This window comes from Hordeum vulgare, chromosome 6H (assembly GCF_904849725.1).
Source record: "Hordeum vulgare subsp. vulgare chromosome 6H, MorexV3_pseudomolecules_assembly, whole genome shotgun sequence".
In the NCBI taxonomy this organism is placed as follows: Eukaryota; Viridiplantae; Streptophyta; class Magnoliopsida; order Poales; family Poaceae; genus Hordeum; species Hordeum vulgare.
Window position 1 is genome coordinate 238,966,814 of NC_058523.1, and position 72,089 is coordinate 239,038,902.

General features: G+C 45.7%; 1 protein-coding gene across 1 annotated transcript; it reads right to left on the minus strand.

Annotated features, from left to right (window-relative positions):
• Nucleotides 1-7,137: 7,137 nt before the first annotated feature.
• Nucleotides 7,138-44,375, minus strand: LOC123405342. The gene is made up of 6 exons (XM_045099067.1): nt 44,372-44,375; nt 44,173-44,259; nt 43,825-43,975; nt 43,658-43,740; nt 43,493-43,554; nt 7,138-7,224 (listed from the first exon to the last, which is right to left on the minus strand). The coding sequence occupies exons 1-6, from the start codon at nt 44,373-44,375 to the stop codon at nt 7,138-7,140; spliced, it is 474 nt and encodes a 157-aa protein (XP_044955002.1).
• Between the last annotated feature and the right edge of the window lie 27,714 nt (nt 44,376-72,089).

Here is a 72,089-nt window from a genome sequence, read left to right on the forward strand (position 1 = left end):
GCTACCCAAAGATGTGCTTTCACATTTTTCCAGACAAATGTTTTGTTGTATTATTATTGAAATATAGATTTGAATACTCCTAGCCTCACCTTTCAAAATTCCCGCATGACTCAAATCAACTCTAAATGGAGTGATTCCAATTTCCAGAGCCTTCTTATAACTTGCCCAATTTTTGAAACCTTGGTCAACATTTTTGTATGGCATATTTCTGTTGCATAAATAAATAGCTCCCTTTTTCTATTTATACAATGTTATAAAATCCCTAGTATATTCATATCAACTGCAAATCCAGTGAAACAACTTCCTAGATGTTTCTAAATTTTTGCTCTGTTAAATGAGTGCCTCCACTCATTTGTATCAAAATATTTTTTGTAAGCCTCATAAAGGATCAGCTATTCCTCCTTTCATCCATTCAAAATCCTTGATGATCCAAAACTCCTATAGCAAGCTTCAGGTATTTTTCTTATGACCAAAGAGGACCAAGAAAAATAAAACACTTATTTATATAAGACTTTTGTTTCTGCTTGTTGTTGGATTACTGTGTTGTTTCTGATGATAGTTGACGGAGTAGATGGAGTACTCGGAGTTGGACCGGAAGACCCTGAGGACTTAAGTGAGCAAAGGCAAGCAGTCCTTTGACCATGTTTGAGAAAAATATTATTTGCATGCTAAGTAGATCAATTATCCCCGTTGCATATGATCATGAGTATTCGGTAAAACATCGATATGATGTTCTCGATGGCTCCTTCGGAGCACTTGCATTTGAGCATGATCCTACCACCTATGGGTCACACTAATATTATGTTGACAAGTATAGCTAAGCATAATAGAAGCATGCGCATGGTAAATATGAAAGGTTTATGAAAACCCCGTCGGGTGCCACTAATGCCCGAGGGTGACGATGAGTTAGGTGGCCACTTGTGAAGAAGTGGTGCACCGGGTATATTTGGTGTGAGTGGTTCCGGAAACATGATTAGATTTATGATGTGTCCACCGTCCCAATCCTAAATGTATGACCACGATACCCCTTTATGGGACGGGGCTTTGTTGATTACTTTGGTCGGTGCTAGCAAAGATCCACATTACTAGTGGCGGGAGTGATATGTGGTCACTCTCGTGACACGGTCATACCAGGTACGTCGACTATGTCATTTTTACGTGTTCCGGGAACACCGTTGGTCCCCGCATGGATGATACTGTCCAGAGTTGGTGCTCGTAAGACGTACATCATGTGGGTTGGGTACCAATCGAGTGGAACTCTTTGTCTAGTATCGTCAGGGGAAAGGCATTGATCGGGTACTTACCTCGGGTATGTTATATACCATGAGTCGTGGAGAAGTTTCCTAGATCTCGTGGGTACAACGTACAACCTCTGCAGAGTGTTAAACTATTCGAATAGTCGTGTACAGGGTCATGGACAGTTGGGTAATCCTGCTTAAACTACGTCCAACCGTTTCTGCATAAACCAAGTGTGTGTGTGTGTGTGTGTCTTCAAGGAGTTATGTGAAAGAGTTGATATGACCAAGTTTGGTGACTTGGCATATGGGGTGAACTCGGAGTGTTCATCCCTCAGTAGATATGTTGATATGTGTAACCTGTTCTTCTGATAACCATCTAGCTTATGATGCATATCCATCTATGACCGTGTTTACTTACATTCAAGCTTGCTTTCCACCAATGTTGCATACTACTTGTTATCATACCAACTATATTATCCATATCATGGGTTGTTTGCGAGTACATTCAAAGTACTCATAGGCTTGAAATTGGTTATTTCATTGACCAGGTAAGAGAGATCAGGATATGGTCAAGAGTAACTTGGTGACGTTCTTGCGAGCTAGGATGCTTCTCGGTCAGAATGCCTGTAGGTTAAGGCTGATGGCATGAATTCACGCTTTGACCGATATTTCCACTATTGGTCAAGTTTGGTGTGTTGGCCCTCAAGGCCCTATATATGTAAGACTTGATCGCAATGGTCATTTATTGTATCAAATGGTATGTATGGATGTAAGTCTCTTGTTATTCAGTTTCTGTGTGTTCGGTCAGCATTGATCTCTGGGATCACTGAGCACGTTCATTTGGCGATCTCGACTCGTAAGTCGGTGTCCCCACAGAGTCTCTGTCACACATTTGTTCCGAGCAATCCTAGCTCATACTCATTTACAAGAGGCTTTCAATCAGATGTTGTCGACAGTTATTTTGAGGAAGCATTCTTACTAATTATAGTTCGAGTGCAATTGCTAAGTATTCTTGTTCAGATATTTCTGTCCGTCGATTCAGCTTAATCTTTGAATTTTCATCTCTGGTATAATGTTGTTGTCTGTCTCGAGGATGGCTCCACCAACTCGCCAGAATCCGGGTCGTGAGAGTGCTCACCCTCCACTACCCCTCCTCCACCAGCTCCTCCGCGACCTCGACAGATTCATCAGCTCAAGCAGTCTGGTGGTCGTGGTTCTTCCACCCACCTAACCCAGCTTTCTAGCAGCAGAAGCAAGGGAATCCTCAAGTGCAATTCCATCCGCTGTCAGAGGTGACTTGTCACAAGTGTGGGCAGAAGGGTCATTACTCTAACAAGTGCACCACTCAGCAGCATCTTCCACCTCCTCCTCTAGTCAAGCCTCCACGCAATGCAATGGTGAAGTTCAACCCCAAGTCTGCAAGGGTCAATATAGTGAATGCAACTGAAGCATAAAACTCCTCAGATGTGATCATGGGTAATCTCTTGGTTAATGATATTCCTGCAAAGGTTTTATTTGATTCTGGTGCATCGCATTGTTTCATATCTAAGCCATTTGTGAACAAACATGATTTTCCTTCGGAGGTTCTGGGAGAGCCTTTTCGTGTGGTTTCTCCGGGTATGCGTATGAGTTCTCATATGATGTTTCCCGATGTCTCTGTCAAGATGGGCGACTATTCCTTTCTGGCTTCTCCAATTGTCCTTGGCAAGTCTGATATTGATGTGATCCTTGGGATGGATTGGCTGGCTATGAACAAGGCGTATATTGATTCTCAAGCAAAAGAAGTCAAGCCGACTCATCCTTCGAAGGACGTGATTATTTTCGCTGCTCACGATGACACGATCCGTCTGTTTTCCCTGAATGAGAGGGGTGAGATCTCTCCAATTTCTCAAGTTCCAGTGGTCTGTGAGTACGAAGGTGTCTTTCCATAAGAACTGCCAGGAATGCCTCCATACCGGGCAGTTGAGTTCGTAATTGAGCTTGAACCTGGAACTGAACCAGTGTGCAAGAGGCCGTATAAACTGGGTCCAGAAGAGCTGAAAGAGTTGAAGAAGCAACTTGATGAGCAAGAGCGTTTGGGTCTAATTAGACCAAGCTCATCTCCTTGGGGTTGTGGAGTTCTTTTTGTCAAGAATAAGGATGACACGGACCGACTCTGTGTCGATTACCATCCATTGAATAAGAAGACAATCAGAAACAAGTATCCACTTCCCAACATCAATGAATTGTTTGAGCAATTGAAAGGGGCCAAGATTTTCTCTAAGCTTGATCTCTGGATGGGCTATCATCAGATCCGCATTCGTGAAGAAGACATTCCCAAGACTGCTTTCAGGACAGGCTTTGGCTCTTATGAGTACACAGTGATGTCTTTTGGTCTCGCCAATGATCCACCGAACTTTTGTCATATGATGAATTATATCGTCTCCCTATTCAAGAATGAATTTGTCTTTCTATATCTTGATGACATTCTAGTATTTTCTAAAACTAAGGAAGAGCATGAAGAACATCTCTGACTTGTGCCTGATAAGCTAAGAGAGCATAAGTTCTATGCTAAGTTTTCCAAATGTGAGTTCTGGTTGAAGGAAGTTGTGTACCTTGGGAACATCATCTCTGCCGAGGGCATCAAAGTTGATTCTTCAAAGGTGCAGACCATTGTTGAGTGGGAACCTCCTCAGAATGTGAAGCAGCTTCGAAGCTTTCTCAGGCTTGCAAGCTATTGCATAAGGTTCGTTGAGAACTTCTCCAAGATTGCTAAGCCTCTGTCCAACCTTCTTCATAAGAGTGTGAATTTTGTCTGGTCTCCAGAGTGTCAGTTGGCCTTCGACACACTCAAAGAGAAGCTCACTCCAACTCCAGTCTTGACTCCTCCTGACGATTCCAAGCCTTATCAAGTGTTCTGTGATACCTCTCTTCAAGGTATTGGTGCAGTTCTGATGCAATAGAAGAAAGTGGTAGCTTATACCTCGAGGCAGTTGAAGCCAAGTGAGAAGAACTATCCCACTCATGATCTTGAGTTGGCGGCAATGGTCCATGCTTTGATGACTTGGAGACATCTCTTGTTGGGCAGACATGTTGAAGTCTACACCGATCACAAGAGTCTCAAATACATCTTCACCCAGCCTAGTCTCAATCTTCGGCAAACTCATTGGGTGGAAATGATCCAAGATTATAATCCGAGCATTGACTTCACTCCAAGCAAAGCAAATGTCATTGCAGATACTTTGAGCAGAAAGTCTTACTGCAAAAGTCTCATTCTGAAGCCTCTCCAGCCTGATCTTTGTGAATCTTTCAGGAAGCTCAACCTTCAGATAGTACCTCAGAGATTTCTTGCTAATCTCCATATTTGTCCTACCTTGGAAGACCAAGTCCGACAACTCAACTTCTTGATGTGATGGTGAAGAAAGTTAAGGTTGGCTTGGCAAAGAGCATTCCGAAATATAAGTGCTTCCGTGTTGATGATAGAGATACCTTGTTCTTTGAGGACCGCCTTGTCGTTCCGAAAGGAGAGCTCAGGAAAGTTATCATGGATGAAGCCCATAATTCCCTCCTCTCGATACATCCAGGAAGCTCCAAAATGTATCAGGATCTGAAGCAGACCTTCTGGTGTACTCGCATGAAACGTGAGATTGCTCAGTTTGTGAACGAGTGTGATGTGTGTCGTAGAGTGAAAGAAGAGCATCAATGTCCAGCAGGTCTTCTGCATCACTTGCCTATACCCGAGTGGAAATTCGATCATGTGGAAATGGATTTTTTCACTGGGTTTCCGAAGTCCAAGAAATGCAACGATGCCATCTTCGTCGTCATCGACAAGTTGACCAAAGTTGCTCATTTCCTACCTTTAAAAGAGTCTATCTCGACAGCTCAACTAACAGTTGTATACGTCAAGGATAGTCTTGTTGCACGGTGTTCCTATGCTCATTTCTTAAAATCGTGGAAGCATCTTTACTTCCAAGTTCTAGGATTCCTTTCAGACTATGATGGGTACTAAGATCCATTTCAGTACAGCTTTCCATCCTCAGACAAGTGGGCAAGTTGAAAGAGTCAATGAGATCCTTAAAGATATGCTCAGAGCTTGTGTGATTTCTTTTGGCATGAAGTGGGAAGATTGCCTACCATTTTCCGAGTTCTCATACAACAACAACTTTCAAGCAAGCTCAGGCAAGGCTCCATTCGAGATTCTATATGGCAGGAAGTGCCGTACCCCGCTCAATTGGTCAGAGACTGGTGAGCATCGGATTCTTGGGAATGACATGATAGATGAAGCAGAAGAAATGTGTTGTGTCGTTCGGGATAATCTCAAAGCAGCGAAGTCCCGTCAAAAGAGCTACTACGATAGCAAGCATCATGACATGACTTTTCAACTTGATGATTTTGTGTATCTCAAGGTGTCTCCCATGAAGGGCACTCAATGCTTCGACATCAAAGGAAATCTCGTTCCTTGCTTTATTGGTCCTTTCAAAATTGTTGGCAAGAGAGACGATCTTGCATATCTGTTAGAGCTTCCAACCAACTTTTCCAATGTGCATGATGTGTTCCATGTCTCTCAGCTCAGGAGATGCTTCAAGACTCCCGAGCGCACATTTGATCTCCAGGATATCGATCTCCAGCCCGACCTGTCCTACCATGAACATCCGATAGCAATACTTGAAGAGAATGAGCGCAAGACTCACAATAAGTCAATCAAGTTCCTCAAAGTGCAACTGTCACATCATTTAGACAAAGAAGCCACTTGGGAGCGCGAGGACCACCTCCGTTCCGAGTACCCGGAGTTCTTCCAGTCATAGATCTCGGGTCGAGATCCTCTTGTAGTGTGGGAGAGTTGTGATAGCCCCAATGAAATACCCTTCCCCCGCTTGCATTCTTTCTTTGTATGCCAACTTGGGATGTTAATGTCAAGTGGTATGAGTTGATGGAGTCTTCATTTCATGTGCATCATGGCATCATGCATAACATCTTTATCTTTTGTCTTGGTTGCTTGTCTTGCACCTTGGTGTTGAGTGGAGTGCAATGTGTGAGACTGCATGTGATGGTTATGTGGTGTGGGTGTAACAAGGATCATCTCAAAAGAACCTTGTCACACCATGACCATAAAACCCCCTCTCTCTTCCAATTGTTTTGTGGCGGTATTAAAGTTTCAGTTTTGGCCCCATTAAAAATGTTCATCATCTGTGAAAAATCCCTTTTATTAATTGTGGGTGGCAACACTCTCTTCTTTGGTTTTATTTTCCCTATGTTTTATTTTAAAATAGAGCCAATTTCAAATAAAACAATTTATTTTTCTTTCTTTAGCCTAAAATGCCCCACCTATTTTTATAAATAGGAGGAACATTTTAGAAGCCCAGTTTTATTCTGGTTTTATTTTCTCCTTTCTTTTAACCCGTGAGTTTTTTTAAAGCTAGATTTATTTTTATTTTTTTAAACCCCGTGTATGTTTTCTCGGAGAGAGAGAGAGCCATGCCCAATCTAACCATTTCGGCCCAGCCAGCCCATGAACGCGTCCCTTCTTCCTCGTCGTCGTCGTCAGCTACGTACGGTGCGAGGGAGAGCCGCCGATCCGTTGTCTCCCTCCATCAGACGACCCTGGCGCTAGCCGCGAGGTTATATGCAGCCTAGCTGCGCCTCTCCAACCCTAGCATCTCTCTTCTCCCTCTCACGCTGTCAGGAACACCCACAGCTGCAGCTATCGCCATGGATAGCTTCGGCTCGAGTTCGACGTTGGAGTACCAGCGCCTCCCCTCCTTCCCCGTCTGGTCCAGGAGCAAGAGATCATCATCGGTGTTCCATTTTTGAAGGGATCGGGAGCAGGGCCTTCTTCCTCGACGTCCACGACGACCGGCGTCTTCTTCTGCTCTGACTAGTCGTTCTCTTCCTCTTTAGCGCCGGATCGATGCTTCTGTCGCTAGGTGAGCAAGACCCGCTCTCCTCCACCTTCCCCTTTCCTTCTGCAGCCGTCGCCGCCGTGTAGCCCAGCGTCGCCGTCGTGGCTCTATTCAAGAGAGCAGCAATAGCTTTAGTTCAATGCAGGTAATAGCAGCAGTGGAGCGGCATGGTCGTTTCGAGTAGCAGCAGGCTTGACGCAGGTGAAGTGGAGCTGCTGCGCAGTGCCCACGCTCGCCGTCGCGTGTGGTGTGTCGCGCGTAGTGTGTGTTGCACCGGTGAGCCATCTCCTGTGCCTCTATGCAGAGCAGAGTATCCCCAATCCGTTTACTTACCTAGTGTGGTTTCCCCATAGAGCAGACCGCCCTACGTAGCTCGACTGGTTCGACCGCCGCGCTGAGACCGGCAGGTCTGGGGTTTGAGTCCCTGTCAGCCCCTTTTGTTTTTCATTTTCTGTTTTGTTCCTGTTGCGTTAGCAGCGTGAGTAGTATAGTTAGGCTTATCCCCCCTTCATGGTTAGTTGGAGTGCAGTAGCGCAGTGGTGAGGCAGTGCAGTGTGTAGTTGTAGGTGTTGGGTTCGATCCCCCTCCCCTGCACCATTTCTTTTTCTTTTGATTTTGTTGCAGCTGTGCATGTATGTGTGTGTATGTGGCCATGTGTGTGTGTGTGTGCATAGTGCATGTGTGTGTGCCGCTGTGGCAGTGTGTGTGTGTGTGCACCATGTGTGCATGGCTGTGTGAGTGTGTGCATGTGTGTGTGTCAAGACCCACTTGCATACACTCACTCGGGGTCCTTGGTGCATCTGACTAGTGGGCCCCGTGTCATTAAATTGTGGCATTTTTATTTAATTATGTCGTTGTGATAGATTTCATTTTTGTAATAATTCCTAAAATGGAATTTGCCTAATCTGGTTTATACCAAATCTGGCATATCAAGAACAACCCATGTTCTTGTCAATAAGAGAGTTTGATCCTGTGTAGTATTTCCATTGCTGTTTGTGGTGTTTTTCTCCATGCATATATAGGAGTATGATATATGGATTTGGGGTAGAAAATCCCAAGGAATCCAATGGTGGTACTGGAATTCAGTTTTGAGCATTCCTGTAGAAAATTCTCCCTGCGGTGAGGTGGCACTAGTTTTATCTATGTAGGGTGGTTTATGTGCATGATTAGATGTTGTGCATGCACGCATCATTTTGTCTGTTGCATCATCATTGCTGGTGTTTATTAGTTGATTGTTTCTTTTGGGTAGCTACTGGGGTCGGAAACGTGTTCAAAGAGTCCGGTGAGTTCGTGCAGGAAGATCAGGAACAATTCCACTCTGAAGAAATCACATGCAAGATGATTGTGACATTGACACCGTTTCTAGCTTTGTTTTGCTTAGTGATTCGTTTCTATCGTTACATCTCCGCTACCTACCACATGATATATATGCCATAAAACATGTCCATGAAACCTCAAACACCTTCCCTCCTAGCAAATATTGTTTGGCTAAGTAAGGCTTGCTCAACCACTAAATTGTTAGCGTTGCTAGTTGCACGTGCGAGCTGGTCCATGTGATAACATGGGCATTTGATATCAGCCTATTTATTTCTATTTAATTAATGCACCTATATACTTGGTAAAAAGTGGAAGGCCTAGCCTTTTGTTGGGTGATTTGTTCCACTGTTGCCGCCTTAGTTTCGTCTACCATTGTTTTATTCCATAGCTGAGCGCTCCTAACACGTTCGGGGTTGTTATGGGGACCCCTTTATAAATTGTTTAGTGTTAAGTCTTGTCTGGCAAGACCCAACTTTGGTGTTAATTTGCTAACAACTTAATAAAAAGCATAGGGAATAGCTACCCCGAGGAATTAATCTACAACTCAGGCTAGTGCTCCTCGTGAGTGTTGGTCCAACCCAGAGCAGCTTATTAATGATCCTAAGGCAACTCGGGTTTTGGTGTGGTAACCATAGCTCATCCGTCGTGTCCTAAGAACGAGATATGCGGCTCATATCGGGTTCATCTACACATCGGGAGGTTTTGCTGGACTTGTCTTACCTTAGCGATATATCTTGCGCATTGGGATTCCGGTGAGACTTTGGGTCTTCTTAGAGTTGAGGTTTCCCACTAAGGGATCCGACGAGATCACTAGTTTCGTGGTAGAGGATTGCTATGCAGATTGTGGTAATTTGTCATGGACTAGTTGGAGCACCCCTGCAGGGTTTAATCTTTTGGAAATCTGTGCCCGCGTGATGTGGCAAACATGGATATTTTGTTAACATCCGGTTCTAGACAACTTAAAGTAACTCAAATAAAACTTGCCAACTGTGTGCGTAACCGTGGTTGTTTCTTTCAGAGCTTCTTCTTTGATTGAGAACACGGTGGGGTTATGTATGACATAAGTAGGTGTTCAGGATCACTTAGTGATCATTCTAGTCTTCGACCACCTTACGTAGACCACCATAACTTATGTCTGTTCTTCGTAAGTTAGCCACCATAAATGCTTAGGATGCTGCAAACTCAAACACTTAACCCTACCTCACCTATTAACTTAGTTAGACTCGATACCAAGGTCATGAGATTGCTGAGCCCTTTGTGGCTCACAGTTTACTACAACCACCCACAGGTACAGGTACTCCAGATGCACACGCTCCCGAGGATACCTAGCTGAGGTGGGAGTTCGACGAAGACAGTGGCAGACTTTATGTGATGTATCCCGAGGATTAGAGGCACATGGTCGTGATCGTGGGACTAGCAAGGCGGGATAGCATGATTTTGCCGTTTATCTTGTCCGTAGTCGGACCCTGTCTTATGTATGAATAATGAATGCTTGTGTGGATTGTAATATAGCCTGTGGCGAGTGTAAGTTGAATCTTATATTCATCTCTCTATTTATGTAATGGAAATGTTATCCTACTTGTGATACGCTTAGATGCGACCCTTTCCCCTTTTGAGGCCTCGTCCCCAAATAAGGAAAGTACCACATCTTAGTCGTTACATGGGGGGAATCAAATTTCTCTTGGTGGAAGTATAGATTGAGGCCTTCTCCTCCAAACCCTAGAAAATCAACAAGAATTGATGGCTAGGGAAGGAGAATAGGAAAGAATGAGCTTAGGGGCAACAATGAAGCTTTTGAAGGATAAGAGACGAGTCTCCACGGGGAAGAAGACCCACTTATATAGTGGTGGGAAATTTGACCGTTTTTTGCCTACAAAACATGCATAAGCGGTAGTACCGCTTGGGTGAGCGGTACAAACACTCCTGCAAGCGGTACTTCCGCTTAGCATTGACTAACATCCCACACGAGTAAGACAAAGGGGAACAATACGGCAGTGCCGCCCTGAGCGTACTACCGCTAAGAACTGCCACCCAAAAATCCACTTGAAACAGAATCGGAGAAAGGAAAACATAAGAGGAAGTGGGGCCTGAAGTAGAGAGCGCGAGTACCACCCAAGTGGTGCTACCGTACTACCCTAGCGGTACTTCCGCTTACCAAGAGACAAGAGCTTGAAGGCACCACACACACAATCACCAACGGTACATGACCTGGTGAAAGTGCGTTATATCGACTAGAGGGGGGGGGGTGAATAGGAGATTTTTAGAATTTCATCACTGAGGAAATTCCTTTTGAGGAAATTCCTCACTGATGACTAACTTACAGCAGAAACAGTAAAGGATCAGATGTGCAAAGTTTCACAACAACAGTTTTTCAGAGTGAAGAATGTGAAAACAGATTGCACTGTGAGCAGGCACGCCGAATACAGATGAGGATTAACTAACGTGAAGAATTTGGGGTTGAGGAAATTCAGAGAAAGTCTTCAACAAATTCTTCAAACAGTCACAGTGAAAGTCATCACCACATAGTACGAGGAAAGTAAGGAGATGAGGAAATAGAACCCGTTTCTCAGTGAAGACAATCGTTGATGACCCAGTTCCAACTGCTCTGACAGTCGTACATCTCGTTTGGAGCGGCTTGGTATTGAAACCAAAGAACACCCAGTCCCGGGACACACAGTCCCTACCGTATTCTCCTTGAGCTAAGGACACACAGTCCTCGCCCAACACTCGTGGTAAGTCTTCAGGGCAGACTTCCAAACCCTCACAAACTTGGTCACCCGGCGATCCACAATTGACTGCTCGAAAGCTCTAGACCATGACGCCTAACCGTCTGGAGGATGCACAGTCCTCAAAGGTAAAAGGCTTCAGTCCCACACAGGAACAACTTCTTCAGTGATGCTCAATCACTAGGTTTGGTTTGTGGTTTCGGTGTATGATGTATTTCCTCACTGATGAATTACTCTCGAAGGCTCTGAGGAATTTGGGTTGCTCTTATGACAAGTGTCGGTTTCTAACGGAGCAGCCAACCAGCTAGTGGTTGTGGGGGGTGGTTATTTATAGCCTGGGAGCATCCGGACATGATTTGACACTAATGCCCTTAAGTAATATGACCGTTGGAGTGGATAAGACCAGTGACTTGGCGTGGCTATCAAAACAGTCGGAACCCTCAACTGTGAGAGTCCTCATGTCACTCATATTCCTCACTTTGAGGCTTTTGGTAGGATTAGGCTTGGGTTGAGCATCATGAGGAAATTCATTCCATAGTGTAACTTCGACCCCCTTTAACAATACGGTGTTCCTATTACTCGAATGCGAAGAAAGTAAAACAGAAAGTGTAAATCTTCATGCTTCAATTCTTCAGAGTGATTTTCTTCAGGAACCGCCGGACTTCTCAATATCAGTATCTTCATGAGGAATATCAATTTCATCGCAGATTCCTCGCGATTCATTTCTTCAGCTTCAGACCAATCTCTTCAACTGAAGACATATATTTTTAGGGGTCGATATTCTTCAAATATCTCAGACTCCTCAATGACTTATAGATCCTGTGTACACTCACAAACACATTAGATACTTAACCTATAAGTATTCAAACCACCAAAATCACTTAGGGGCACTAGATGCACTTACAATCTCCCCCTTTTTGGTGGTTGATGACAATTAGGTTAATTCTAAAACAGGAATCGAAAAATATGAAGTGTAGATACTCATTTGAGGAATTTGAAATCAAGATTTAGAGAGACTCCCCCTGAAGATGTGCATATCTTGAGGATTTTGCTTTTTACAGCAAATGCACATTGATGATTTATATCATGGAGATCTCCCCCTGAGTCTTGTAAATCATGCATACATGTAACATATCATATGAAGAATATGAAGATGCATGATGACAAATGGTATCTGACGAATTCCAGCATGCGTGCATTAAAGCTTGAGGAATAAGCATGCGAAGAAAAACGTTCAAAAGCGTCAGAGTACCATCGGGCTTAAGTTACAACTCATTACATAAAAACTTCAGAAGAGCCAAGAGTTTGTAACTCAAATATAGTTCATAAGCCCCAAAAATATCCCGCTTGAAGACTAACTCTCAAGTTTCTCCCCCTTTGTCATCAAGTGACAAAAAGGGACAAACCGAGGACTAACGCCCGTGAATACTTCACTTCTTAGCGGTTGAGGAAGAGTCGTGATGCTTCTTGGGGTAGTCTTCTTCCTTGGACAGGTAGCAGTGTCGAGCTAGTCTTCATCAGTTTCAGCAGTGCGGAATGAAGAAAAGGAGCTGTCTTCAAGGTCTGGCACTGGAATAGGCCTGAACTTCTTCTTGGGAGGCCACAACCATTCAAAGTCTCGCTCAAAGTCCATTTCTTCAAGCTCAGTATGAGTCTTCAGATGTGCAAGTGTAGCCCAGGTGCGATCGAAAACCTCATGCAGATAGTGATGGTTGAGCTTCACAGAGTTCTGTGTTTCAGTGAGGGTTTTCACAATGGCACCAAACTGGTGTTTGACCCATTTGTGGTTGCGATCCACCTTCCGGTGAAGACTGAGGAGGAGCTCTCTGGTATTCATCACGCGAGGAGTAATGGGGCTTGCCAGACGAGTCTCAGTATCATCCCATGAAGAATTAGCTTCTGGCTCTCTGAACTGGCCATCAAGAGGCCTGCTGCCTTCTTCAATCACAGATTTGCCTTTTCCTTCAATGGACTCGAAAGTCTTCTTGTTGACCCGGATATGAGGCATATAACCAACATGGTTCTGGAAATCAGCATGGAAGTTGATGCCTGTCCTTGTCCTGATGAATCTCATGATCCATGGGGCATATATCTTGTGATCAAAAGGACACATAGCATTGTCGGCCAAAGTCCTCAAGAAGAAATCATGGATGTTGATAGGAATACCATGAATGATGTTGAATAGGATATTTTTCATGAGGCCTACGACATCTTCTTCATCGTCATGGCCTTTGATCGGCGCGAGCACACTGCAGAGGATTCTGTAGACAGACCTGGGTGTGTACTTGAGCTCGTGGACGAGGAAGGTTGTTCTCGGAGATTTTCCTTCAGCCAAAGGCTTCATGAGGACTTCCATCATTCCATTTGGCAGCTCACGCTCACCATAAAGCTTCACAGCCTCATCTGAGGGAATTGGTACGGGCAGTTCCCTGAGGAGTTCAGTAGCAGGAGCCTTGTAGTGAGTGTTTTGTGACATCCAATCAAACACCCAAGTGCTAATGTCTTCAGGGTTGCCAGATATGTGAAGATTGGCATAGAACTGAAGAATTAACTCGCTATTCCAGTCAGATATGTCGGAGCACATTGGGAGTAAACCTGCATCATGGAGTACACTGAGGACTGGCTCCAGGCACGGTATTGCTTCAAGTTCAACATGAGGAATATGCCTGTGCTGGAATATCTTATTTCATCCACATAGCACAGAGGCATAGTAATTCATCTGAGTCATAGTCCAAAACTTCAGATGCCTCATTTGAGGCTTGTCATAGGGGTTCTTCAAAGAAATTTTCCATTTGAAACTTTGGACGCTTGGAGAATGGCTGACGCTGAACTGGCTGAAGATTTTGCTGTGGAACAGGAGGGGAGACAACAATGGCAGTCTCTGGGTTGAGCACGACGAATGCATTGTCTTGTTCAGGTGCATTCTCCTCAGCATTTTCCTCAGGCTGAGGAATTTCAGCAGCTGGTACTTCAGGCGGATGAGCTTGCTCTGGCTGTGCTTCATGCTGAGGAATTTCTTCTGCTTGCTCAGTTGGAGGAGTTGGATCAGCCTGTTCCTCATCTTGAGGATTCTGCTCAGAGTGTTGAATTTCATCAGCTGGAGGATTTTTAGTTTGTTTTTCCTCAGCTGGCTTGGTGGCAGAGGCAGTTTCATCAGCTGGTGCAGCTGATGCTTGAACATCATCTTTTTGAAGAATGAAAGGTTGAGGACTGTCGTCTATCTGAATTTCCTCGTCAGTGTGTTCCTCAGGGGAGACATATTTCATTTCCTCATCTGCCTTTTTCGCTGGATCATCAATGATGACCATTTCATAGGAAGGAGCGACATTCAGGGGCACAGGGTCCAGAGGAGTAGTTTCTTCAATTGCTTTGAGGCGCTTTGCCTCTGTTTCTTCTTCTGCTGAGGAGGCCTTTCTCTTTTTGGCTTCCTTTTCAGCAACCCTGGTTTTTCTTCACGTCTGATGCAGACAGAATCATCTTCTTCACCTTTGAAGCTTTTGGTGAAGGGGTTCTCTCTACAGATTCTTCAGCTGGTATTGAGGAACCAGCTGGAACAGAGTCATCAGCCTGCTTTGATGAAGCAGCTGGATCAATGGCAGTCTCATCAGCTGGAGTTTCCATGATGATTTCTTCAATAGCCGGTTCATCAACACGACGCTCTTGGTGTACTTCCTCAGCTTGAGGAGTTTCCTCATCATGAGGAGATTCATCTGCTGGCTCCTCAATCAAGGGCTGAGGAGTTGGTGCTGGGGGTGCGGCCTTCTTGTTGTAGTCATCAACAACACTAGTGGCCAGCTTGATGAAATTGCTCTTGAGGCTTTTACGATCTGACAGCTTGGCGTACTTGTCAGTCAATTTCTTCAGCTCTGCCTGTGTTGTCACCAGTGCATCAGGAGTCAATTTGAGGAGATTCTTCCTGAGGAATTTCTCCTTTTTAATCTTTGCAACTTTGGCCTGCCTGGCCTGCTGTTCTTTCCACTTGGTTTCATTTATGAAAGTGGTCACCATGTGGCTGATGCTAGGCGGAAGCTTCAAATCATCAACTGGAGTGTTTGGGTCCTCATACCAGATGTTGATGTAGTCAAGGAGGACCTTGGGGTCCATTGCCAAAGGAATGGCACTGCCTGATGCTTGAGCTACTCTTTCCTGCTTGTTTCTAATGATGGCTTGCAGGGTTTCATCATCAAATTCATCACTTCCCTGTGATGCAGACGGGACGGTGATGATTTTGCTGGGGTTGGGCAGAGTTGCACGTTCAGCAGTTACCAAAGTATTCGCAGGAGGTGTTGAAGACTTTGCCTCCGAGCTGGTTGCAGCTGGGAGTGAGGAGCTGGAGCTGGCGGTCATAGGCTTTATGACTTGCTTGTGTACTGGTTTCTCTTGAGGCTTTGGAGGTGGAGCTGAGGATTTTGGAGCTGAGGGCTTTGGCACTGATGGTTTTGGTGTTGAAGGTTTTGGTGCTGAAGGTTTTGTGACTGAGGCCTGAGCAAACTTCTCTTGAGGCTTTGGAGCCCTTGGCTTTGATGGCACAGACTGTATTTGAGGAATTTCTGAGCCAGAGGTTTGTGCGGCAGAGGAAGTAGCAGCAGCTGAGGCAACAGCTGAGGATTCATTGAATTTCCTCATTGCAGCTTCTGCGTGCTTCTTGAGCTTAGCCAGATGCTTTTCTTTCTCATCTGGATAGTCATCAATAGTCATGAGGCTTGAGGGATGTGCTACTTGATGATCGTCAAGTGGGGCCCTTCTGCCAGGGGGCTTCAGAGCGAATTTGTTCGCATATTTGGGAGTCACAAACCTGTATTCCTTCCATTCCTTCGCCCATCGGCGTTCTATCTTCTACAACCGTATCTTTCTCTTGGCCATTGTCTCATTTTCATCAGGCATGCAATAGTCCAAGTAAATATCCTGAGGGATATCCACAACTGTGTTTTGCTCAAGTTTCTTTCCTCCCTTCTGTTTTCTGTCATCCTCCATTTTCTTCAGTTAAGGATTTTGCTGATGAGATTGAACTCTTGAGGATTCTGCTGAGACTTGAAGAGTTTCTTCCAGAAACGCTGCAAATGAGTTAATGTGATGAGAACCGAGAGATTCATCAGCTGACATGTGTGTACCTGTGAACAGAGTATAGTTGCGAGGAATTTGGAGAGGTCATATGCATTCTCAGATTTGAAGAAAATGAAAATGTTTGACAGTTTGAGGAATATAACCAGTGGTTGAGGAATTTGCCTAAGCATACTGTTCTTGGGTTCCAGAGTTGTACAGATCCGAAAATTCGCACAATTGAGGAATCTCATGGAAATCTTAGATGCTAAGCATAGTTCATCAATGATGTGGTGATAGGCAGTGTTTGAGGAATCAAGTGCTTATCGTTTCTTGAGGAAAAACAGATTTCACATATAAGATGTAAAATTTTAGATCTAACTTGCTGTAAAAATGGGATATATTTACCTTGGAAGGTGCGCACGAAGGACACAGAAAGGTGTGTGTGGAGAAGCTCTTCGGTCGCGTGTCCAATGCACCCTAACCCGGCTATAGAGGACGTCTACGGCGGCGGCGGACAAAGATGGTCCGACTCCGGCGTGGTTCCGGCGACGGAGAAGTCGAGGCAGTGAAGCTCTTCCTCACCGGCGACGAGACTACCAGCGATGGCGCTAGGGTTCTGTGGTGTATGCTGTGGCAGGAGAGCGATGGAGCGAAGAAGAGTATGCCGAGGGGGATAAGGACATATTTATAGCCAAAAGTTACTGTTGGCGCAAGAATTTTGGACCAAACAGCCCCTGCCTCTACGTCTCCGCAGGACACGTGTAGCTCCCGTACGATGCGGTGGAGATAGTGGAGATCCTGGTTATCCGATCGTCGGAAGTGGGGTTCAGTTACTGTGTCTTAAAGAAACAAATTTTGAAGATTTGAGGATTTTCGTTACAAAATCATCAGCTGACAAGGACGCAGTGAGGATTTTGAACAAAGTTTCAAGTAGAACGCATATGAAGAATTGAATAGACTGGATGAGTATAGCATAGAGGGAAAGTAGGGTCCGATCACATTCACTTAGCAGAAATATCAACTTGAAGAAGTAGCAATAAGTGAATGCTGTTGAGGACTTGAAATCACAGTCTATCTAGTCAAATGAAAGTCATCAAGTGTTTTTGAAGATTTAGCGATAAATCATCACAATGAAGAACAACTGTTTTGAAGAAAAACACATTTTGAGGAAATAGGGCATTTGAAGAAAATCAGCTTGAGGAATTTCACATTGGGCGGTGGCGTGACCCACCATATAAGAATGTTGATTAGAGACGCCACGTACAATTGTCGTAGGGCCCTGAGAATCAATTTGTTTGTTAATTTCTTCACATTCAGAGTGACATTCTTCATTAGTTGAAGAAAATAGATTCATCATGTGTTGCACATCTAAGTCATCAACTTTGCATAAGTGTTAGGATGTGTGCATGTTTTTACAAAACATTTGAAGATTCTAAGATATTTAGCTCACACCGCAACTTGCAAAACCTTTTCTCATCCAAGGGCTTAGTGAAGATATCTGCCAGTTGATCATCAGTCTTCACATGGTCGATGAGGATATTGCCCTTGAGGACATGGTCCCAAAGAAAATGATGACGAATCTGGATGTGCTTGGTCTTCGAGTGCTCTACCGGGTTGTATGCAATCTTGATAGCACTCTCATTGTCATAGTAGAGAGGCACATTCTTCATGTTGATGCCGTAGTCCTTGAGGGTTTGCTTCATCCATAGCAATTGAGCACAACAAGAACCAGCAGCAATGTACTCAGCTTCGGCAGTGGAGAGTGATACACAGTTCTGGTTCTTTGAGGACCAGCAAACTAGTGATCTTCCGAGGAAATGGCATGTGCGAGAAGTTGACTTGCGATCCACACGGTCACCAGCATAGTCAGAATCAGAATACCCTACCAGATGAAGATTGGAGCCCTTGGGATACCGTAATCCTAGTGTTGGTGTGTGAGCTAAGTATCGAAGAATATGTTTCACAGCCTTATGGCGTGATTCCTTCTGTTTTGCTTGAAAACGTGCACACATGCAAACACTAAGCATTATATCTGGCCTAGATGCACATAGATACAATAAAGAGCCAATCATAGAACGATATACCTGCTGATCAAAGTCTTTACCATTTTCATCAGTGCCGAGGTGGCCGTTGGTAGGCATTGGAGTCTTGGCACCTTTGCATTCATGCATGTCGAATTTCCTCAGAACATCCTTGAGGTATTTCTCCTGTGATATGAAGATTCCATTGCTTTGTTGACGAATTTGAAGACCCAAGAAGAATTTCAGCTCCCCCATCGTGGACATCTAATATTCTTCACTCATCATGTAGGCAAATTCATCACTGTATCTTTTGTCAGTACAGCCAAATATGATATCATCGACATATATTTGACATACAAATAGCTCATTATCATAGGATTTTGTGAAAAGAGTTGGATCGAGTGAACCAGGTTTGAAGCCTTTCTTCATGAGGAATTCCTTCAATGTATCATACCATGCCCGAGGGGCTTGCTTCAGACCATAAAGAGCTTTTTTGAGTCTGAAGACTTTGTCTGGATTCTTTGGATCCTCAAAACCTGGGGGCTGAGCAACATATACTTCTTCCTCAAGCTTACCATTGAGGAATGCACTTTTCACATCCATTTGATATAAGATGATGTTATGATGATTAGCATAAGCAAGTAGTATTCGAATAGCTTCAAGTCTAGCAACAGGTGCAAAAGTTTCATCGAAATCTATTCCTTCAACCTGGGTGTAGCCTTGGGCTACAAGTCGTGCCTTGTTCCTCACCACTTGACCGTCCTCATCTTGCTTGTTTTGGAAAATCCACTTGGTGCCGATGATGTTGTGCTTGCGAGGATCTGGTCGTTTGACGAGCTCCCATACGTCATTCAGCTTGAATTGAAGAAGTTCATCTTGCATAGCTTGGATCCATTCCTGTTCCAGAAAAGCCTCAGCAACCTTTGAGGGTTCTGTGATGGATACAAAGGAAAAATGCCCACAAAAGTTAACTAAGTGTGAACTTTTGAGTGAGTGAGAGGACCTGGCGCGTTGATGTCGTTGAGGATTTTGTCAAGTTCTACTTCGTTTGCAATCCTTGGATGAGCTGGTTGAGGATTTTGTCTGGGCTGAGGAAGTGGTGCTGGTGCAATTTCCTCAGGAGCATCTTCTTGATTTTTATCAGTGATGGGGATCGTTTCTTCACCAATTTCCTCAGTGGGGACAATGTCTTCAGTAGTCTTGAGCTTTATTGCTTCCTGAGGTGACAACTTATTTGGATCAGAAGGCAATTGCTCTCTTTGCGAGCCATTAGTTTCATCGAACCGCACATCTACAGTCTCAACAACTTTGTTGTGATAGTTGTTGAAGACTCTGTAAGTGTGCGAGTCCTTTCCATAACCAAGCATAAAACCTTCATGTGCCTTAGGTGCAAATTTTGAGCTATGGTGAGGATCTCTAATCCAACATTTTGCACCGAAGACTTTGAAATAACTTACATTGGGTTTCTTGTCAGTGAGGACTTCATATGAGGTTTTCTTGAGGAATTTGTGAAGATATACCCTGATGATGATATGGCATGCAGTGTTGATTGCTTCAGGCCAAAAGTGACGAGGAGTCTGATATTCTTCAAGCATAGTTCTTGCCATCTCAACCAGAGTCCTGTTCTTCCTTTTGACGACACCATTCTGCTAAGGAGTATAAGGAGCTGACAATTCGTGAGTAATACCAAGTTCATCAAGATAATCATCAAGACCAGTGTTTTTGAACTCAGTTCCATTATCACTCCTGATATGTTTGATCTTGATGCCAAAGTTCGTTGAGGCCCTTGAAGAAAATCGTTTGAAGATTTCCTGCACTTCAGTTTTATACTCTATGATATGCACCCAAGTGTATCTGGAATAATCATCAACTATGACGAAGCCATATAATGATGCTGCATTGGTTAGTGTGGCATAGTGAGTAGGTCCAAATAAATCCATATGAAGCAATTCGAATGGACGTGTAGTGGTCATGATAGTCTTAGAGGGATGCTTGGATCTGGTCATTTTCCCAGATTCACAAGCACCGCAGAGATGATCCTTGAAGAATTTGACTGATTCGATGCCGATGACATGCTTCTTCTTCGCGAGCGTGTGCAAATTCCTCATGCCTGCATGACCTAGTCTTCGGTGCCACAGCCATCCTTCTGAGGTTTTTGCTAGTAAGCAAGTGGCTGGTTGAGGACCTGTAGAGAAATCAACAATGTACAAATCCCCTCTTCTTACACCTTCGAAGACTTTGGATCTGTCAGATTCCATGATGACTACACATCTATATCTACCAAAGATAACAATCATATCAAGATCACAAAGCATCGAGACTGACATAAGGTTAAAACCAAGGGATTCAGCTAGCATCACTTTGTCCATATGCTTATCCTTGGAAATAGCCACTTTGCCAAGTCCCAATACCTTGCTTTTACCTTTGTCAGCATATGTGATTTGCTTCAGAGGTGATGGAGTTAGTGGCATATTCATCAGTAAGCTTTTATCACCAGTCATGTGATGTGTGCAGCCACTATCAAGAACCCACTCAGTATTCTTGGGTTTGTCATCCTGCACATGAATTAGTACAGCTTACCATCTCATATGCTTCAGATTTGAAGAATATGATACTAATTTCATTAGACCAGTAATTTCATCATAACAGAAATGTAAGGACGTGTGAAATATTTCTATTTCATCAATCATTAGCTTGCGTCCTATCAAGCATTTCCTGAGGTCTCGAGCAAATTCTTCAGATGATGATTTTCATCTGGAGACCTGACCTGCAGAAGTGATTAGTTCGATTTCTTCACCACCCACATCTGAAGGGGTGGCAAAGCACTCATCATCATGCGAGCACCATATGAGAAAGGTGGCATTGAAGCCAATGCACTTCTCTTAATGGTAGAGGGGATTAAAGTACTCATATGAATATGCAGAGAACTGGTTTGAGGATTTATGAACATAATGATTTGAGGAGTAACGCTCATATTCATATTCCTTGTAGTTTCCATGCATGTTAGACGCATTAGCACGGGTACAAGCATAGTTTTGATCAGTTGAGGATTTTGATCCTCTTAAAGACTTTGGTCCTCCTGAGGAATTTGATCTGGGGTTCAGATTTTTCAGTGGTGGTGTCATGAGGACATTCACGTGAAGATTTTCAAGACAACTTTTGGGAACCCAGATTTTCCTCAGAGGAGGGCCATTCCTGCAGTTAGTTCCGACATATCGAGCAAATACTTCACCAGATTGATTTTTGAACAGTTTATAGTTGGAGTCAATTGACTCATCTGAGGAATAGGATAATTCACATGAAAAGCCAGTTAGATTAGATGGATCAAAAGGAGGCCCAGTAGCAGCAACCCATGAGGTTTTGGGATACTGCTCAGGTTTCCAATAAGATCCATCAGCATTTAATTTCCTCTCAAAGGCAATTCCTTCTTTCCTCGGGTTCCTGTTCAAGATCTGCTTTTTGAGCACATCACAAAGGGTTTGATGTCCTTTGAGGCTTTTGTACATGCCTGTCATGTACAATTCCTTCAACCCTGCATTTTCATCAGTAACATTTGTGTTTTCCTCAAGTGAGGAAATGAACACAGTAGGTGCAGTTGAAGAATTTGTAGCAATGGTAGCATTTGATGATTCTGGTGAGGAATTAGCAGTTTCGCGGTCAATGCATTTAAGACATGGAGGAATAAATTCAACTTGACCAGCGCTGATCTGTTGAGGTAGTAATGAATCATTTTCCATACGAAGATCATCATGAGACATCCTCAGCTTCTCAAGATCAAACTTCCTTTGAATAAATTCATAGGAAAGCTTCTCATGATCAGTGAGGAGTGTATAATAACGATCCTGAAGATTATCAAATCTAGACTGAATACTTTTCACATCATCAGTGAGGATTTGGGTAAGGTTCATTTCATCATTCAACAGATCATCACTTTTATCTAGCAGTTTCTGAAGCTTTTCCAGAGCAGTTTGTTGTTTAGTGGCAATGATAGCAAGTTTACTGTAACTGGGTTTCTTATAATCATTAGGTTCACAGTCACTTGAATCAGAGGAGGAGGCATTATTTGGTACCTTCGAACCCTTTTCCATGAAGCAATAGGTTGGAGCGAAGTCATCAGTATGGATGGTGCTATCATTTTCTTCAAGATTGAAGATTGACTGGCTGACGAAAGTGGTTTCTAGTGCAAGACTAGCCTGTCCGGATTCCGAGTCTTCATTAGAACCCTCTTCTTCATCACATTCCTCTGATTCTGCCTCAGAGTCCATTTCCTTGCCAATAAGTTCCCGAGCCTTTCTGAAACTAGTCTTCTTGTGTGATGAGGGCTCTGAAGATGAGGATTTTGAAGATTTCTTCTTCTTCTTCGAGTCATCAGAACTGTCATCCTTGTATTTCTTCTTCTTTGATTCCTTTCCCCAACGGGGACAATCAGCAATGTAATGACCTGATTTCTTGCACTTGTGACAGGTTCGTTTCTTGTAGTCCTTAGATGAATATTCTGATTTCCTCATGTCTCTTCTTGAAGATTTACCGAACTGGCCACGTCGTGTAAATCTCTGGAATTTCCTCACGAGCATTGCAAGCTCCTGTCCAAATTCTTCAGGGTCACATATGCTGTCATCTGTGTCTTCTTCTTCAGATGAGGAAATTGCTCTAGCCTTCAGTGCACGTGTTCTGGAATAGCTTGGTCCATATAGATCTCTCTTTTCTTCTAGCTGGAATTCATGAGTATTTAGCCTTTCAAGTATATCAGCTGGATCAAGCATCTTGTAGTCTGGTCTTTCTTGAATCATCAGAACTAAAGTATCAAATGAAGAATCCAAAGATCTTAGCAGTTTCTTCACAACTTCGTGATCAGTGATGTCTCGAGCTCCCAGTGCTTGCAGTTCATTTGATATGTCAGTGAGGCGATCAAAGGTGTCTTGGCAGCTTTCATTGTCATGTCTCTTGAAGCGATTAAAGAGATTGCGAAGAATATCAACACGAGAGTCACGCTCGGTTGATACTCCTTCATTTACCTTGCACAGTCTCTCCCAGATCAGTGTTGCAGAGCCCAAAGCACTTACTCTTCCAAACTGGCCTGGGCTCAGATGGCCATAGATGATGTTCTTCGCTTGAGAATCGAGTTGCTTGAATTTCTTCACATCAGCCGCAGTGACACTGGCAAAGATGATGGGGACGCCATTTTCCACAATATACCAGAGATCATTATCAATAGCTTGTAGATGCATTTGCATTTTTTTCTTCCAGAAGGGAAAGTTCTTTCCTTCGTAGGTAGGACATGCTGCAGTCACCTTGAACATGCCTGCAGTCGACATAACTAAAACTCCAGGTGGTTAAACCAAAATCACACAGAACAAGGGAATACCTTGCTCTGATACCAATTGAAAGTGCGTTATATCGACTAGAGGGGGGGTGAATAGGAGATTTTTAGAATTTCATCACTGAGGAAATTCCCTTTGAGGAAATTCCTCACTGATGACTAACTTACAGCGGAAACAGTAAAGGATCAGATGTGCAAAGTTTCACAACAGCAGTTTTTCAGAGTGAAGAATGTGAAAACAGATTGCACTGTGAGCAGGCACGCAGAATACAGATGAGGATTAACTGACGTGAAGAATTTGGGGTTGAGGAAATTCAGAGAAAGTCTTCAACAAATTCTTCAAACAGTCACAATGAAAGTCATCAACACATAGTACGAGGAAAGTAAGGAGTTGAGGAAATATAACCCGTTTCTCAGTGAAGACAGTCGTTGATGACCCAGTTCCAACTGCTGTGACAGTCGTACATCTCGTTTGGAGCGGCTTGGTATTGAAACCAAAGGACACCCAGTCCCGGGACACACAGTCCCTACCGTATTCTCCTTGAGCTAAGGACACACAGTCCTCGCCCAACACTCGTGGTAAGTCTTCAAGGCAGACTTCCAAACCCTCACAAACTTGGTCACCCGACGATCCACAATTGACTGCTGGAAAGCTCTAGACCATGACACCTAACCGTCTGGAGGATGCACAGTCCTCAAAGGTAAAAGGCTCCAGTCCCACACAGGAACAACTTCTTCAGTGATGCTCAATCACTAGGTTTGGTTTGTGGTTTCGGTGTATGATGTATTTCCTCACTGATGAATTACTCTCGAAGGCTCTGAGGAATTTGGGTTGCTCTTATGACAAGTGTCAGTTTCTAACGGAGCAGCCAACCAGCTAGTGGTTGTGGCGGGTGGCTATTTATAGCCTGGGAGCATCCCGACATGATTTGACACTAATGCCCTTAAGTAATATGACCGTTGGAGTGGATAAGACCAGTGACTTGGCGTGGCTATCAAAACGGTCGGAACCCTCAATTGTGAGAGTCCTCATGTCACTCATATTCCTTACTTTGAGGCTTTTGGTAGGATTAGGCTTGGGTTGAGCATCATGAGGAAATTCATTCCATAGTGTAACTTCGACCCCCTTTAACAGTACGGTGTTTCTATTACTCGAATGCGAAGAAAGTAAAACAGAAAGTGTAAATCTTCATGCTTCAATTCTTCAGAGTGATTTTCTTCAGGAACCGCGGGACTTCTCTATATCAGTATCTTCATGAGGAATATCAATTTCATTACAGATTCCTCGCGATTCATTTCTTCAGCTTCAGACCAATCTCTTTAACTGAAGACATATATTTTTAGGGGTCGATATTCTTCAAATATCTCAAAGTCCTCAATGACTTATAGATCCTGTGTACGCTCACAAACACATTAGATACTTAGCCTATAAGTCTTCAAACCACCAAAATCACTAAGGGGCACTAGATGCACTTACACCTGGTACCGCAGGGAAGCAGTACCGCTTGAGCGGTACTACCGCCCATGGTAGCGGTACTACCGCTTATGAAGGTGCACATGATCCTAAGGACAGATATGATCTCCAAAGTGTCACGGATGAAAGAAGGAGATGAATGCGTACGTGAGAGATACTCCCAACCTTTCCAATTGCGGACCACCTATTGATAGTACGGATTATCCTATGACTCAAGTCCACCAACACTAAATCATACGACGTACTCCGTCTTCTCGTTCAACATCTCAGGGATAGAATAACCCTCTCGTGCCACTTGATAACCTCTGAAAGCTCAAAGAACACGATTAGTACGCAAATGTGTTTTCATCAACGAGAAAAATTACTTAGGGAATATTATGCTGTTACAATCTCCCCCTTTTGGTGGGTTCATGAAAATGCAAGATTTGCCACTAGGATTTAACAGTAAGGTTAGGCAATCCCAATGCCTATAAAATATAGTCAGGCTCCCCTAGATGTGTGCTCTATTTGAATATGCTTTTGGAATGCAAATAGCACACACTAGGATAAACATGTCGGCGTCCTGGGAATGGGGGTACCCAGACCTGCCTGCGTGCGGCCCAGGGTTGGCCCACTTCGTCAAGCAAACCGACGGGTCCGACACCACCCAAGACAAGGCCCTTGCGAGGGGTCAAGCCTCGCGAGGAGGAACATCATCAAGACCCGCAGGGGGCCTCCTCAGGACCCCTTCGAAGCGGCAGATATTCCGAGGCGAGGCCCGACCTCAGGTGTCAAGGATGACGCAGAGGAAGGACATGCGAGCAGCGGACAACAGGGCAGCGCATTTTCCCCTTTAGTGCAAAGTGGGCATGGACTTACCGGGGTTCCGAGGACATCTCCCAAAGGTTTCCATTCTCGTGCAACAAGGCCGTCGCCGCCCGCCAGTTGGGCATACGTCACCCCTGGGCCCGTCCCTGCAGCGTTGGTAGCCACTTTGTAGGCGAAGACCACCTTTGGGCAGGGGAGCATGTTCCCCTGTTCCCCTTCAAAATTGGCCGTTGTGGGATCCCTTCCCGCCGAAACGATAAGGGAAGAGGACGAGGGCCGCCACTATATATAGAGGATAGGTTTCTCCGTAGAGGAGGAAGATCCATTCACCCACCCACCTGCGCCATGCAAAGGCCATCTAGCCTTAGGAGGCCCTCAAACACTGTACTAGTTCATCCACCAATCTCCACGAGAGGCAATCCACCAAAGCAGGAGTAGGGCATTATGCTTCCCAGCGGCCCGAACCTGGGTAAACTGTCGTGTTCTGTGTCTTCCTCACCATTGAGTGAGTTCCTTGCCATTCTCAGTGAGTAGCGATCTAGGTGAGGCGAGTCAGTGAGAGATCTTCGTACATGCCTGTGAGTTCGAATCTTTAGGGTTTTGCGGAGCCCGAAATCCGACATTTGGCACCCGAGGTAGGGGGCGTGTCAAGGTCTCTCGCAGGGCCAGGCCAGCTGAAGCTTGTCCTTTGAAGATTGTTGGCAAAAGAGGAGACCTTGACTATCAACTCGATCCCCCTTAAAATTTCTCCAATGTGCATGGATTCTTACATGTATCCAGCTCCAGAAGTGTTTCAAGACTCCTGAGTGCACCGTTGATTTCCAAGACATTGATCTTAAAGTAGACCTTTCTTATCATGAGCATCCAGTTGCTATTCTTGAAGAGATCGAGCGCAAGACGGTCAACAAGTCTATAAAATTCCTCAAAGTTAAGTGGTCTCACCATTCCGATAAAGAAGCCACTTGGCAACGTGAGGACCTTCTCTATTCAAAATATCGTGAGTTCTTTCAATCCTAGATCTCGGGGCGAGATCTTCTTGTAGTGTGGGAGAGTTGTAAGAGCCCGAGTGCAACCCTTGTAACAATTCCATGTGTAATCATGTATGCCATGACACTTTACTTTGACTAATGAAATTGCTTCATGACAATCACTTGTGCATCATAGAATCATATCATCCATTCCATTTTGTTGCATCATGTAGTTTTGAGTGAGTGTGTGTGTGGTGATGTGCCTTGTATGGTGTGGTAGAATTGTTGGATCACCTTCAAATTATTTTCAAATGATAACCCCTTCTCACTCATTAATTGTTTCTATTTTACAAGTGTGCCTCCGTGCCATATTTTAATGTTCACCTTTATTCTAAAACTCCTATATATTGCGATCTAACCCTCCTCCAAATTTCAGCCTTTTTAAGAGTGATTTGGTTTGGTTCAAATTGCCTCAAGTTTGACTTTAATTGAATCTCGAATTATTTTTCTATCTCCAAAAAAATCCAAACTATTTTTTATTAAACTGGACATATTTTTTGTGAGTTCAAACATGTTTTGATTCATCCAAAAACCTTCCTCTCTTATCTGAGAGAGGTTTTGCATTTTCTGCTTAGAGAAAATAATAGGAATATGTTTTTCAGGGAGAGAGAAGCCTTACGTGGGCCTTCCCCCTCCTAGCGGCTTAGTAACCTTCGCGGGAGTGAGTAGCCCAACCCACCCGTCATCCTCCCTGCTCGGGTGGATGTTCTCTTGTACGGCAGGTCATCTAGCAGCTCCATGTCAGCAACCGATCGATTTGACGGCCGGAGTAGCCCCTAGGCGTCTATTTAAGGTGTCCTAGCCCTAGACCAAACATCCCTCACTCCATTCCCAACCTCTACTTGCCTCCCAGCCTCTGGTAAGTTGAATCCAAGCGCTCTCCATCGCCGTGCCCGCCATGCTCCGGCCGAGCTTGAGCTTGTGCTCGGGGTATCCTCCTCGCGCATCTCTGAGCCACCCCACCCCGACGCCTTGGATCGACTGCACCGATGCACCAACGCACGCATGCACCGATGCACATATGTAACGCCCAAAATGCGATCCTATCCTTAATTTGGCACAAGGACCTCGTCAGGGATAGAAGCGCATCTCGCCGTTTTGCAAGAATGGATATCGTTACAAGTACATGTACTGAAAAAATGAGATATATGGAATTGGCTTACACTCGCCACAAGCTACATCAGAGTCACATCAGTACAATACATAAACATCACGAAGAAGAGTAGGGTCCGACTACGGACGAAAACAAACGAGAAAGGAAAATGACGTCCATCCTTGCTATCCCAGGCTGCCGCCCTGGAACCCATCCTAGATCGGTGAAGAAGAAGAAGAAGCAACTCCAAATGAACAATCAACGCGCTCGTGTCAAGTAACCTTTACCTGTACCTGCAACTGGTGTTGTAGTAATCTGTGAGCCACAAGGGACTCAGCAATCTCATTTCCAAAGGTATCAAGACTAGCAAAGCTTAAAAGGTGAGGTATGGTTAAGTGGTGAGGCTACAGCAAGCGACTAAGCATTTATTTAGTGGCCAACTTACGAGTACAAGAATAAAGAGGGGGAAGATCTACGCATAACGGACGTGAACTACTGATGATCAAATGAATGACCCTGAACACCTACTTACGTCAGACATAACCCCACCGTGTTCTCGATCGGAGAAGGAGCTCGCGAAAGAGGCAGTCACAGTTACACACTCAGTTGGCATATTTTAATTAAGTTAACTTCAAGTTGTCTAGAACTAGTGTTAAACAAAGTTTCCATGTTGCCACATAACCGCGGGCACGGCTTTCCAAAAGGATTTAACCCTGCAGGGGTGCTCCAAGTAGTCCATCACAAATTACCACAAGCCGCATAGAAATCCTCGATCACGAAACTCGCGATCTCGTCGAATTCCTTAGTGGAAATCCTGAACTCTGAGATTACCCAAAGCATCACCGGAATCCCGATTCACAAGATATTTCGTAAAAGGTAAAACTAATCCAGCAAGGCCACCCAGTGTGTCGACGAACCCGATAGGAGCCGTGTATCTCGTTCACAGGACACACCGTCTATGCACACTGGACGGTAGCCAAATGCTCGAGTTGCCCCGAGGTGGCACCGCCGACTACTAGGTGGGTGGACCAACACTCATGAGGAACACTGGCCCGTTGGTTGATTAATTACTTTGCTGGTGCCGACGGGTCCCTATACATTTTTATTTGTTATTATGCAAATGTAAAACCAAAGTTGGGCCTTGCCAGACCAGTTTTAATCTAAGACGAATTATGAAGGGGGTCCCCATAACAACCCCGATCGTGTTAGGAATGCTGAATTATGGAACATAACACCGGTAGCTGAAACTAAGGGGGCAAAGGTGGAACAAAAACACGAGGCTACAAAGGTCGAGCCTTCCACCTTTTACCAAGTATATAGGTGCATTAAATTAAATAGCATTAATAGGATGATAAAATAAAGAACCTATGTTATCACATGGAAGCAATTGCACCTGCAACTGAAAATGCTAACACATGGTTAAGCAAGTGGTAACATAGCCAATCAGTGGTTTGCTAGGTTGTGAATAGGTTGAAGGTTTTCATGGCAATGTTGAGAGGCTGATATTTAACAGGCGGTAGGCAGCAAGACATAATGATAGAAACAGTAAAACTAGCATGGCAATGATAGTAATGGTATCTGGGGAAATGGTCATCTTGCCTGAGATCCCGCTTGGAAGAAGAATGACTCTGTGAAGTAGACGAATCGACATGGTCGAACGGATCCTCACTTCCCGACTCGCTTGCGGAACTCTATCGAGACGAAGGAAAACCGGCAACAAGCATCAACCCAGATATTCACCACGGCACATGCACGACAAGATGCAATCTACATGTGATGCATGATCAGTTGAATATATGCAAGACATGTCATGGCATTTAACAACAATCAAACACTACACATTAAGTGAAGTTAAATATGCACCGGGTTGCATATTGACGAAAATCCACATACGATTATTCAGTTCTATCCTGGTTAGGTACACGACTATATTAAATGTGGTTAAACATGGCAAGAGGTGAAGCTTAACTAAACTACCTATCTAGGCATTTTAAATAAGGTCGGAAATGACATATAGCATCTCCGAGATGACCTCATGCGTTAATTTATAAATCTTTTCAGATCGGAATTAACATGTTTTAATGTTTGCTGAACAGCCAAATAAATAGGCTCACGTGATTCTACGCGTCGTTTCAATCAAGTTACACATAGAGAACATCTCCAACGGAGCAACAGTTCAAAAGATACGAACACCGCAAGATATGATGGCATGAATGCAAGATGTGTGCAAATGGCATCGACAACATTCCGAACCAAGAAGGCAACAACATAATATGAAACTACACGAGATTCTAAGCAAGTTTTATGTAGGACACGATGAAACTGGAGCAACGGTTCAACAATTACAAGCTACACAAGAAATAGACATAATCTGCCAAAATCAGGCACATAACGTTTTCTATGCCCTCAAACAACTAGCTAGACAAATCCAAAATGCTCAAACAAGGCATGAGGCAATAGAGGTCAAGATGCATTACAACATACAACTAATAACATCTAGCATGGGAGCATGGATCACTAGGTAAAGGACTCACAAAATGGCATCTCACGCACAGTTTCAGACTTCGTGAAAATATCAGTTTTGATAGTGCAGTTTTCGATCTGAAGGAATATTGACAGCAACAAAACTACATGCTAGAGGGCTCCAAATATTATGAAAATTCACATCATAATATAGAATCTTAAGGACTACAACTAACTCCATTGCACCAACCTCAAAAGAGCTATAGATCACCAAATAAATTCATGGAAAGACAGCAACAAAATATAAGAGCTTTCATACTTCGAAATATTTTAGCATGTCCAAATCAGCATTATTTTCTAGCATGTTGAGAACACGCAAACAACACATAAACATGGATTTCTATTGCAACCAAAATTAACAGAGGCTACCCTACACATCCAAGGGCATATCTCTAGTTGACGACTCATTCATATCTTGCACGGATTAACTCTCACAAAATAAACAAAAGGGTAACATGGCAAAATATCATGCGCACTAACTTGCTCAAAAGCTAAAACTAAATGCACAGTTAAATTCTATGGATTTTTCTACCCCAAAAACATGTATAATATGTGGGGTTGCAAAATAAAAATAACGTCACACGTATATGCGAGAATATGTCCTAAACATGATATAACAAACTAGCGACGGAACCTACATTCAAAAATGCAAACAACTACTCTAAAATACATGGCAAAAGGTCCCTAAAAACATGAACATTTCATCTATGACATTGGAGCGAACCGGACACGCACGAAAATAAAATATGGGTTAATTCCCTATTAGTTCAACACACAAAACTAGGCATATGATGGGTCAAACCACTCCAAACATGCATGCAAGTTGAAAAATATTAATCTACGCGGAAAACTACACAAGTTACATGTTTAAAACATTGCGATCCGACGCACGGTTAATTATCTACGAGCGTTTCAAAATATGGCATTTTCCTGAAATTGCTAATCTGCAAAAAATCCCTAAATTACTAAACGGGCCGAAATGTAAACGGGCCTAACGAGAGCAAGAGCTCAGGATAATAAGGCGCGCCTATGGCTCTAGATAGGGCAGTGGGGTGGATCACCTCTTGGGCCTAGCCCATGCGGTTGAGGAGGCGGCCTAGAGAGGGAGGCCGTGGCGACTGGGCCTCGGGGCGCCTGCTGGGCCGGGGCGCGCCGGCGGTTCCCTCGTTCCGATCCGATGTGGACCGAGAGATTAGGCGGCAACGGGGAGCAGGGCAGGCGCCAGGGAGGCTGAGGGACGGCGATCGGTGGGGCGCGATGAAGAGGTGTAGGCGGCGGCGACACAAGGGGGCTGAGCTCGAGTCGGCGGTGCACGGTGACGGGACCAGCCGAGGCTGGCGAAACGGCGGCGCAGGGAGACAGGGGTTGTTTCGGGGGCGCCTCCCCATGAGCTGCCGGCGGCCGCAGGCCGGGAGGGTCGGCTGCGGGCTCGGGCGGGCCGGCGGCTGAGGAGAGAGGAGGGAGGCTGCTAGGGTTTGGTGGGGTGGCGCGGAAAACGAGGAGGTGAGAGAGAGGGGCTAGATTAGGCAGGTTTTGGGGTCTATTTATAACAATGGGGGGGGGCTAGGTTTAGCGGTTTTTCCACCAGGTTTCAACCGCGCGATTGGAATTGAACGGTATCGCACGCGGGGACGGCTAAGTGGATGTGTAGAGTAGGCTAGACGGAGAAGAGAGGGAAAACGGGCACCCGGAAACGCGATTTAAAATACCAAAAAACGTGTGATGACAGAACGGATACGGTGCCGCTACGGTCGACCGTTCGGGTACCAGACGGACTCCGATTGCGACGAAAATTGGGAGGCGGCCTACCTGAACCTAAATAAGACCGCATGCCATGTTTCAACCCAATCAGAGAAAGTTTTATACACACTTTTAAAAACAAGATTTTAACGATGCCGCGGGCGCGTGCGAGTGTGGTCGGGCTCGAGACGGTCAACCGCGAAAATGGAGAGCACCAACAACTAATAACGGATGCAAGTTTGAAAACTGGCGACAACGGGATGCCGATGCAATGCGGATGATGTGCATGATGCGACAAATAAAATAAGTCACATGACAAAAACGGAATAAAGGGGAATCTTTTGCAGCGTCGGTCTCGGGCTGTCACAACTCTCCTACACTACAAGAGCATCTCGACCTGAGATCCAAGAATGAAAGGGGAAGAGGAAGAGAAAGAACAAGAGGTAAAACTTGGTTGCTTCTTTGACAAACGAGTGAAACCAATGATCCCTGAAGGTTGCAAAGAGCTGCAGAATGATATGAGAAACAAGCAAGAATTCGCAGAAAATTTCGGCAGCACTCCGGTAGGAAAACGGGACAAAAATTCGATAATATAGGAGAACTGGACAAGGTTCACAACAAACAACTAAATTAACAAGCGAACAATATGATCTTGAAAATACCAAATGACAGATTGAAGAGAGCAACCTCACAAATCCTCCGTTAGAACGAATAGAAACTAGCTCTTGGTAAGAAAATAATGAAGAAGAAATGAGAACTATTACCACTAGAATCTTGATGAACATCTTGAGACAAAGAATTTATATCATGAGCCACTCCGGAAGAAGAATTCAGATCACTATGAACAAAATAAGAATTATGTTGTGCTTATCCTTCATCAAGTTAAATTGATGACAAGCAACGGATTTAGCATACCACTTATTCTTCTTGAAAAGATTGAAGAGAGATAGATAGAGCACAAACAGAACAAGTCTTGAAGGAGACACCAGAATAATTTAGAGAAGAACGAAGAGACAACACTTGAGAAGAATTGAGGATGAAGCTAAAAGCTGAGAACGAAGAAATCTTCTAAAATGATGGCCTTCGGAGGATCCAGAATGAAAACAACTCAGAAATGCATCGGATAGCAAGAAAGGGATACTCATGATTGTGAACAATTAATATTATGGCACAAAGCTGAAATGATGAATCTTCAAGAGAATGGACCAAGATTTAAGAGAAATACTCCTTGGGTCTTCCAAGCTGAGAATGATGAGGAGAACCACCAAGGATAACCGAGACACTCCGGAATAAAGAAGAATGAAAGGTTGAGCCAAATATGAGAATAAATTCAAATTGATCTTGAAGGAGGAATAAGACTGATAAAATTCATACTTTTGTCAAATTTTAAAAGAATTAAAGATCTCCGGGAATGATTAGAAGACCTAGATAAGATCCTAGGAAAACCAGTGGGTTATGGGCCCACTCAAAGAAACCGTCGTTGAAAATATTGCTTAGAAAGAGAGATATTGCACCGGTACAAATGAAAACTTGATGAGGTTAGCACCTCAAAATAATTGAATAATTGAAAACAAGAACTTCTGAGATAACTTCAACACTCCGTATAGAAATGAAATCGATGAATGAAAAGAGATGCTTGAATGAGAATTTTCAACATGGGAAAGAATTAAAGGATGAAAAGGATATGATGAACACAGATAACTAAATTGAATTCACCGGAAAAGATAACAAGAATGAATAAAGATGAACACGAAGCTCCTAAGAATCTTCACAAGGAATCACCGGATAAGAGAGAAAAGAACAGATAACGGAAGGAACAGTGAAATGAAATGCACTTGGATGAAAACCAATCACTGAAGAAAAGGGCGGGAGGGCGGGGAAAAACAAAGACAACTTGGGACAGATGAGATGACTCCGGAAAGAAAAGAGAGATTGATCTTGCAAATATTGGAGTGGATAAATTGACTTGAAGAGAAGCACAACGGGTGGAAAAGAATTGACATAACAACTCCGGTTGACAAGAATTTATAAGACAATTTGATTGAGCAAAATAATTTGAATTCTCATAAACATTATGAGAACACCTCTTGGAACAGATATGAATTCACCACTTGACATTGAAGCAACTCGAATTACCATACCCCAACAAAACAAAGGGATGAGGCTTATGAAACAAGCCAGAACAAATTCATGAGAGAGATTTCGCCCGATATTTTCGTGGACAGGACAGCACGGGCTCGATCCTTACAGTAGCCATCCTATGCAAGGAAGTGCGCACGACATACGAAGCGTCCCTGAGTCGTAGCAAGCTACAAGGACTCCTTAAGACACAACAAGAACCGCTGTAAGTCGACCATGAACAAACGAATCCACTAGATGTCGAACCCCAACCTAACATCATGCATTCGTTGGAAGATTGTCCTATAAGTAGCTACTTGAATTCCCACCTAAGAACTCCCGAAATTTCTGGTCATGCAATCTGGTCCATGGATACAAGGAGTAATATATCACTCAACTCCTATACTAACCCGTCCAGTGTATCACATCCGTCAACACATAACCAGAATCTCGGAACTTCATCTATCTTAGACATTCGTAACCACAACGATACTAAGTATGGCGATACATCCGGATCTATCTGCACTAGTACTGGGGAAGCCGGACTCCTCTCGCCACTACTAGTATTGAGGCAATTTCGAACGTCCTTCGTCCTGAGATACTAAGAAATCTGAATGATAACGATGTGCTCGAGAATCCCCCGGAGCTCAACTCCCCAGAAGAAATCAAGTCAGACAGGAGGCACCAAGACAGAACTCCGCCACATCGAAATCATATAGATTCCAAAAATATCCGCGTGATCCTAATTGTTTTTGAGTGAGAAGAGGAGTAGAATTAAAATTCCTAAGTCGTGAACCTCACAAGAGCATAGATGAGGATAAAAAAGAAACCTACTCTCCGATATATAACTAGACTCAAAGCAGTTTTACTACACTCGACTCGACCAAGTTTGATCAATCAAGGGGGCTCCTAGGTCGGTACTGCTCTGATACCAACTTGTAACGCCCAAAATCCGATGATATCCTTAATTTGGCACGAGGGCCTCGTCAGAGATAGAAGCGCATCTCGTCGTTTCGCAAGAATTGATATCGTTACAAGTACATGTATTGAAAAGATGAGATATATGGAATTGTCTTACACTCGCCACAAGCTACATCAGAGTCACATCAGTACAATACATAAACATCACGAAGAAGAGCAGGGTCCGACTACAAACGAAAACAAACGAGAAAAGAAAACGACGTCCATCCTTGCTATCCCACTGTGATAGCCATGCTTATTAGGGATGATAGACTACTCATATAAATAAGGAATTCCTTCTTTTCTGGGAGCCCATTCGAACAGAACTCTCAGGTTAAGCGTGCTTGGCTTGGAGTAGTTCTAGGATGGGTGACCGACCGGGAAGTTGATCCCGGGTGTGCATGAGTGAGGACAAAATGCGCAGAAAAGACTAGTATTGATATGTGGGTCCAGTCTAGATCCCGCCACGAGTGACGACAGCCGACGGGTGTGTCCGGGGCGTTACAAGTTTGGTATCAGAACCGACCCTCGCGGTTACACGGATGTTTGCGGAGAGGTGTGCGGTCATGTTGTTCATGACATTTGTGACCCGTCGTGGCACACGGATGGTACATGTACTGGACTGGATGCACAAACGTTTGTACCAAGAGGGAATGCTCGTGTGGCCCGACGAGGACGTCGGTTCTTGTGAGTGGTGGCGTATGTGATAGACTGGCTTATTAGGGATGATAGACTACTCATATCAATAAGGAATTCCTTCTTTTCCGGGAGCCCATTCGAACAGAACTCCCAGGTGAAGCGTGCTTGGCTTGGAGTAGTTCTAGGATGGGTGACCGACCGAGAAGTTGATCCCGGGTGCACATGAGTGAGGACAAAGTGCGCAGAAAAGACTAGTATTGATATGTGGGTCCAGTCTAGATCCCACCAGGAGTAACGACCGCCAACGGGTGTGTCCGGGGCATTACACCCACGCTGCTGGCCTGGAACCCATCCTAGATCGATGAAGAAGAAGAAGAAGAAGCAACTCCAAATGAACAATCAACGCGCTCGCGTCAAGTAACCTTTATCTGTACCTGCAACTGGTGTTGTAGTAACCTATGAGCCACAAGGGACTCAGCAATCTCATTTCCAAAGGTTTCAAGAGTAGCAAGGCTGCAGCAAGCGACTAAGCATTTATTTAGTGGCTAACTTACGAGTACAAGAATAAAGGGGGGGAAGATCTACGCATAACGGACGTGAACTACTGATGATCAAATGAATGACCTTGAACACCTACTTACGTCAGACAAAACCCCACTGTGTCCTCGATCGGATAAGGAGCTCGCGAAAGAGACATTCACGGTTACACACTCAGTTGGCATATTTTAATTAAGTTAACTTCAAGTTGTCTAGAACCACTGTTAAACAAAGTTTCCACGTTGCCACATAACCACGGGCACGGCTTTCCGAAAAGATTTAACCCTGCAGGGGTGCTCCAACTAGTGCATCACAAATTACCACAAGCCGCATAGAAATCCTCGATCACGAAACTCGCGATCTCGTCGAATTCCTTAGTGGAAAACCTCAACTCTGAGATTACCCAAAGCATCACCGGAATCCCGATGCACAAGATATTTCGTAAAAGGTAAAACTAATCCAGCAAGGCCACCCAGTGTATCGACGAACCCGATAGGAGCCGCATATCTCGTTCTCAAGACACACCGTCTATGCATAGTGGACGGTAGCCTAATGCTCGAGTTGCCCCGAGGTGGCACCGCCGACTGCTAGGTGGGTGGACCAACACTCATGAGTAGCACTGGCCCGTGGGTTGATTAATTACTCCGCGGGTGCCCGCGGGTCCCTATGCATTTTTATTAGTTATTAGGCAAATGTAAAACCAAAGTTGGGCCTTGCCAGACCAGTTTAAATCTAAGATGAATTATCAAGGGGGTCCCCATAACAACCATGATCGTGTTAGGAGCGCTAAATTATGGAACATAACACCGGTAGCCGAAACTAAGGGGGCAAAGGTGGAACAAAAACTGTCACACCCTGTTTTTCACCACAAGTATTTTATGTTGCAAAAAAATCAGAGCTTGTTAAAACTTTTTCAAATAATGTTGTGAGTGCAATGTAAACCCTTGTATGAGTGAATGCTTGCTTGTTTGCTGACTCAAACCCATGAAAAACTTATTATTTTGCTCTCTTCAAAACCCCTTTTTCCTTTATATCAAGATCACCTTCATCATGTTGGGATACACTACTAGCTCATGAAGCCAAGTGGCACTTCCAACCAAAGTTGGTGATTTGATCCACATATTATTTTCATTCATTAAAAACATTAATTGCAGATTTAAAATACTATTTTCCTATTTTATATTTATGTCTGTTTCTAAGGCCAGGAATGATATTCCCACAAGGAAAATTACTTTCCTGCCTTAGAAAATTCTGAGTAAATTCATGGAAGCTCAGAAGGACATATATTTTCCATATTTAAGATTTTCAACCCTATTTTATATTAATATTATTTGAGCAAAACCCTGAAAACAATTTTTGTCTGTTTTAGCTTTTTTAGATGTTTCCAAAGGAAATGATCTCAATAAATTCCCATAAAATTACATGAGCCCTCCCAAGCCATATTAGGTGCTCACATAAAATCTCACCTTGATCCAAGGTGGGGAAGTGGACCTAATGAGCCCAAAACCCTCTTTGTCGAGAGAAGAGTTGGAACAACTCTACATTGCAAAGTTTCTCCAATGGAGCTGAAACTTTGCAGAGGTGTTTGACAGCCCAAATGAGGACTCCACACCAAAGATGGGATTTGTGAGACTCTGATTGGCCAGACTTCCTTTGTAAAGGACAGTACTGGTCACTTTGAGGCATTTTCAAGTTTACAAAGCCAAACCTGTTCAATGGAGCTCAAATTTGGTGAAACCCCATGTTTTTACCCCAAGACCAAACCTGTTAAGTTTCAGTTCCAGTGGTGGAGTAGAAGCACCCCAAGTCACTGTGGAACACCTACTGACAGGAATGTAAAAACCCTCCTAGCCACTGTTTTACCCAATGTGAAGGCCCCAAACTTGGTGGGTTAGAGCCCCAGAACACCCTGAGCACCCAGTAAACCAGCCCCTCCCCAACTCCAAGCACTAGTGACAAGAACTCCAATTTGAGCCACACGGCAGTACTGGCAACACTAGTGTTCCTTGCTCCCTTGACCAGCTCGAGCTCCCACTAACCCACAACGGCTAGGCACACTCCCAGCAACACTCAGGACATGGAGGACACGTCCCAAGTGCCCCAGAGCGCGCCAGCATGCCGTGGCATGCCAAAACTGCGCTCTAGGCGCATTGTAGAGGGCCTCTAGCAAGGGGACGACGTCCCAGCCAGTCCCAACCTCCCCAGTAATGTCCAAACGCTCCCCCGACAACCATTCAGTGCAAAGCTACCCCCAGGGACCCTCTCCCCTCGCGCAAGAGCTCAGGCGACGCGTGCCCGTGCGCGCCTGACACGGCCGAGCATGCACGGTCGCTGCGGCTCGACCCCACTCGCTTTCCCTCTGCGGCCGATGCACTAGGAGGTCCAAAACCACGTCCCGAACCCGTGGTTTCGCGGCTAGCACCTCACTGTGCTCACACGCACACCACGGTGAGTCACCGGCGTGCCCGAGTCGGCTCACCGCCGCTGGCCTATAAATAGGTCCCCCCGGCACCCCAGCAACCTCCAAGCAGCTTCAGCACAACCAGTAGACACCCCCTAGCCACCCAATCGAGCTCGCAGAGCCCCGGTGCTCGAGATCGACCGAGACCTCTCCGCCTCAGAGCTCCGATCGATCTCCGGCTACACGCCGGCTCCTGCGCCGCCTAACCTCCCATTACACTCCCCTTGACGCCAGGACCATTTCCCCCAACTTCCCCGAGTGAATCTGTGCCTCTAGCCACTAGTTCGACACCAACTCGAAACCCTTTCGCCACGGTCACCTCGTCGCCGGCGACCCAGACCACCTCCGGTGACGTCCCGACCACGAGCAGGTAGGCGGAGGAACGAGGGACCCATTCCCGCTCCTAGATTGGCCTGAGGACAACGACAGCCTCGCCGGCGTCCGTCTCCACCTCTCTGGCTGGAGGTAGGAGAAGGACCCGACAGGTGGAGCCCACCTGTCGGTGTCCTGGGGCAGCCAGCGCGCGCAGCCGTTGACGCTGACCCTAGGGGCCCGCAGGTCAGGTTTGAACCTGGCCCGCACGCGCCTGGTGGCCAGGCCTGCTGGCTGGGCCGGCTGGATCTTTCCCCCTGGCCTTTTTCTTTTCTATTTAACCTGCAACTTAAATGATTTTTATAAAAAGATTTAGCCAGTAGAAAAATATGATTCTTCCACCAGTAATTTTCTAAAAATGCGTAGTAATTGATTCTGTAGAGTTTGACATTTATCAAAAACAAAAAGTATTTTGGTATAATAAAAGGATATTAAAAGCATTTGTTTGCTTCTGTTTGCTTTTAAATAAATATGCTTAGCTAATAAAAACTATAGGAAACATTTTCCAAAATAATAAACTGAATTTATTCAAACTTTGCAACATTTTTAAAAGCAATTTGTGATCTGTTTTAGTGAGAGCTATTATTTATTTATTCCTTTTTCGACGGTAGAGTTACCGAGTGACGGAGGATCCGGAGCGGAAGACCTCGAAGACCCCGGATACCTAGCTGACCAAGGCAAGCAACCCTTTTACCATGACTTGAGCATATAAAATGATGCATGCTAGTATAGTTGGTACTTTCCCGTTGCATATGATCACGATGCCGGTTCATCATTGTGGTGATGGTACCGAAGGCTTCTTCGAAGCACTTGCATGGTAGTGATGTTATTCATATGGCTCCTCGGAGCACAAGCATGATGAGCTTGACCCTACCATCTACGAGGATCATGCTACTGTCATGCTGACTAGTAGAGTTATAGGATCATTGCATTGAGCTTGACCCCACCTCGTGAGGGTCATGTTAATACCATGTTGACAAGTAAAAGCATATTATCACAAGCATGATGATGAGTTAAATAAAGAGTTTATGAAAACCCCGTCGGGTGCCACTAATGCCCGAGGGTGAAGATGAGTTGGTGATCACTTTTGGTGAAGTGATGCACCGGTGTTTTGTGTGAGTATGGTTTCAGAAATGGGATTAGATTTATGATGTGTCGACCGTCCCAACCTTACCAGTATGACCACGATACCCCTTTATGGGACGGGGCTTTGTTGATTACTCTGGTCGGTACTAGCAAAGAGCCACATTACTAGTGGCGGGAGTGATCGCTGTCACTCTCGTGATGGGGTCGTGCTAGGTAGGACGACTATGCCATTATTATGAGTTCCAGGCACACTGTTGGTCCCTGCATGGTTGATACAGTCCAGAGTCGGTGCTCGTAAGACGTACAACATGTGGGCTGGGTACCAATCGAGTGGACCTCTTTGTGTAGTATCGTCAGGGGAAAGATGATGACCGGGTACTTACCTCGGGTATATGTGATATACCGCGAGTCGTGGATGACATGGAAGTTTCCCGTTTCTTGTGGGTCCAGTGTACTACCTCTGCAGAGTGTAAACTATTTGAATAGCCGTGTCCACGGTCAAGGATAGTTGGGTGGTGCTACTTAAACTACGTCCAACGTTTCCGCATAAACCAAGTGTGTGTATTTGGTGTTAAAAAGGTGTTGTTATAATCATGATAATAACATATGACCAAGTTCGATTACTTGGCATATTGGGTAAACCCGGATGTTTTAGCCCTCATTAATACATTGAGATTACGACAAGTCCGATGACTTGGCATATAGGGTGAACCCAGATGGTTCAACCCTTAGCAGATATGTTGATATCTGTAACTCTTCTTTAAGAGTAGTTCTTTAACTTGTCGCATATACCTGATCATTCCACCAAATTGCATTCCACTAAAGATGCATGTTACTGTTATTTTTCACTATAAATGTTCATATCATGGGCTGTTTGCGAGTACATTCAAAGTACTCATTGGCTTGCCACTGGTTATATTATTGACCAGACATGGAAGGACCGGAGTTTGGCGACGAGTACGCCATCGGAGACGAACCTGCGATCTAGGACGGTTCCAAGTCAGAATGCCTGTCAGTGTAGGCTTGATGGCATGGGCACCGCTTAGCCCTTACGAGTTTCAGCTACTCGATGTATCTGTTTAATTTTGCTTTAGGCCTCGCTCTTGAACCCGACCTTCTGGTCATTTGATGTAATAATTTCAGTACTTGGATGTAAGACTCTATTATTCAGTATCTGTGTTCAGTGAACATTGATCCTTGGGGTCACTAGGCACGGCGAACTCGACTTGCTAGTCGGGGTCCCCACAAAAACACCAGGCTAGAAAGGCCGAGCCTTCCACCTTTTACCAAGTATATAGGTGCATTAAATTAAATAGCATTAATAGGATGATAAAACAAAGAACCCATGTTATCACATGGAAGCAACTACACCTGCAACAAACAACGCTAACACATGGTTAAGCAAGCGGTAACATACCCAATCAGTGGTTTGCTAGGTCGTGAACAGGTTGAAGGTTTTCAGGCAATGTTGAGAGACTGATATTTAACAGGTGGTAGGCAGCGAGACATAACGATAGAAAAGGTAAAACTAGCATGGCAATGATAGTAATGGTATCTGGGGAAATGGTCATCTTGCTTGAGATCCCGCTTGGAAGAAGAATGACTCCGTGAAGCAGACGAACCGACGTGGTCGAACGGATCCTCACTTTCCGACACGCTTGCAGAACTCTATCGAGACGAAGGAAAACCGGCAACAAGCATCAACATAGATATTCACCACGTCACATGCACGACAAGATGCTATCCACATATGATGCATGATCATTTTAATATATGCAAGACATGTCATGGCAATTCACAACAATCAAACAGTACACATTAAGTGAAGTTCAATATGCAACGGGTTGCATATTGACGGAACTCCACATACGGATTATTTAGTTCTATACCGATTAGGTACACGACAATATTAAATGTGGTTAAACATGGCAAGAGGTGAAGTGTAACTAAACTACCTATCTAGGCATTTTAAATAAGGTCGGAAACGACATATAGCATCTCCGAGATGACCTCATGCGTTAATTTATAAATCTGTCCAGATCTGAATTAACATGTTTTAATGTTTGTTAAACAACAAAATAAATAGGTTCACGTGATTCTACGCATCGTTTCAATCAAGTTACACATAGAGAACATCTCCAACGAAGCTACGGTTCAAAAGATACAAACACCGCAAGATATGATGGCATGAATGCAATATGTGTGCAAATGGCATCCAAAATATTCCAAACCAAGAAGGAAGCAACATAATATGAAACTACATGAGATTCTAAGCAAGTTTTATGTACTACACGATGAAAACGGAGCAACGGTTCAACAATTACAAGCTACACAAGAAATAGACATAATCTGCGAAAATCAACCACATAGCATTTTCTACGCCCTCGAACAACTAGCTAGACAAATTCAAAATGCTCAAACAAGGCATGAGGCAATAGAGGTCAAGATGCATTACAACATACAAATAATAGCATCTAGCATGGGAGCATGGATCACTAGGGAAATGACTCACAAAATGGCATCTCACGCACAGTTTCAGACTTAGTGAAAATATTAGTTTTGACAGTGCACTTTTCAATCTGAAGGCATATTGACAGCAATAAAACTACATGGTACAGGGCTCCAAATGACATGAAAACTCACATCATGCTAGAGATTCTTAAGTACTACAACTAACTCCATTGCACCAACCTCAAAAGAGCTACAGATCACCACATAAATTCATGGAAAGACAACAACAAAATATAACAGTTTTCAAACTTAGAAATATTTCAGCATCTCCAAATCAGCATTATTTTCTAGCATGTTGAGAACACGCAAACAACACCTAAACATGGCTTGCTGTGAGCAAACTGCAGATAGACGATATACTTTTATCTATAGATAGACAGTAGTCCAATCATTTGACCACAATCACATAGGATCAACCAAACCATGTATGCATGTAGGCCACGGTCTAGAAATTTTGGTTGTAACTGAACTCCGGTCAACGAAACCACCGGAACCAAAGATGACGATCAAACAGTCCAACCATGACAAGCATATATATACTTGTTGTCGCACAAAGTACCATACTAGCATATTTATACTTGCTGAGTATATATATATACAATCGAGGAGTGTAGGAACTCGGTCGACCGCTCGCCGTTCCTGTAGGGCACGACCTCGTCCGCTGCACGAGCATAGGTCATTCAGTGACAAGCAGTGTAATAATTCATCTTTGAGTTACTCCACTTGGAATCAGCAGCTAGCCTGCAGGTTTGCTTGTTTGTTACCTCTGCCATGGCTGAGCAGGATGGGCAGGGAGGCGGCTCTTCTTGCTGCCATGTGTGAGCCCTCCATCTTGCCCCTCAGCGTCCTGAATTCACCAACATCATCATGGTTTGTGATAGAGTATTACAAGCACAAGTGTTTGGTGTTTTTTGGCATATGACTGGCTGACCTTGAGCAAGGGAGCCAGCCGCTGAAGCTGACGACCGCGCTGAGCGTGATCGGGTAGGGGGTGCCGCTGCTGAATTTGCCGTGGGCGTAGCATGCTGCTGAGTGCAGGGCGGCTGCTGCACCCATGCTGAAGCCGCCGATCCCAACCTTCACTTCATCCTGAAATTTCCAACAATCAGTTAGTCATATAATTTCATGGTTCTGCCAAATGTGTTGAGTTGCAGTCTAATGAACCAACATGACAACAACACAATACTAGGCTTCAAGATTCTTGTGTGTGTTCTCAAGTTAAATAACACGTTGACATATTGTCTTAACGATGAAATATTTTTGGTTCTCAAGTTAGTACCATCAGAAGACTCGGACGACAATAGGTTCGCTATGTGTGCAGCTGAAGCATCCAACCCCTCGATGTCGTCTCGACAATCATTCCAGTCTAATGGTTTATAATACAAGACAAAGAGGAGCAGTTATCAGAGGTATGCAGTTATCACAAATTCAGATACACAGAAACCATGCTTAAAATACACATATACACATTCATGTACCCATCCCCCATAGAGCAGAGCTACAAAGCAAACTAGATTACAACCGTCCCATTGACATTAGATTTCAAAGTTCAGCCTAAAAAGGGGACTGTATCCTACATTCCTACTGACTGCCAGGACAAACTCGGGATTGCTAATCCTCTAAAGCAGGCCTGAACCAAAGCTCCACAACACTGAAGAAGGCTTGTTGCTCCCTGAAGATAATTTAAGCCATCACTTTACATAGCTTCATGGATGCTTTATGTAGAGAAGAATACTAGCAGAGCAGTAAAATCGGTTGTGCTGCATCCACGACAACGAACGCCTGCGAGCCAATCCCGTAGCTTCTGCGCTTTAGCCTCTTCCAGCGGCGACCAAACAAGGAAAGGAAAGTTCGTACGGCAGCCGCGGGCAACAAGCACTGCAGTCCGGCGGCGAGGGACGAGGCGACCCACGACGGCTAGCGGCGGCACGAGTAGGATGGAGTTGTTCCTCCTCCCTCTATCTATTATCCCCCCCACGTCTACTGCTTGGCATAGCTAGCCATAGATCTGACACCTAAAACTGATTTCGGGTGGGATGGATTGGGGGGAAGGAAATTAGGGCTCGGAGGCACGCACACTCTTGGTCGGAGGACCACAGCAGCTGCTCCTCCACCGGCGCGTCGGGGACGGGAGGCTCCGGCTCCGGCGGCAGCGGTGACGGTGGCTTCTTGGCGGTGGGGCGAGCTCACAGTGAGGGAAGGGGATGGGAGAGAGGAGGAGGGAGTGGGGGAGGCCATGGACGGGGGGAGCTCCGTCGGAGTGAGGTGGCGGTGGCGATCTGGAAGTGGGGATGTGGCGGTTGCGATTTGGAAGGGAGGAGGAGTGGTGTGAGGGGGAGAGTGGCTAGGGTTCGCTGCGTGGGGGAGAGAGAGAGGAGCTCGTAGTGGGTGGGTGAGAGGGTGACGAGGAGTGGGTCGTTGGAACTGGAAATATCCGACGGTCTCTAATGCTTGATCCACGTGACATGTCCATAGACCAATCAGAACGAAGTAGAGGCTATGAGTACCCAAAATGATTTGTTTTGTGAAGGACCTACCATATATTTGTTGCAAAATTGGATCAAATCATTTTTCTAAAATACTATGACATATTAAATGCACAGTTAACCAAATGGTTGGGTGTCAAAAGTTTTATCCACCTCTCGTGAAAAACACAAATTTTCGTCGAATCAGCTGGAAGCCGGTCAAATTTGAACTCCAGCTGCATCATAGTTTGCTTTTTATTTTTCCCAAAAATAATTTATAGGTACAAAAGTATCCATTTAATCATAGAAACATCAAAAGTTTTCCAAGATTCAACCACTAGCTAGGAACAGTCATACCTGCCGTTTTGACCGTATTTGGAAATGGCCATGAAAAATTCCAAAAAATAAAAAAAATGGAAAACCTTTGCATTGTGTCATTATATGTCACAATTTTACTAGGAAAATTAATAAACTTGTAATACGACAATTATTTTTAAAAAGTGTTCTCAGAAATGGGCTATCAAGTGTGAAGATTCATGGTTTTCAAGCCAAATGATCAATCTTATGGCCACATTCATTGCACAGTTTGTTCAAATGATCTAATATTATGAACAAGGGTGCGTATTGGAATGGAAAACAACGTTGATTAAGGAAGTTTTCATTTTCCTTGTATGTAAAATTCATTTTCCATTTTTCAAGTGTCCAAAATGAGTTTTTTGTGAAGGACCTACCATATATTTGTTTCAAAATTGTACCAAATCAATTTTCTGAAATACTAGGCCATATTAAATGCACTATTGACTAAATGGTTGGGTGTTAAAATCTTTTATCCACCTCTCATAAAAAAGACAAATTTTCTGTGAATCAGCTGGAAGCGAGTCAAATTCGAACTGCAGATGAATTATAGTTTGCTTTTTATTTTTCTCAAAAATAATTTATAGGCACAAAAGTATCTATTTAATCATAGAAACATGAAAACTTTTCCCAGATTCAACTAGTAGCTAGGAACGGTCATACCCGCCGTTTTGACCGCATTTTGAAATGGCCATGAAAAATTCAAAAAAAAAATCAAAAAAATGTAAAACCTTTGCGTTGTGTCATTATATGTGACAAATTAACAGGAAAAATAATAAACTTGTCATACGACAATTATTTTTAAAAAGTGTTCTCAGAAATGGGCTATCATGTGTGAAGATTCATGGTTTTCAAGCCAAATGATCAATCTTATGGCCGCACTCATTGCATAGTTTGTTCAAATGATATAATATTATGCACAAGGGTGTGTATTGGAATGGCAAACAACATTGATTAAGGTACTTTTCATTTTCCTTGTATGTAAAAAATCATTTTCCATTTTTTCAAGTGTCCAAAGTGAGTTTTTTTGTGAAGGACCTATCATATATTTGGTGTATTGAGCTGAAATTTGGTCTATGATGCGAATTTAGGCATATGAAGGCTTTGTAAATTTTTTATTCCATTTGAACATGCCAAAGTGACACTTCCTTCACAATGTGTTAATCCAGACAGAAAATGGTAATTGAAGCTGGGCTCACATACATGATTGGATTGAGCTGAAATTTGGAGGAGGATGATAACTTGGGAACATTAAGGCACTGTAATAATTTCACAAATTTTGGATAAACAAAAATTGTACTTCCTTCACAATGCTCTCTACTGAACATAATGTTGGGAAAAATATTGACGGAAACTGGCCAAATTAAATGAGCTAAAATTTGGTGGAGTTATGTTATATGGTAAGTTTTATTCCGTGGTAAATGTTCATCAACTATAAAGCAATATAAAATGTAGTCGCTTCACAAACTGAAAATATTACTAGAAACAAAGATTGGATGTTGAGCTCACATGGATTGTTACATGTGGCTGAAATTTTGTGGAGAGCTATGGTTTTGGCATATAGAAGATGTGGAATTTTTTTAACTCATCAGGATATTGCTAGCTAGTATTTCCTTCACAAAGCTGTCAGTTGAACACAAACTTTGGAAATTTGCTGAGAAAGACTTACTAGGCAAATTATTACGAAAGTTTTCATGAGGCAATGATTTGGATAGGAAATAGCGCCCAACAATTTTGAGGGCAATCAAAAAATCGAAATAGCACTTCCTTCACAAAGTGCTATTCTGACCAGAATAGGAAAATGAATATTGCTGAATTATTTTTGAACAATGAAAGGAAGGGTTTTGACATATTTGATGAATATATGATCCAAAGTATTTATGAAATTTTTTTGAGAATTTTTGGAATGACAGAAAAGTAGGTTGCTTCACAAACTAGGCGGGTTTGGCGCGTGACATAGAATGGACCCACGAGTGACATGTCAACATAGTTAGAACATGTTACGGCATTTTTATAATCGTCGTAAAAGTTATGACTTTCTCATCTTATGCGGTTACGACGTTTTTGACTCACATCGTCGTAATTTATATGTAGATTTGATCCCCTCAAATGGTTTAGGACAATCTCGGATGAAATCGTCATAGATTTATGACGAATTCATCAACGACATCTTAAAAATGTCATGTATGAGCATATTTCTTGTAGTGGATCCGAGATCCGTGGAGCCGTTGAATGGCTCGTCGGATCAGGACGGCGCTGACGCCGGCCTGCTTCCAGCGATCCTCCTAACTGGCGCGAAGGATCGACACCTATGGGGGCCTCAACGGTCCCCTTTTGCTGGTTTGCGGGGAGAGGGGTCGCGGCAAGAGCATAACCAACACTCACGGACCGACAAGGTCGTTTTTACCCAGGTTCAGGCCGCGTTGTGCGTAAAACCCTACTCGTGCATGTGTTTAGTTATTCATTTTAGTTTACTGTAGATCTGTCCCTGTTACAGCCTTTCGATTGGTCAAAAAGCCAAATGTCCTTTCTACTGAGCCTCTGGCCTCCTTTTATAGGCGAAGGGGTCACCACAGTGGGTCAACGAGCGAACGGTGGGTTCACGAGTGGAACAATGCTGACCGACCGCCAAAGTGTTACTGTGGTGCATTAAATGCTTCGACAGACTTCCTTTCCTTCCCTGCAGGGTTACTTTGCCCAGGGCTCTTCTTATTCCTCTCGGCAGGGAGGTGATGGCCTGTCGAGGCCTTGTCAATCTTCCCGGCAAGGATATCTTGCCGGGGCTTAGTCCTTCTTCCTTGTCTCCTTGGCAGTGTCTATCTTCCCGACAGGGAGCTCGTGTCGGGGTCTCTTCTTCATTCCCAACAACTGGGCGCTTACCGGGGGCTTGTAGTCTGCACTTGGTGGGCTTCTGTCACACCCAGTTTTTGGCCTTCCTGACCAATTAACTTATTTCAAAAATTAGGACGAATTAAATTTTTTTGTGAGTGCTTGTGATGCTTGGAGTGACTATTGTTTGCGTGTTTGCTTGAATGCATGTGATTGCTCCCCAATAATTCTTGCCATCCTCCAACTCACCTCCTCATTCCATGATCTCCTGCCTAATGATCATGCCATGTGTTTAGGATAAATATCTATTTTCACCAAATATTATTTTCACCAAAAAGCATTTCTTTGAATTAAACTTTCAAACCCCTGAGATGAGGTTTGTACTACAAGTCCTCAAATTAGGGAATTTCTTTTGCACCAATTATTTTATTTGAAACCTATTATCAAAATGTCTTCCAAAAACCATCATATTATTATTTTAACAGTTATTATATTATTTTATTTAAAAGCCTTTCTGTGAGGCCAGAAATGGTCTCCTATGAAGGAAAGTTATTTTTATTGCTTTCAAAATATTTAAGAAAATTTAGGGAAACTCACTGGATGTATTTATTCCATATTTATGAGTTTCAACACATGGTCATGTTCAAAATATTGGCCAAATCCCTCCAAAACCATTCTGCCTATTTCAAGCTTTTGAAATATTTCTATTAGAAATATTCTTGATAAATTCCAGTAAAATTATAGCATGTCATCTATGATATTATTGATGATCTTGCCAAGTTTAATCTCAATCCAAGTTGATTTGACTCCCCTAACTATCATAAAACCCTATCTGTCCAGAATCAAATTTGAGCAACTCTACATCGTGAAATGTCTCCAATTGTGCTCCAATTTGGTGGACATGTTCTAACGCTCCAATAAGGCATCCACACCAAGTGGTACATCAAGGAGAATAGAGGAACTTGTCCTAAGACCCTCAAAACCCTCTGTGTTGATTTCTGACTTTGGTAAACTTTACATTATAAAGTTTTTCCGATTGACCTCAAACTTTTTGTGCATGCCTTAATGCTCAAATAATGTCCCTACACCAAATATTTGATTTGTGGGAATTTATTTGGATAGGGTTGTAAGAAGAAATCCATTTCTGCCCATTTTAGGGGTTTTCCAAGTCTACATTGGAAAACTTCTCGAGCAAATCCCAAATTTGGTGTGCAAGCCTATTTTCATATATTATTTGACCTTGTTAAGTTTCATAGCCATTGGAATCCATCTGGTAGCCTAACCACAGATCAAACACCTTGTGTGCACTCACTAAATTGGCTTATTTGACCCCTTCCACATTTACCCTTGAGCTCAACTTTCTACCACAGCCTCACATAGTTACATTTCACCTCCAGTAACATTCCCATGGCCACTGGTCAATTATTGGAGAAGGACCCTTTGTAACTACCTCTCATTTTACCCATGAAAGCACTATTTTACCTCTCTTTTCATACTTCTTCTTAACCCAAGGACCCCAATTCTTTCGAGGGCCTCTCTAGTGTGTCAATGCTTCATTTAAAACCTCGAGATGGCATGCTGATGTGGAGAAAATGAGCAGCACAACCACAAGTTCATTTCTGGCTAAAAGGTAGCTTTGTACAACAAGTGCTAGCTACACTTATTTGCTTGAGCTGAATTTTTGCAGATGTGTAGTCCATCTATACCTCATGCTCCAAAACATGGTTTCACCTCCCATCCCCTCGTGTGAAAACCACTTATGCCAGCCCCAAGTTTGCTGCTGCAAACTTAACCAGAGTCCAAACCTCATCAAACCACCTCCACTAGCTACCAAACTCCAGAGTCACTCTCCTGCAGGTGTGACCTACGTGCTGGACATGTTTGACTGATCATTGCAATGCTAAGGACATGAGTTGCCATGGTGACCGCGCTTGCAGCCTGCAATAATGGTGCTCTACCCTTGTCCTCTTGCTGCAGCTTGTTTTCAACCGTTGCAGCATGTCACACAGCACCAGGGAATCCCATTTGACTGGTCCAAGCCCTTCCCAACACCTAGAAGCTGCCAAGCTCTCTCAGGGATGCGTGTCTTCCCCGTGCCCTCGGACCTCCCGGAGCTCCCAAGCCTTTCTTCGGTTTTTCCCTCTCCATTTGAAGCCTCCCCGAGCCACTGTTGCCTCGGCAGCTCTCCACCTCTCCCTGGGAGTCTCCTAGCTATCCTCCCCGTCTCTCCCAAGCTTCCCTCCTCCTACCCCCAGCAATGTCCGAAGCCCTTCGGCAGCCTCCCTCGCTCTCGAGCTAGCCAGCCTCCCCTGGCATCGGGCCTTCCCTTCAGCCGCGTCGCCGCAGCTCACCCGTTCTCCTGGACACCTCGAAGGCCCCTCCCCGAGGTCGTGCCTCGCCCTCCAGAGCGGCCAGAGTCGTCGGCCGCCTCTCATGGCGGGGCGCTCGCTCCGGCCACTCCCCGCGGCCGCCAAGACCTCCCCCGGTCTCAAGAGGCAGTCGGGCATCCACCCGCACCCTCGGCTCGGGGGCTGAGCCGGCAGGCGTCAAAAGCCACAGCACCCAGCACCCCCATCTACCCCGTCGCAAGGTAGAAGAAGGGTAGGGGAGAGAGAAGGAGTCGGGCGGGTCCGAGCTGTCGGCGACCTGCGAGCCGGGCCCGACAAATGAGTGGAAGTGCACTAGCGCTTTGCGCCTTCGCCGAGCCAAAGGTGTATCCGAAGGAGTACGCCTCCTGCGTGGACAGCCCTCCGGTGGTCATGAAGTTGGGCCGGTCCATTCGCTTATCTGGCGCCCTTGGCGCTAATTAGCTCGAAGGATGTGCACTTTTCTCTTTTTCCTATTTTAGTAAAACTTCCTAAATCTGTCATAAATCCATTTTTGCTCCGATTCTAATGATTCAAATTTCTACAGCTTCCTAAATTCAAGCTCTATCCACATATGTGCCTTGCACATTTTTCCAAGAAGATTTGTTGTTGTGTTTTACTCAAAATCCAAATCTCGATATAGGTATCCCTCCTTTCAAAATTTCCTGGCAGATTGAAATCAACTCCAAATGGAGTGATTCCAAATTCCAGAGGCTTCTAAAATCATTCCCTATTTTTAGAACCCTAGTCAACATTTTTGTGTGACCTATTTCTGTTATAATAAATAAATAGCTTCCTATTGCTATTTATTCCACATTATAAAATTCCTAGTATATTCATTTCAACTCCAAATCCAGTGAAACCACTTCCTAAATATTTCTAAAATCATTCTCAGTTAAATGGGTGCCTCCACTCATTTTTAACAGGATGATTTCTGTTGGCTTCTTCAATGGTCCCTATTCCTCCTTTCATCCATTCAAAATTCCCCGATGATCCAAATATCATATATCAAGCTTCAGGTATTTTTCCTATGACCAGAGAGGTCCAAGAAAAATAAAACTATTATTTTTAGAACACTTTTATTCTGCTTGCTATGTGGCTTACTATGGTTGTTTCCAATGATAGTTGACGGTAGACGAAGTATTCGGAGTTGGAGCGGAAGACCTCGAAGACCCCGAGGACTTACGTGAGCAAGGCAAGCATCCCTTTGACCATGACTGAGCATTTGTTACTTTGCATGATAGAATAGCTAGTATTCCCGTTGCATATGATCGCAAGTGCCGGTAATCATTTGATATGATTTTACCGAAGGCTCCTCGGGAGCACATGCATTAAGCTTGACCCTACCCCTTGAGGGTCATTCTAATACCATGTTGACAAGTAAAGATAGATGTAGATTCATCATGAGCATGATGTTGTCATAAAGCAAGAGTTTATGAAAACCCCGTCGGGTGCCACTAATGCCCGAGGGTGATGATGAGTTAGGTGGTCACTTTTGGTGAAGTGATGCACCCGGTATTTGTGTGAGTAAGGTTTCGGAAATGGGATTAGATTTATGATGTGTCGATCGTCCCAACCTTAACAGTACGACCATGTTACCCCTTATGGGATGGGGCTATGTTAATTACTCTGGTGGGTACTAGCAAAGAGCCACATTACTAGTGGCGGGAGTGATGTGTGGTCACTCTCATGATGGGGTCGTGCCGGGTAGGACGACTATGCCATTTTTATGAGTCCCAGTCACACCGTTGGTCCCCGCATGGTTGGTACTGTCCAGAGTTGGTGCTCGTAAGACATACAACATGTGGGCTAGGTACCAATCGAGTGGATATCTTTGTCTAGTATCGTCAGGGGAAAGGCATTGATCGGGTACTTACGTCGGGTATGTGGTATACCGCGAGTCGTGGATGACACGGAAGTTTCCCGGATCTCGTGGGTCCAGCGTACTACCTCTGCAGAGTGTAAACTATTTGAATAGCCGTGTCCACGGTCAAGGACAGTTGGGTAATCCTGCTTAAACTACGTCCTGGTATTTACGCATAAACCAAGTGTGCGTGTGTTTGTGTGTGGTGATGAGAAAGGTGTTGCTATGATAGCAAGGATAGGACCAAGTTTGATGGCTTGGCACATAGGGTGAACCCGTATGGTTCAGACCTCGACAGATATAATGATATCTGTAACCTGTTCTTCAAGAGTAATTCTTTAACTTGATGCATATTCCTGATCATTCCACCCAGATGAGTTACACTAGAGATGCATGATATTGTTATCCCTCACTTTCGTTGATTATATCATGGGCTGTTTGCGAGTACATTCAAAGTACTCATTGGCTTGCCACTGGTTATCTCATTGACCAGGTATGAAAGGACATGATATGGTGAAGATTAATGACGTTCTTGCGAGCTAGGACGCTTCCTAGTCAGAATGCCTATAGGTTAAGGCTGATGGCATGGGTTCACGCTTCAACCAATAATTCCGCTATTGGTTCAGTTTGGAGTGTTGGCCTTTAGGGCCCTATATATGTAAGACTCGACCGAGGTGGTCATTTATTGTATCAAACAGTATGTATGGATGTAAGACTCTTTTATTGGGTATCTGTGTTCGGTGAGCATTGATCTCTGGGATCACCGAGCACGGCGATCTCGACTCGTAAGTCGGGGTCCCCACAGCTTCCAAGCCTTGCTTCTGCCCTATGCTCCAGTAATGCACCTTGCCGCTTTGGAGGGGGCTGCCGGTGTCCGCGCACTAGTCCGGGGCACTAGAGACCCCGATCTTTAGTGAACCGACGCTATGCATAGGGATTGTGAAATAAAACAATTTATTGTAGCAAGAATCAACTTGCATAGGAAGGCAAAAGAAGCATAACTTCAAAACTTTGAAGACATAGAGAGGAAACTTGATATTATTGCAATTCCTACAAGCATATGTAACTATCACATACAACATTATTTCCATGATGCACAAGCGTAGAAAATCTATCACTGTCCACATAAGCAAACTTCTTCTCATTCATAATAATGGGAGCAAACTCAAGAAAATAACTATCATGAGGTGCTTGATTGACATAACCACTTTGAATAATAAAATCTTGATCACATGTTCTATAGTTATTATTACTCGTTGTATCATACACGTCATCACAATAATCATCATAGATAGCAACTTTGTTGTCATAATCAATTAGAACCTCTTCCAAAATAGTGGAATCATCACTAAATAAAGTCATGACCTCTCCATTCCACTTTTATAAATATTGTGAAAAGATTCAACACCCTCCAAAATAGTGGGATTATTACCTTGAGTTGACACTCTTCCAAACCCACATTCATCAATATAATCATGATAAATAGGAGGTATGCTATCATCATAATAAATATCATCAACACAAGTAGGGGGACTAAAAATATCATCATCAAACATAACATCCCCAAGCTTGTGGCTTTACATATCATTAGCATCATCGATATTGAGATAATTTGTACTAACAATATTACTATCATGCTCATCATTCAAGGAATTCACATTAAGCATTTTCATACATTCTTCCTCTAGCAATTGAGCACAATTTTACTTTCCATCATTTTCACGAAAAGCATGATAGAGATGAACAATATGAGACCACCTCAATTCCATTTTTTTGTAATTTTTAGTTTATAAAACCAAACTAGTGAAAAACAAGAAACTAAAAGATTCAATTGCAAGATCTAAAGATATACCTTCAAGCAATCACCTCCCCGGCAACGGCTCTGGGAAAGAGCTTCATTGACGGGATGTGAGTGCCGCTTACCTAACCTCCCTGGCAACGGCGTGAGAAAAGAGCTTGATGTTTACTACGCAACTTTATTCTTGTAGACTCTTGTTGGGCCTCCAAGGGCACAGTTTTTCAGGACACTATCAATTTTCCCTCAAGTGCATGACCTAAGGTTTATCAAAACGTGGGAGGTGTAGGTTGAAGATGGTCTCTCTCAAACAACCCTGCAATCAAATAACAAAGAGTCTTTTGTGTCCCCAACACACCCAATACAATGGCAAATTGTATAGGTGCACCTGTGAAGAGATGGTGATACAAGTGCAATATGGATGATAGATATATATTTTTATAATCTGAAAATATAAAAAAAGCAAGGTAGCAAGTGACAAAAGTGAGCACATATAGTATAGCAATGCTTGAAAACAAGGCCTACGATCCATAATTTTGCTAGTGCAATCTCACAATAATGCTAATATAATTGGATCACATAACCATCCCTCAATGTGCAACGAAGAATCACTCAAAAGTTCTTATCTAGCAGAGAACATAAGAAGAAATTGTTTGTATGGTACGAAACCGCCTTAATGCTATCCTCTCCGATCAATCTATCCAAGAGTTCGTTCAAAGATAATACCAAGTTATCATTTCTGATCGATCAATTGAAGAGTTCATACTAAAATAACACCATATGATATGCATCAACCAACTCTAATGCCACCTAGGTACTCCAATGTCACCACAAGTATCCATGAGTTAATTATATGATACACATCAAACAATTTTCGATTCATAATACTCAATCCAACACAAAGAACCTCAAAGAGTGCCCCAAGATTTCTACCGAAGAAAGTAGGACAAGAACGTGTATCAACCCCTATGCATAGATTACCCCAATGTCACCTCGGGAATCCGCAAGTTGAGTACCAAAACATATATCAAGTGAATCAATAGAACACCCCATTGTCACCACCGGTATCCACATGCAAGACATATATCAAGTGTTGTCAAATCCAATATTCAATGCAATATAGCGATGTCTCAAAGGGAAAGATCCAATTCATCACAACATGATAGCAAGGGAATAACATCATATGATCCGACTATATTAACAAAGCCTGTGATACATCAAGATCGCGCCATCTCAAGAACACGAGAGAGAGAGAGAGGGTTTGAACACATAGGTACTGGTACAAACCGTCGGCCCCGAGGGTGTACTACTCCCTCCTCATCATGGTGGCCTTCAGGATGATGAAGATGGCCACCGGGGATGATCTACCCTCTCCGGTAGGGTATTATTTTCTCTCAGGACTGGTTTTTCATCGATACAGAGTCCTCGAGGTGAGCACAAGATACCAGGGCACCCCGGGCCCCTCTAGTGCACCGTGGTGGGCGGATCCCTCCTTGTTGATCTTCTGGCCCTCCAACGAAGCTTCGGGGGTCTCTTTTCTTCCAAAAAATCGTAAAAAAGCTTCGGGCGATTCCGAGAACTTTTTATTTTTTGCACAAAAACAACACCACGGTAGTTTTGCTGAAAACAACGTCAGTCTGGGTAAGTTCTAAATAAGTCATATGAAGTGCACCAAAACCATACAAAAATATTGTAAGCACAGGTGAATATGGCATGAATACTTCATAAATTATCGATAAATCGGAGACGTATCACCCCCGGGGGGAAGGGTGTCACAACAGACACTCGCATCGCGGGCCTCACGCCCCAAGCTGGCGCCTGCCTCCCTCCAACATAGGACGCCGCGGCGGGCACCCTCGTTAGGCTGGGCTCGTGTGCTGCCGCCTGGAGCCACCTGGCTTGGTTAGTGTGACGAGGGGGAGCCCGGGGACCCCGTGGGCGGGCGCCCTGGCACGCGCCCCCTCGAGCCGAGAGTGTGGCGCTAGGAGCCAAGGGCACAGGAGTTCATCGCTCAGGAGATCAAGGAGCTGCAAGGGGTGTGGGCCATGCAAGCCTCGTGAAGCATCAGGACCCCGCGGGCCCATGAAGCCTCAGGAGCCAGCCGCCCCCACCATAGGGGGAGACCCGTGTGGCACGTGACGTCAAGCGGCCTAACGCGCCCGCATCAGCCTGGCTCTCAGGTGACTTTTTGGGTTGTTCGAATCAAGTAATTCCTCGTATTTTGCATCGCTCCAAGCGGGTGTTTCCTGGATATGTAACAAACTTGATTAACCTTCACTTGGGATGGTGTCATTTGTCCAAATCTTAAGCTCTGGTGTCTCGCCGCTGCCGAGGGCTGGTGCGGCCCTGCAACCGCCGTATGATGGTTCCATGGTGGGAGTTTGACACGGCATATGTGTGAGGACTTGCCCTTGAAGTGCTGAGAAATCTAAAGGATCGACCTATGGATCACGGGCTGGCCACCCATGCTAGTCATATCGCCAAGGTCCTTAGTGTCACGCCCTTCCTGAGAACCATCGCGAGTAGATGGAGAGATTGCAGCTTGGCTCGCGCTGCTGTTGGGCACATACCTTGCCGTGTCCCGTAACGACTCGCCTCACGACGCGCTCTTGTGGCCACGCGGGGCGCAATGGCGCTCATGTTTGGGCAACACGAGCGCTGCACTGAGATGCGCACTCCCACGCCGAAACGCACGGAAGCACGTGAAGACCGGGATAGGCACTCATGAGCCTTGGTTATCATTGTATGCTCGTATGCTTGGTTGTGTGATATCAAAAACCATATTTTTCATAACTTAATTATTCTCAAAACCCTTTCTCTTATTCTAGTCATTTCAAAAACCCTGCTTTGGGTTGCACTACAAGTCCTTGCTAGCAAGGAGTGCTTTCACCCAAAGTTGGTGATTTGGTTCTAAAACTATTTTAGTTCACCAAAACCATAAAATGATTATTTTATACATTAGTTTCCTATTTAATTTGCATGTCCATTTTTGAGGTCACAAATGATATTTCTATATGGAAAAATACTTTTCTGCCTTGGAAAAATCTGAGAAAATTTAGATATACTCAGAGGACATTTTTTCCATACATAAGATTTTCAACCCCTATTTATATTATATATATTTGAATAAAACCATGAAAACCTATTATGTCTGTTTTGACCTTTTGAAATATTTCCAAAGGAAATATTCTCAATAAATTCCTAGAAACTTCCAGTGATCTCCCTAAGCCATATTTGGTGCCCATATAAAGTTTCACCTTGATCCAAGGTGGTTAAGGTCACAAAATAATTCCAAAACCCCTTCTGCCCAGTATGAAGTTAGAGCAACTCTACATAGCAAAGTTTATCCAATGTAGGTGAAACTTTCCACGAGTGCCTAATACCTCAAATGAGGACTCCATACCAAAAATGGGATTTGTGGGACTTGATTTGACCACACTCCCTTTGGAAGGAACAGATCTGGCCATTTAGGAGTGATTTCAAGTTTACATAGCTAAACTTGTCCAATGGAGCCCAAACTTGGTGTAACATCATGTTTTTACACCAAACCCAGTCGTGTTAAGTTGCATAGCCAGTGGTGGGGTGCAACCACCCCAAACCACTGTCGAGCACCTTCTAACAGTTGCGCAAAACCCCTCTTAACCCCAGCAATACCCTCTCCCTTTCTCTCAAACTCCTAGATTAGGTGGCTAGCATGAGTGCCTAACTCCAGTCAAGTGGCTCTTCTCTGGTTCTAAGTAGATAATCCAATAACCCCAATCTAAGCTTCAGCCCAAGGCTGACAACAGCTAGTTTTCACCCCTCCTTTGACCAGCCGATACTCCCACGGGATTCAAATGGCTAGGCATCTCCAAGCAATGACCCACGACACACCAGACGCATCCAGGCACCCCAAAGCGGGCCAACATGTCGTGGCATGCAAAATCTGCGCTCTGGGCACGCTACAGAGAGAAACCGAGGTGGGCGGGACTCCCTCGACCAGTTCAAGCCTTCCCGCGGTGTCTCTCGTCTCCCCCGACAGCCACTCTGCATCAGGAAGCCCCCAGGGCCCCTTCTTTCCTGCATCGAAAGCCGGTGCAACGCGTGCCCGCACGCACCAGTAGCGGCCAAAGGAACGCGGCCACGAAGGCACACCACTCCTTGCTCCTCTCTCTCTCGCAGTAAGCTCAGAGGTCCGAGACAACGTCCGGACCACAGTTTCGAGCCTAGCCTCTCTCTATGGCCCATGCACGCCGCGGTGAAACCACCGGAACTTCCCACCCGGTGCACCATCGCGGGCATATATAAGGCCACCCCCTTGGTCCAGCACCCCTCACTCCACTCCACCTAGACCCTAATCACCTCCCTAGCCACCCCATTGAACAAGCAGAGCCCCGGTACTCGAGATCGACCGAGGTCCCTCCGCCTCCGAGCTCCTGCCGATTTTCGACGACACGTCGGTTCTCGCGTCCCTCTGCCCACCTACACACTCCTGTGAGCCCAGGATCACTCCCCCCCTCTTCCCCGAGCAAATTCGTGCCCGTAGCCACCACCTCCACCTTGACCGAAACCTCTCCGCCGCGGCCCCCTCGTCTCCGGTGAACCAGGACCCCCCATCATCGACTCGACCACCAGCAGGTAGGCGATGACGAGCCGGACCCATTCCCGCCGTTGTTAGGGCCAGAGGACGTCGGTAGCCACGCCGACGTGCTCCTCCTCCTCTCTGTCGACAGGTAGGAGACGACCCCGACAGGTGTGCCCCATCTGTCGGTGGCCCATCTCCCTCTCCCTCGCTCCCCACAGTCGCTGACCGCACGGGCCCGTACGCCAGGTTCAAACCTGACGACGCGCGCGCCTGGGCAGGCTGGCTGGCAGGCCATCTGGGCGGCCCAGCCCCAGGCCAAGTCAGGCCAGGGCTGTTGCGCTTTTTATTTTTATTTTAAACTCTGTTTTACAAGATTTTTATAAAAATATTTAACCAGTGAAAATTAATGATTCTTCCACTATTATTTTTCTAAAAATGAGGAGTATTTAATGGAACTGTTAGGTAAATTTTTAGTACAACTTATCTGTTTTATATAATTAAAAAGGCTAATTTGGAATACTTTTGCTTCTGTTAAATTGATTTTAAAAATATTCCTTCACTAACAGGAGAGCTAAATATTTTTAAATAACAATATGGATTTTTCATAATTTAAAAACGTTTTTAAAGTGACTTTGTGATCTGTTTTGGAGTGAGCTACTTATTGCTCTTTTATTTACCACGACGATAGAAACCCCGTGTGACGAAGGAGTTGGACTTGAAGACCCCGAAGACCCGGCTACCAAGCTGACCAAGGCAAGCAACCCTTTGACCATGTCTGAGCATATATTATATTGCATGCTAGTGTAGCAATAATTTCTGTTGCATGTGATCATAAGTATCGATAAATCATTGAAGTGATGTTACCGATAGCTCCTCCGGAGCACCTACATGTTGAGCACGATCCTACCAACTATGAGGGTCACGCTAATATCATGATGACAAGTAGAGATAAGCATAATAGCATGAGTATGATGATGGTATAAATCATAGGTTTATGAAAACCCCATCGGGTGGCACTAATGCCCGAGGGTGATGATGAGTTAGGTGGCCACATTTGGAGAAGTGGTGCACCTGGTATTTTGTGTGTGTATAGTTTCGAAAATGGGATTAGATTTATGATGTGTCGACCATCCCAACCTTACATGTACGACCATGTTATCCCTTTAAGGGATGGGGCTTTGTTGATTACTCTGGTCGGTGCTAGCAAAGAGCCACATTACTAGTGGCGGGAGTGATGTGTGGTCACTCTCGTGACGGGGTCGTGCCAGGTAGGACGACTATGCCATTTTTACGTGTTCCGGGCAGACCGTTGGTCCCCGCATGGTTGATACTGTCCAGAGTCGGTGCTCATAAGACGTACAACATGTGGGTTGGGTACCAATTGAGTGGACCTCTTTGTTTAGTATCGTCAGGGGAAAGGCATTGATTGGGTACTTACCTCGGGTATGTTACATACCGCGAGTCGTGGATGACACGGAAGTTTCCCGGATCTCGTGGGTCGAGCGTACTAACTCTGCAGAGTGTAAAACTATTCGAATAGTCGTGTCCACGGTCAAGGACAGTGGGTAATCCTGCTTAAACTACGTCCACTCGTTTCCGCATAAAACAAGTGTGTGTGAGTGTGTGGTAAATGGTGTTAATATAAACAATTGAGATGACCAAGTTTGGTGACTTGGCATATCGGGTGAACCCGAAGTGTTCAGCCCTTGACTGATATGTTGATATCTGTAACCTGTTCTTCTAAATTACCATCTAGCTTGTGTTGCACATCCATGATCATGTTTATTTACAATCAAGTTGTTATCCACCAAACTACATATACTTGTTATTCTACCAACTACATTATTCATATCATGGGATGTTTGCGAGTACATTCAAAGTACTTATTGGCTTGCCACTAGTTATATTATTGACCAGACAAGGAAGGACGGGAGTTTGGAGAAGAGTACGTCTTCGGAGACGGCCCTGCGAACTAGGACGCTTCCCAGTCAGAATGCCTGTTGGTGTAGGCTGATGGCATGGGCACCCGCTTAGCCCTGAGATTTCCGCTACTAGTTGTATCAGTGTGTTTTCGCCTTATAGGCCCTAACTTCAGAACTTTTCCATTCGGTCATGTGATGTAATAATTTGGTTCCTAGATGTAAGACTCTTAATACTCAGCATCTGTGTGTTCGGTGAGCATTGATCTCTGGGATCACTGAGCACGTTCATTCGGCGATATCGACTCGTAAGTCGGGGTCCCCACATGTCTGCCCAATCATCTTCACCCATTACACTCTCACGTAAGAATGAGTGGGTTGTATATGCCCGGAGCCTCCTAAGTGGAAGTCCAAGACGAGCCATGTTGTGGCTTCGGTGGAGAGATCCCGCCCACGCCCAAGTGCAAGTCCCTATGCTCCGTGCTGCTAGAATGACTATCGAATCACGACAATGCCCACACCCTAGTGGAAGCCCCTTGCATCGCGCATGGGGAATGATCAAAGAAGACGTCCAGCGGGCCGCAACTATCCCAGGCTGACCCGTGCTGGATACGGTAGTCCCACTTCTTTTAGGCTGACCCATACTGGATATTGCACGCGCATTTCTTTCTAGGTTGACCCATGCTGGATACAATAACCACTTTTCTTCCTTGCTTTTTTCAACTTGTGAACAAACTCACCAGGCTTACCCGTGCTGGACAATTCAGCCGCACTCCCCTTTTTGGTTTTGTAAACAAGTTCGCCTCGAATTTTAATGAACGTCTTGGTCTTCTGGTTTTCACAGAGTTTTGATCGTTTTCTCTCGCCTTACTATGCCCACACCAAGTGTAAGCCACATGCATCATGCTGGGGAGAAGACGACAAAGAATGCCCCCAGGGCCACACCGGCTTAGGGTGGAAAACCCTCGGTTCAGCAGCCGCATGTTTCCCCCCACGGCACGCGGACGATGGCTTTACCTTGGGCCTCACGCTCACGAGGGCTGGGCACAGTGCCTTTTCCTGGGTCTGCCCCAACGGTGCTAGGAACCTAGAGAAATAGGTTCTGGCCCAGCGGGCACGCCCACGCGCATGTCATCTAATCAAGGCCCTTGGGGCCTATACTTCTCGTGTAAAGCCTAAGTGCAAGTGGCCAAGCGCGTACCATTCGGGACAAGGCATTTTCTCTATGGGACTTCCCTCAAGGGGCCTCGCAAGGCGGGCCCCACAAGCAGCAACCCCCCGCGCGAGCTGCTCGCGTGCTGGAGGCGATCCGCTAAGCGTTGTGCCTCCAGAGTCCTCATACCCATGCTTAGGGGCTGGGCCCTAGCAACATGAGGCTCCGAGATGACCTTGGAGAGGCTTCAAGCTCAACAAAGAGTACCAAGGAGAATTTTATTTTTGACCCAAAATAGCTTTCAATTTGAAGCATCCAGGACATAACCCCCTTTTATACACCCCACGGGGCCAGCATGTTGCATTACACAGAAGGGAATATGACACAAGAGAAGGATGACCGACTCTCGAATCACCACCCCAAGGGACCTCAATGCTCGCTTTGTGCGCTCTTAGTCAGAACCCTCCTCCTTGATGTGAGGTCCTCAGGAGCCACGTGCTACGGGATCCCGCTGGCCAGAGGGTAGGAAACACATGAAGGGCAGTGGAGGACCTCATGGAAGGAACAAAGGAGCCCCAAGCATAACAAGCAACTACTACTTAAGGCAAAAATTTATTACATAATGTCTAACGCCCTCCCAGGGGCAAGTGATTCTTGATGCAACCGGAAAGGGATAGAAGAGCCTAAGTGGAGGAGGCATTGTCATCGTCGTGGCCTACGGAGGCCCCGGGGCCAAGGCTGTCGCTCCCCTCGGAGGGTGCCGCCTGGACGAACCGCCTCACCAGGGACTAAACGTACTCGCGTACCTCGTCCCCGAGGGAGCTTCGGAGCTCTGCAGGAACCGGATCCATCACGCGGAAGAAGTCGAACATGGGGTTGTGGTGGCACGGGTTGGAGAAGACGCGCGTCAGCGCGTTGTCGAGGAGGTCGCGCGTGCTGGACTCGATGTCTTCTCCACCTTGCAAACGCCTGATTCCAGCGCCTCCACCACCTTGAGGAAGAATTCGAGGTAGCCCCCTTTGCCATGCACACGCGGCAGCATCGGGGCATCGTCGACGAAGCAACGGAGTGCACCACTCGTGTGACGGACAAGCTCGAGGAAGTGCTTGGCGCGCTGCACCACCATCAGCCGCGTGTGCGCCGCATCGTCCCTTGCGGCCTGCATGGCATCATCGGCTACACAAACTTGGGCCTCAATAAATGCCAGCTTCTCCTTAGTGCCCTCCTCACCCGTGAGGGCGGCCTGGAGAGCGGCTTGGGCGTCTTGCGGCTGGGCCGTGAGCGCACCCACCTCCTCCTAGAGTGTGTCACACCTAAGCTGGAGGCAGTTGATGGGGTTATAGTCCTAGGGTAGGGTCATAGGCCTGCCCTATAAGTCCTACCCAAGGACTACCCTTCATAAGGGATAAGACCCTTAGTCAGTTTCGACTGACTTATGGACTTCCCATCATCCAGTCGGTAACAAATCCTCCACCATCCAGTCGGAGATGAGCATTCGGAGTGTATCAAACTAACCGACTGGATTCCACTCGGTGCATCGTAACCCCCCTGGAGGGAAACGGTCGTACGTTTCCATGTGCCTTTATTAGCATTTAAGACATACGTTACCTGTAACGTAGGCATTTATTCGCCACTACTCCACCCCTGTGCACCGAACCGTTGTGGAGGGTAGCACACTCTATATAAACCGCCCTCCCCCACTGGTGCAAGGGTTAGCAATTCATTGTAATCCATATTCCACTCGACAACAAGCTCCCAGAGCACTGAGACGTAGGGCTATTACCTCCACCGTAGAGGGGCCTGAACTCATACAACCTCGCCGTAGCTAAGGCTCTGCCCATCCTTTCGTACCCTACACATCTACTGTCAGACTTATACCCACGACAGTTGGCGCCCACCGTGGTGCAGGCGTCTAAGCGACTTCCGGCGAGTTTGCGACTACATCGTTTCGTCATGTCGTCCGGTGGAGATTCGAGCATGGGTCACAAGATCCTCTTCGGCGCTCTCTCCTTCATCGTCGATGATTCGGCATGGCTTCGGGACGCCCCTCTCGACATCGAGTCGCTTCCCCGCCGCGGGGCTACGCACTTCCGTGCCGGCGCCCGCGGCATTCTTCTTCTCCGGTAGTCGGCTCCGGTGTCGACCTACACCGCCGTCACGCGCCGCAACAAGCGGTCCCGCCGTCTGCGGCTCTAGCGTTGGGTGCAACACGCCCAGGCGCGCCAGAACGCGTCTTCACAAGTGGCGGTCCTAGAGTCGGTTGTGGTTGCCCCGCCGTCCCAGCGCTCGGACCAGCAAAATTCGGCGGTCTCCCAGTTGCACAACAGGATCCACAATAGTTCTGTTCATGCGAACACGCATCAGTCAGTTCACAGCCCTGGTTCTCATCAGCGACACAGGGGAGGCAGCCGTTCCATAAATCTCGAAGATCGTCGCCGTTCATGCACCCCTCCGCGGGGTGGGCCCTACGGGCCCCGACATCATGATGATCGGCGTTCCGTCGGTGACACTTACGACCCAAGGCCCGACGCGAGAGGGCATATCGCCCAGCGGAGAGTCGACAGGGGCCGAGCCCACCGTGATGGTCACGACATTGACCGTCCGAGTGGAAGCAGGACCATCGTTTCTGGTCCCAAGTGTTTCAGTCGAGCCATCCGTTCGGCTGACATCCCTCCCAACTTCCGATTGGCGATGGGGATCATCAAGTTTATAGGAGAGTCCAAGCCAGAAACGTGGCTGGATGACTACGGAGTGGCAGTCCAGATCAGAGGAGGGGACGAGCACGTCGCCATGAAGCACCTGCCTCTGATGCTCGACGGCTCGGCACGAGCGTGGCTGAACCAATTGGCCCCTCAAGCATCTACAACTGGGAAGATCTGGCCCGAGTGTTCTTCAGGACCTTCGAAGGGACGTGCATGCGCCCTGCTGGCCACGTGGAGCTCCAGCATTGTGTCCAGAAGCAGAATGAGCCCCTGCGCGATTTCATTCAGCATTGGACGACCCTCTACCACACGGTGGAGAACGTACGGAGCACCAAGCAGTCTGCGCCTTCAAGGCAGGCGTGCGGTACAGGGATCTGTACCTGAAGTTCGGTCGAACAGGCGACATCTCCATGAGCAAGATGATGGAGATAGCGACACGCTATGCAAATGGCGAAGAAGAAGACCGCATCCGTAGCGGCAAGCACAAAACAGTCGCCGATGGAGATGGGAATAACACTCGGAAGCAGAAGCAGAAAGCTCCCTCCACTCCGCAGGCAGAAGCTGCAGCTGTTACCGATGCCAAGTTCAAGGGCAAAGGGAAGGCTCAGTTCACCCCCAAGAAGAAGCAGTTCAACAACCCCATCCTGGACCAGCCATGTACGATCCACACGAAGATGGATGAAGAGGGCAACGCCATATATCCGAAGCATACCACTCGGCAATGTCGCCTCCTGATTCAGGGGTTCGGTGAAGGGCAACCGAGTGAAAAAGGCAATGAAAAGGATGAGGAGGATCCGTTCTCCCAAGTCCATGCAACACTGATGATTTTTGCTGACGTTGAGAGCAAGAGTCGACTGAAGCTGGTGAACAGGGAGGTGAACATGGCCACGCCTACCAACCCCAAGTTCCTCAAATGGTCTCAGACTGCGATCACCTTTGACCAGTCAGATCATCCAGCACACGTACCCACCCCAGGGAGACAGGCTCTGGTTGTCGACCCGGTGGTGGAAGGAGTCCGACTGCGCAAAGTCCTCATGGACGGCGGAAGTGGTTTGAACATCATGTACGCCGACACTCTCAAGGGGGTGGGCATTCCGATGTCCAAACTCAGCGAGAGCAGGATGCAGTTCCATGGAGTCATCCCTGGACGAAAGGCCAAGTCACTCGGCCAAATCGCGTTGGACGTCGTTCTCGGCTCCGACAAGAACTTCCGCATGGAAAAGCTGACGTTCGAGGTGTTGGACTTCCAGAGCGTGTATCACGCAATTCTGGGCCGCCCGGCGTATGCACGTTTCATGGCCCGTCCATGTTACGTATATCTGAAGCTAAAGATGCCAGGCCCGAAAGGTGTGATCACTATCACAAGAAATCGACAGCGGGCCGAAGAGTGTCTGCAGCAGGGATCAAGGATCGCCGATCAGCAGATGGTTGTCCTCGAGCTTGACGAGTACAAGAAAACAGTCGACCCCGCTGACTTGATGCGTGCGAAGAAGCCAGCTTCGGAGTCTGCATTCCAGTCGGCAGGAGAGACGAAGAAGGTCAGCATCCACCCGACGGACGACACCGCTGCCCCGACGAACATCTCCACCACCCTCGATCCTAAATGGGAAGCCGATCTCACCCAATTCCTCCGTGAGAACTAGGACATCTTCGCATGGAAGCCCTCTGACATGCCAGGTGTACCCAGGGAGTTGGCTGAGCACCGACTGCATGTGGATCCCACCGCTCGGCCTGTCCGAGAACGCCTGCGTCGGTCCGCCGCGCACAAGAGGAAGGCAATCGGAGAAGAAGTGGCCAAGCTTTTGGCGGCCAACTTCATTCGCGAGGTAAACCTTTCCGAGTGGCTCGCCAATGTTGTCATGGTGCCTAAGAAGGACAAGTCGCTCCGAATGTGCATCGACTTCATGCATCTCAACAAGGTCTGCCCGAAAGACCATTTTCCACTCCCCCGCATCGATCAAATTGTCGATTCGACTGCGGGTTGCGAGTGTTTGTCATTTCTTGATGCCTACTCGGGCTATCATCAGATCCGTCTGTATGGCCCCGATGAATTAAAAACAGCCTTCATCACCCCATCTGGGTGCTTCTTCTACATCACTATGCCATTTGGTTTGAAGAATGCAGGAGCAACCTTTATGCGCATGATCCAAAAATGCCTCCTCGACCAGATCGGTCGGAACGTGGAGGCATATATGGGTGATATCGTAGTCAAGTCACGCAAAGTTTCCGACCTGCTGACCGACTTGGCAGAAACATTCGCCAACCTGCGTAGGTACGATATCAAGCTCAACCCCGCCAAGTGTTCATTCGGCGTTCCCAGCAGAAAGTTACTCGGTTTCTTCGTTTCCGAACGAGGGATCGATGTCAACCCCGAAAAGATCGGGACCATCGTCCGAATGGAGCGGCCGGTCAGAATACACGATGTTCAATGGCTCACAGGTTGCCTAGCGGCTTTGAGCAGGTTTATTAGTCGACTCGGCGAGAAAGCACTTCCTCTGTACCGACTTATGAAGAAATCAGATACTTTCGAGTGGACAGATGAAGCCCAAGTTGCATTCAACGACCTCAAAGTCCTACTTTCCACCCAGCCGGTTCTTACTTCTCCGCTCAGTAAAGAGCCCCTTCTTCTATACATCGCGGCTACAAATCAAGTCGTCAGCACTGTTCTCACAGTCGAACGAGAAGAAGAAGGGGAAGCATACAAAGTTCAGCGGTCAGTCTATTACGTCTCCGAAGTCCTGACTCCTTCCAAGCAAAGGTATCCCCACTATCAAAAACTTATCTACGGGATTTACATGACTGCGAAGAAGGTAGCTCATTATTTCCAAGACCACTTGGTGTCTGTCGTTTCTGATGCTCCGTTGTCGGAAATCCTCCACAATCGGGACGCATCGGGCCGAGTGGCGAAGTGGGCAAAGGAGATGTTGTACTGCGACATCAAGTTCGAGGCCAAGAAAGCTATAAAGTCTCAAGCTCTGGCTGACTTCATAGCAGAATGGGTAGAACAACAGCAACCGACCCACATCTACTCGGCCCATTGGACAATGTTCTTCGATGGGTCCAAGATGTTGAATGGCTCCGACGCTGGCGTTGTGATCGTATCGCCAAAGGGCGACAAACTCAAGTATGTGCTGCAGATACACTTTGATTCCTCCAACAATGAGGCAGAGTATGAAGCTCTCCTTTATGGACTGCGCATGGCCATCGCACTTGGCGTCCGTCGCCTGATGGTCTATGGCAATTCGGATTTGGTGGTTAATCAAGTGATGAAAGAGTGTGACGTCAGGAACCCCACCATGACCACATACTGCAATGCAGTGAGGAAGCTCGAGAAGAAGTTTGAAGGTCTAGAACTCCACCATGTTCCGCGATTGAAGAACCAAGCAGCTGATGAGTTGGCAAAACTCGGATCCACTCGGAGACCAGTCCCGAGTGACGTCTGCCTCGAGCACCTCCACCTTCCCTCAGTTAAAGAAGATCCTTTCACAGAGGAACTAGTACAACCAAAGAGCTCGATAGATCCGACTGAAGTCGACGTACCTGCTGTGGTTGATTTGATCATGGAAATTCATGCTGTCATCCCCGATTGGGCTGTGCCGATCATTGCATACATCCTGATGCAGGAATTACCAGAAGACGAAGTCCAAGCCAGGCAGATCGTCCGCAGGTCAAAATCGTTCACTGTCATTGATGGCCAGTTGTACAAGGAAAGCGTTTCAGGCGTTCTTCAACGATGCATCTCCCCAGAGGAGGGACAGTAAATCCTGGAAGAAATTCACTCGGGAGCCTGCGGTCATCACACCTCTTCAAGAGCAATCGTCGCCAAAGCATTCAGAGCTGGATTCTTCTGGCTGCAGGCGAACCAAATGGCTAAAGATATGGTCGACCGATGTGAAGGCTGTCAGTTCTACTCCAACAAGTCCCACAAGCCAACATCTGCGTTGAAGACAATCCCTCTTGTTTGGCCGTTTGCAGTATGGGGATTAGATACAGTCGGTCCATTCAGGACAGGCCAAGGGGGATACACACATCTGTTGGTGGCAGTCGACAAGTTCACAAAATGGATTGAAGCCAAGCCCGTCAAGAAGCTCGACGCCCTAACGGCCATCAAGTTTGTCAGGGACATCATCTCCAGATTCGGGGTACCTCACAGGATAATCACGGACAACGGGACAAACTTTGACTCGGACAGATTCAAAGGTTTCTGTGCAAGCCAAGGTATCCGAGTGGATTTTGCATCTGTGGCGCATCCTCAAACAAACGGACAAGCAGAGCGGGCGAATAGACTTATTCTGCAAGGTTTGAAGCCCCGACTCCTGTGAGAGGTGGGACATGCCGCTGGGGCATGGGTCACCGAGCTACCTTCAGTGCTTTGGGGTCTCCGCACAAACCCGAATAGATCTACAGGGCGATCCCCGTTCTTCCTCGTTTACGGAGCAGAAGAGGTCCTTCCGAGTGACTTGCTTCACAATGCTCCACGAGTCGAACTCTTCTCCGAAGATGAAGCAGAACAAGCAAGGCAAGATGGAGTGGACCTTCTAGAGGAGGAGCGCGACATGGCACTGACTCGCTCAACCATTTATCAGCAAGATCTGCGGCGCTTTCACGCGCGACACGACAGGAGTCGTACATTCCAAGCAGGCGACCTGGTGCTCCGAGTGGATCAGCAAAGACCTCACAAGTTGGCTCCCGCCTGGGAAGGACCCTTCATCATCTCCAAGGTGCTGAACAACGGAGCATACAGACTCTACAACATCGACAGGGAAACAGACGAGCCGCGAGCATGGAACGGAGATCTCCTGAAGCGCTTCTACACGTGATCGTCGACTGAAGCAATGTAAAGAACAAGTATTGGTGAAATAATACAAAGCAGATTGAGTTTTTGCAGATTCAAAATTCTTCCGCGGTCGCAGACTCCGGTCTAAAAAAAACTTAGCTGCGATCAAGAATCGCCTAAGTACTAACTTTCTCCGAGCATGCACTTGACGTCGCACTCGGGGACTTAGCTGCGATCAAGAATCGCCTAAGTATTAACTTTCTCCGAGTGTGCACTTCACGTCGCACTCGGGGACTTAGCTGCAATCAAGAATCGCCTATGTACTAACTTTCTCCGAGTGTGCACTTCACGTCGCACTCGGGGACTTAGCTGCGATCAAGAATCACCTAAGTATTAACTTTCTCCGAGTGTACACTTCACGTCGCACTCGGGGACTTAGCTGCGATCAAGAATCACCTAAGTATTAACTTTCTCCGAGTGTGCAATTCATGTCGCACTCGGGGACTTAGCTGCGATCAAGAATCGCCTAAGTATTAACTTTCTCCGAGTGTGCACTTCACGTCGCACTCGGGGACTTAGCTGCGATCAAGAATCGCGTAAGTATTAACTTTCTCCGAGTGTGCACTTCACGTCGCACTCGGGGACTTAGCTGCGATCAAGAATCGCCTAAGTATTAAAATTCTCCAAGTGTGCACTTCACGTCGCACTCGGGGACTTAGCTGCGATCAAGAATCGCCTAAGTATTAACTTTCTCCGAGTGTGCACTTCACGTCGCGCTCAGGGACTTAGCTGCGATCAAGAATCGCCTAAGTACAAATTTTCTCCGAGCGTGCACTGACCGTCGCACTCGAGGACTTAACTGCGATCAAGAATCACTTAAATAGAAAGCTTCCTTCGACTATATCCTACAGATACACTCGGGGGCTGAGCAGACCCTCATTGAGGCTCATGTGGATGTCAAGACCATTGACAATTACATGAGTAGCACACCCTCATTGAGGCTCATGTGGATGTCAAGACCACTGACAATTACATGAGTAACAACTCGCTCCGAGTATGACTTGACGGCCGCACTCGAAGACTTAGCCGCGATCACGAATCGCCTAAGTACTCAAATGCCTTCGACTGTATCCTACAGATACACTCGGGGACTCAACAGACCCTTGGTGAGGCTCATGTAGTTGTCAAGACCACTGACAATTACATGAGTAGCAGAACCTCATTGAGGCTCATGTGGATGTCAAGACCACTGAAAATTACATGAGTAACAACTCGCTCCGAGTACGACCTGACAGTCGCACTCGAAGACTTAGCCGCGATCACGAATCGCCTAAGTACTCTATTGCCTTCGAGTGTATCCTACATATCCACTCGAAGACTCAGCAGACCCTCAGTGAGGCTCATGCAGATGTCAAGACAACTGACAACTACACTCTCCGCATGTTTGCCATTGGCTTCACCAAGAAACGCCAAACAAAAAACACGAGCCAAAATCGTATCAACAACTCTTTGGCAAAAGAAGAGCAAAAGATTCGATTCGAATTCAAAGTTCACCTAAGGATAGTTGGCTCGGTGCAGATCAAGCTTATCCACACCGAACCAAGAATGTGATAGCCAACAGCAGTGGCCAAAGTTTCTTACAACCAACACTCGACATACCGAGGTAAAAGTTTTCTCAAACGTCGTCAGGACTGGCGCTGGGACTGGCAGGCTCTACAAACGTGTCGAGGTCGATCCCGTCGGTGATGCGGGTGGCGCTCTCAAGGAAGGTTTCCGTGAAGTCTTCGAATCGAAGCTTTTTCGTGTTGGCGACCTACAACGCCTTCAGCTTCTCTTCGCGCGCCTCCTTGCAATGCACTCGGACCAGAGACATAGCGACGTCCGCACCACAGCGAGCCGCAGACTTCTTCCATGACTGCACTCGGTTCGGGACCTCCTCCAGCCGAGTCATCAAGCCTTCCATCTCGTGCCGAGACTCGTCTTCGGGCCAAAGATCCTTGTCGATTCGGCCGACGACTTCTCTCAGTCGACCGATCAAAGGTCCAACTTTGCATAGGCGAATGTGCGCTCGGAGCAGATCTCGGTTGGCATCCTCGCCGAGTGGAATGTTCTCAAGAATCGACCGCTCAACGTCAGCTGCTTCAACCCCCGTGTCCATGCAAAAATCTGCAAAGATAGGACGAGCAAACAGTTAGCGCAGAATGAAATGCACAGTCCACAAGCACTTGGAAAAACAGAACTTACCACCGAGAAGCGCTATCATCTTCCGGGCCCAATCACTGACGTAATTTTCCTGTTCTATGCACCGCCTGTTCAACACTTTCATCTGCCCCATCGGCTCCGTCCTTTGTTTCCCCATTTTCTCCACCTCAGCAGTCAATGCCTTGTTTGCCTCATGGGCCTGCTCC

Coding starts and splice junctions, on each gene's coding strand:
- LOC123405342 (XM_045099067.1), bottom strand. Junction 43,555..43,657: donor CCTGCTCAGCCATGGCAGAG/GTAACAAACAAG, acceptor ATGCTCGTGCAG/CGGACGAGGTCGTGCCCTAC. Junction 7,225..43,492: donor AGTTCCTACACTCCTCGATT/GTATATATATAT, acceptor TCTCTTGAATAG/AGCCACGACGGCGACGCTGG.